General features: G+C 37.4%; 8 protein-coding genes, 1 non-coding gene and 1 pseudogene across 15 annotated transcripts; 5 read left to right on the top strand and 5 right to left on the bottom strand.

The window, feature by feature from the left end:
• The first annotated feature begins 6,099 nt into the window (after window positions 1-6,099).
• On the top strand, window positions 6,100-20,568 carry LOC109706359 (protein TPR2-like). The gene is made up of 27 exons (XM_020227152.1): window positions 6,100-6,967; window positions 7,711-7,890; window positions 7,982-8,095; window positions 8,166-8,324; window positions 8,885-9,065; window positions 9,146-9,272; window positions 9,363-9,472; window positions 9,558-9,696; window positions 9,787-9,896; window positions 10,023-10,092; window positions 10,191-10,264; window positions 10,337-10,432; window positions 10,505-10,600; window positions 11,345-11,472; window positions 11,672-11,906; window positions 11,997-12,164; window positions 12,662-12,766; window positions 12,844-12,975; window positions 13,351-13,461; window positions 13,552-13,731; window positions 14,009-14,137; window positions 15,788-15,883; window positions 16,365-16,553; window positions 17,372-17,544; window positions 17,752-17,966; window positions 18,235-18,290; window positions 20,356-20,568. The coding sequence occupies exons 1-27, from the start codon at window positions 6,888-6,890 to the stop codon at window positions 20,566-20,568; spliced, it is 3,666 nt and encodes a 1,221-aa protein (XP_020082741.1). The 5' UTR covers window positions 6,100-6,887.
• A 191-nt stretch (window positions 20,569-20,759) lies between these two features.
• On the top strand, window positions 20,760-23,248 carry LOC109706355 (annotated as a pseudogene).
• Window positions 23,249-24,284: 1,036 nt separating this feature from the next.
• LOC109706358 lies at window positions 24,285-27,165 on the bottom strand. 2 transcript variants are annotated; one of them, XM_020227150.1, is made up of 2 exons: window positions 27,033-27,165; window positions 24,285-26,932 (listed from the first exon to the last, which is right to left on the bottom strand). In XM_020227150.1, exon 2 carries the CDS (start codon window positions 26,489-26,491, stop codon window positions 24,737-24,739), a length of 1,755 nt encoding a protein of 584 aa, XP_020082739.1. In that variant the 5' UTR covers window positions 26,492-26,932; window positions 27,033-27,165; the 3' UTR covers window positions 24,285-24,736. The 2 variants fall into 2 exon arrangements, with proteins under 2 accessions (XP_020082739.1, XP_020082740.1); XM_020227151.1 differs by having other exon boundaries at window positions 24,285-26,924; window positions 27,033-27,154.
• A 370-nt stretch (window positions 27,166-27,535) lies between these two features.
• TRNAS-GCU lies at window positions 27,536-27,617 on the bottom strand. The gene has a single exon. It is a non-coding gene; the product is annotated as a tRNA-Ser (tRNA).
• Window positions 27,618-27,964: 347 nt separating this feature from the next.
• LOC109706351 lies at window positions 27,965-30,819 on the bottom strand. 2 transcript variants are annotated; one of them, XM_020227138.1, is made up of 4 exons: window positions 30,717-30,749; window positions 28,625-28,722; window positions 28,447-28,547; window positions 27,965-28,359 (listed from the first exon to the last, which is right to left on the bottom strand). In XM_020227138.1, exons 3-4 carry the CDS (start codon window positions 28,538-28,540, stop codon window positions 28,214-28,216), a joined length of 240 nt encoding a protein of 79 aa, XP_020082727.1. In that variant the 5' UTR covers window positions 28,541-28,547; window positions 28,625-28,722; window positions 30,717-30,749; the 3' UTR covers window positions 27,965-28,213. The 2 variants fall into 2 exon arrangements, with proteins under 2 accessions (XP_020082727.1, XP_020082726.1); XM_020227137.1 differs by lacking the exon at window positions 28,625-28,722 and having other exon boundaries at window positions 30,717-30,819.
• A 1,340-nt stretch (window positions 30,820-32,159) lies between these two features.
• Window positions 32,160-36,191, top strand: LOC109706354. Of its 2 annotated transcripts, none has more exons than XM_020227143.1 (9): window positions 32,160-32,260; window positions 32,394-32,518; window positions 33,587-33,655; window positions 34,209-34,238; window positions 34,336-34,368; window positions 34,761-34,831; window positions 35,137-35,221; window positions 35,711-35,800; window positions 35,905-36,191. In XM_020227143.1, the coding sequence occupies exons 2-9, from the start codon at window positions 32,420-32,422 to the stop codon at window positions 35,947-35,949; spliced, it is 522 nt and encodes a 173-aa protein (XP_020082732.1). In that variant the 5' UTR covers window positions 32,160-32,260; window positions 32,394-32,419; the 3' UTR covers window positions 35,950-36,191. The 2 variants fall into 2 exon arrangements, with proteins under 2 accessions (XP_020082732.1, XP_020082733.1); XM_020227144.1 differs by having other exon boundaries at window positions 35,140-35,221.
• Window positions 36,192-36,610: 419 nt separating this feature from the next.
• On the top strand, window positions 36,611-39,836 carry LOC109706356. The gene is made up of 7 exons (XM_020227145.1): window positions 36,611-36,633; window positions 37,070-37,178; window positions 37,721-37,957; window positions 38,644-38,810; window positions 38,932-39,013; window positions 39,112-39,180; window positions 39,465-39,836. The coding sequence occupies exons 1-7, from the start codon at window positions 36,611-36,613 to the stop codon at window positions 39,633-39,635; spliced, it is 858 nt and encodes a 285-aa protein (XP_020082734.1). The 3' UTR covers window positions 39,636-39,836.
• An 811-nt stretch (window positions 39,837-40,647) lies between these two features.
• Window positions 40,648-45,641, bottom strand: LOC109706357 (60S ribosomal protein L13-1-like). 4 transcript variants are annotated; one of them, XM_020227148.1, is made up of 5 exons: window positions 45,462-45,611; window positions 45,154-45,375; window positions 43,088-43,179; window positions 41,321-41,460; window positions 40,648-40,874 (listed from the first exon to the last, which is right to left on the bottom strand). In XM_020227148.1, exons 2-5 carry the CDS (start codon window positions 45,167-45,169, stop codon window positions 40,799-40,801), a joined length of 324 nt encoding a protein of 107 aa, XP_020082737.1. In that variant the 5' UTR covers window positions 45,170-45,375; window positions 45,462-45,611; the 3' UTR covers window positions 40,648-40,798. The 4 variants fall into 4 exon arrangements, 3 of the variants coding, with proteins under 3 accessions (XP_020082737.1, XP_020082735.1, XP_020082736.1); XM_020227146.1 differs by having other exon boundaries at window positions 40,648-40,895; XM_020227147.1 differs by having other exon boundaries at window positions 40,648-40,895; window positions 45,466-45,601.
• A 2,120-nt stretch (window positions 45,642-47,761) lies between these two features.
• Window positions 47,762-49,333, top strand: LOC109706352 (myb-related protein 308-like). Its single transcript, XM_020227139.1, has 3 exons — window positions 47,762-47,926; window positions 48,274-48,403; window positions 48,572-49,333. The coding sequence occupies exons 1-3, from the start codon at window positions 47,794-47,796 to the stop codon at window positions 49,077-49,079; spliced, it is 771 nt and encodes a 256-aa protein (XP_020082728.1). The 5' UTR covers window positions 47,762-47,793; the 3' UTR covers window positions 49,080-49,333.
• Window positions 49,334-49,428: 95 nt separating this feature from the next.
• LOC109706353 (growth-regulating factor 5-like) lies at window positions 49,429-52,502 on the bottom strand. The gene is made up of 3 exons (XM_020227142.1): window positions 52,113-52,502; window positions 50,287-50,753; window positions 49,429-49,725 (listed from the first exon to the last, which is right to left on the bottom strand). The coding sequence occupies exons 1-3, from the start codon at window positions 52,352-52,354 to the stop codon at window positions 49,718-49,720; spliced, it is 717 nt and encodes a 238-aa protein (XP_020082731.1). The 5' UTR covers window positions 52,355-52,502; the 3' UTR covers window positions 49,429-49,717.
• Window positions 52,503-55,219: the final 2,717 nt, after the last annotated feature.

Genomic DNA, 55,219 nt, shown 5'->3' on the forward strand with positions numbered 1-55,219 from the left:
AAATGGAAGAAGTGCAAATTAAAGAAATAAATTTTAGGGATCTGCTTCCCAAATACCTATAGTTGGGGGGATCTCCATGCAATTTTACCTGACAATGAGGCCTATAATGTGGGCCCCACATGATGTGAGCATAAACTGGGGAAGTTGTAGCTTTCCAACATTTAGTCACCATAATAAATGTCTCATGTTAAATTTTGAAAGTGAAATGTTTTGGGTCCCACAAAATAAGATATTTTTTTTTCTCTTCTTTTAGTTATTTTAGCTGTTGATGCGTCGGTAAATTTATTGTATAAATTTTAAATAAATAAAAAGAATCAAAGTAGTGCGTATCTGTTAGAACTCTACAGTCGTGTGTGTTCCGCCAAGAATTGTAGGTAAATTGTAACACTGCGTATGTTGAGAATTGCTGCTTGGTTGTATTTTAAAGTACTCTGATAGAGATCGAATTGTGGCTTTTGCCAATTTGGCGAGTCGAATAGACTCGCCGAATTGACAAAAGGTTTGTTGAATGAGAATGAATCCACACTGCGAACTATGGGGCTGTCGGTCCCCCTCTATCAACAGCATTTATTGATTCGGCTAGTCTATTCGATTGTCCCAACCTTTACAATGTTTGATTCGAATTAGTAAACTACACTTCGACTTTAAAATTTGAGCTAATTACTTATTATAATAAATTTATAGTTGCAAGAATTACATAAAATATACTAACTAAACCAGAAAAGATAAAATGATGTGTTTAATTTTTTAAAGTCAAATTAAGTGTATCTGACTGAATCAAATCAAATCGAAATAGTTCATAATTCAGATAAATTTTACAGATTTTTATTTTTTGGGGTTAGTCGCATCATCTCTCTGTAAACATATCGCATAACAAAAATATCCCTACTAAGTTCAACTTTTTATTTTTATCCCTATAAAATTCTAATGATATTCATATTTGTCTTTCTGATTTGTTACCATTAGAGTACCGTTTATTTTTTAACAATAGATAAGCAAAATGATATTTTGTCAGCACAAATAACTATTAGAATTATGCAAAAATATCCTCCCAAAAGTCATCTTCTTACTTTATAAGTGAATAAGATTACTATAATATAAGAGAGGTGAAAAAGTTAATTTATCTGATTCACTAACCAGGGTTGAGTATTTTATCTACATATGGTCAACTATATATTTCTAACAGATTCTTATTAACAGTAGGGTTATATTTAAAAATGTTAGAACTTTTATAGAGATATATCTGTTATTCGATATGTTTACAGAAAGCTATATGCAATTAACCCTCTTTTTTCCATCTCGGGGGGCAACGGCACAAGCATAAATAAGTAAAAAAAGAAAAAACTTCAAATATCCCCCAGTGGTTTAGCGTTTTCTCATTTTAGTACTCTATGATTTCGTTTTTTTCTTTCTGTTATCCTTTTCTCTCCGTTAAAATTAATATATAAGAAAAAACTTCGGATACTCGATCCCTATGGTTTTCAAATATTCACTTTAGTATCTAGTGGTTTACGAAATTTCTCATTTATTTAACGAAAAAACTAACAAAGGAGATAACAAAGAAAGGAAAAACTTCAAATACCACCCTCGTGGTTTCCCACTTTTTTATTTTAGTACCCTGTGGTTTAAAATGTATCAATTTAGTACCCCGAGGTTTTATTTTTCTCTTTTAATTATTCTCTCCACTATTTTTTTTGTTAAGTCAGTGATAAAGTTAAAACTAAAAGATACTAAAGTGAATATTCGATAAACTTAGGTAGAATATCTGAAATTTATTCTATATAATTTAACGAAATATTAACGGAGGAGCTGACGAAAAGATAAAAATAAAATCATAAAATACTAAATTGATATATTTTAAACTACATAATACTAAAGTAAAAAAATACGAAACTACAGCGGCGGGGCGGTATTTGAAATTTATTCAGAATATTAAAATAATATGCTTTAAATTATAAGATATAAAAATGAAAAAAGCTAAATTACAGAAAACCTCGCTGTAATAACCCGCTTTTTTACTTCCCCCCTGACATTTAAAAACCTACACTTTGCCCCCCTGTAAAATGAAAAATGTTCACAGGAGGGTTACGGTGTATAAAATGACCATTTTGCCCCTCGCCATTGTTGTCTTCTTCCCCATCTTCCTCAGCCGCCCATTCGTTCGGCCGCGATTCCCAGCTCAATCGGCCGCGATTTCTCTCCATTTCCTTCTCCACCTGCTCCTCTTCTCCTCCTGCATCCTCGCCGCCCTCGATTTCGGCGACAGTAGGAGAAAACTGAGGTGGGCGACAGTAGGAGAAGGGCAAAGAAGGTGAAGGCGAGGCGGCGGAGGACGGTGAAGGGGATGTGGGTGAGGGCGATGCAGTGGAGGATGGCGAGGCGGCTAGGAAGCGAGGCAGCGAGGCGGCGGCGAGGTGGCAAGCCGGAGGGAGTCGAAGCAACAGGGAGATGGCAGAGGGGTATTTTTGGCATAAAAAAATATTTTTTAATGGAACCCTGATGGAACCCTAACGGTAGGGGATGAAGTGCATATTTTTTATTTTACAAAAAGACAAAGTGTAAATTTTTAAATGTCAGAGAGGAAAGTAAAAAAATGAATTATTATAAGAAGATTTTCTATAATTTAGCCAAAAAAAGTTTTTCAGAAGTTTTTCAGAACAAAAAAGTTTGAGGTTAAAGCGGAAGTACGGCACGTCATCACGTGACCACAGTTTCCCGCCCAGGCGGCCACGTGTCGATCAGCGATTGGCCCGTCGGGGCGTGGGGAAAGATGCTCTCCTCGGGCTCCGCGCCCACCCCGCCCGTACGCTTTTCACTTACGCCCCCGAAAATAATTTTTTTTTTAAAAAAGGACAACCACTTGCTGGATACGCCAACGAACTTATCAATTGTGCGCGATAAGCTGATCTACTTATCACCCAGGCTTCCTGACAGCTACTCCGCACCACGCAGGGGAGCGCGATGATACGCGCACCACGTAATGATACGCGCACCGCATAATGTACCCAAAGAATTATCGATTGGGATAAACTTACTTCTGAGTTGTTCAATAAAACAGATGAGATTCATTGAACCTGGCAAAATTTAGCTAATCGATATAGTGACTTAATTTAAAATAAATCTATTAAAAAAATTGAATTATCTGAGGCTGTGCTTATTATTCTATAAAATATAATTTCACCTGATTGCATACAAAAATAAATATTATTTTTTAATTTTTAAGCATAATTCCTGACATCAAATTTATGCTTGAGAAATAAAAATAACAGCAATATTAATTTTTTTGAATTTCGTATGTAACGAACAACGCAAAGAACACTTGTGAATAGTTTAGGCCAGTTTAATATTAAGAGTCGTCTACTGTTACTAAGTAAAAATGAGTTACAGTAAAAATATATTAAAATATATCTTTTTTATTTATTCCATGGGTCTACTAAAAATACGTCTGAGCCGATTTATCGTGGAACATGCAACGCGATAATTTACACAGAATATTTTTTAATCATAATTTCTCACTGTACATGTACATTGTTAGCCATATTCAATAACAGTAATATGGGTACTTTTTTAAGTACCCTTAGCAGTGATTCTCCTGTCCTGGACTGGTTGCTTGTTATCCTCACCCCAAATTATAAATTTGCACCCACTTTAAGTCCACCATAGTTGAGCATATAAAAAGCATCACTCACACAATATTTTTTTGAAAAAAACTAAATTATATAAAAAAAATTTACACTTTTTCTCATTTTTTTCAGATAACAGTCTGTATAAAAAAAATTTAATTTCGAAAAAATAAAACTGGCAATTTTAAGAGAGAAATAAAAAGATACGAGAAATTCAGAGGTTTTTGGTAAAGAGGCTATTTCAAAATGGACAATAGTTAAGGGGCTTTTGTGCATTTAAGCTGACCGGTGAGGAGTTTTAAGTTGAACACGATAAACTATTCACCATATTTTGAACATGGTAAATAATTTACCGTATTCCATAGTGTTATAAGGCAATAAACGCAGTAAATGAATTACCATATTCAACTTATTCCAGCACTTCCATTCTTACTCGTGCGGTGCTTAGCATGCGTGGTAGGGATAGGGCGAAAATTATAATTATAAATTTAATAAGATTTTATAAGATTATTTATGAAAATAACTTTTTTTGAGGGGGCTAAATACCAAAAAACCCATAATATAATTAAGGATAAAAAAAAATGGGGTGACTTTATCAACGCTCAAGGTAGCGTTTGGTTTGGGGTTAAGGAGGATAAGGGATTATTCTCTTTCTTATCCCCAAACTTTTTTTTTTTTTGGGGATAACCCGTTAAGGGTGGGTTAGTTAACCCTGAATGGGGGTAGGATTAAATTAGCTAATTCCACACTTATTTAATATTTAAATTTAAAATTTTAAAATTTATAATTTGTAATCTTAAAATTACTATTTATAATTTATAATTTAAAAATTAAAAAATTAATTTTTAAATTTGATATTTTATATTTATAAATTTAGATTCGATTTAAAATTTATAACTTTAAATTTTTAATTTTGAGATTTAAAAATTTATATTTAAATTTTGAAATTTTCTATTTTTAAAGTTATCCATTTAAATTTAAATTTTAAATATAAAATAAAAAATAAATTTAAATATAATAACTGGAGCAGTATCATTATTTTCTATTTATAACTAATTATTATTCTTTTTATTCTATTTTATCTATCTAAATATTATTATTTTTATTTAAAAAATAATTATATTTTTATTTAAATGTAAAATTAATCTATTTTAGATTTATGCATAAATTTATATTTATTTTGAAAATAACTAATTTTTACTTAATCTCAAAAAAACGGAGCTAGATTTTTCAAAAAGTAAAGTAGTTGTGTACGAGGAGGATGACGTGGACGAGAGAATAGCGAAATGACGAAAATGCCCCCGGTGGCTTTACGAAGCACCCTCGGGAACCGCAGATGCTTTTGGGCGCCTTACCGTTTTAGGCGAAATGACGGTTTTGCCCCTCGCAGGGACCTCCCTTTCGAAACCGACACCGCTGCTCTCTTTTTACTCTTTTGCCCTCCGCAAACAGAGCAATGCTACGGGTACCAGAAAATGTACCCACCAAAAAAAAAAAATCACATTTCTTTACAAGTAGCATAAAATGTGTCAGTTCGCTATTTACACGACACAACAAATCGAAACGTCTCGACACATACCCTATTTATATGTCGGTACGGTCGGCACATACGACACGTGTTTGCCGTGATTGGTTGCACCGACGAGCACGACAATTCGAGCTTTGGTATTTAAATCTATTTACAATTATTGAGCTAAAAAAATCATATCTACACAACATGCTATTTTTACAAAAACAAATAGAATGCATTTCTTATCATATTTTTCTTCCACACACGAAATGTGCATAAACTCGTGCAATTCTAAATAATACATTAGGTGATAATTAATAATTCTTGTTTTAAGTTTTCAGAAAAGGGATTAGTTACAATTTCAGTTGTAACGTATCTTTAAATTTTAATATTTGTTATAAGTTTACTTCAATTCATAAAGCGGCTTTAATTTTTAGATTTTATTGTTATAGAGTTTCGAGTTGCTAATCGTAGTTGATCTAATATTTCAAGTTCAATCATGAAATTAGACGTCGAAATTTGCCTTCGCACTTTAGAATTTGATGGAAAAAATTTGATTACTATATTAATATGATTGTTGATTAATTCGCATATATAATTCAAATTGATAACTCATATAAAATATTTTACATTGCTTGCTCAAAGGCACTTTAGGGTAATACTTTTTAATAAAGATGATTGATTCATCGAATCGAATCATTATTTATTAATTATAATAAATCATATTAATTGAATCTAAAACTGCCTTAATATCACTTAGTAGTGTGATTAAGACACTTTTGGGTACATTTAGAACTCCACATAACCATCCGTACTCCACGGTCGGAGTCTGATGTGATGTGGCAGTGGCAAAATAGTAAATTCCGGTAAAGGAGGGGGTATTTTAGTAATTCTCGGTACCGGCCCCATCCCAGTGTTTTGCTCACTATAAAAGGGGGAGAATTAGAGAGAGAAAGAGGAGAGAAAAAGGAGAGAGAGAGAGTAGAGAGAGAGAGTGTGGTGGGGATATAAAAGGCGAAAAAAAAAAGAGGAGTGAGATAGATGTGAGAAGTGGCGTGGAGCGGTTCTCAAAACCCTAGATAGGAATCGAGCGCGGAGGCTCCTCCTACTCCTCCTCCTCGGCCTCCTCCTACCTGTGTCTCCTCTCGATCGGCTTCGTTGGATTCCTCGCCTCGCCCCACCTCGATATCGCCCTCTTCGTCGTGATCTCGAGGCGCCGAGCTCCGTTTCGAGGTCTCTTTTGCTGGATTTGGTGAGGAAAGCTCTCGCCTTTGCTTTAGATCGAGTGGATGATGGTCGAAACGAGCTATTTCTCTGCTCCAGTGGTTGTTCCGTAGGGGTTTTCTCAGTCTCTTGCGCCATTGAGTGGCGGCGGAGTTAGGGTTTTGTCTTGGGTGGCTCGGGGGTGAACGGTGGCTGTTGTGCTGTGTGTAGTGGTGTTGGAGTACGTTGCTGCTGATTTTGTTGTTATAATTTGATTTGAAGTTAGGGTTTGGTAGTATTGAGCTGTGGTCTTTGAGATTGGTGGTGTACTCCTGTGGGTTTTTAGGAGGAGTTAGTGTGTGATTTGTAGGTTGATTTTAAGTGTTTTAAGTTGGTGATTTGTAGTTATGGTGCTTTGGATGTGAGTTGAAGTGAAGGGCTTTTGAAATTAGCCAGCTTGTTGTTCCAATTGTGTCACTGCTTTAGTTGGATATATTTATATATTTATATAAAAGATATTTGCGCTGGAGCGGTTAGGGATTCCGGGAAGTATGTCTTCGTTGAGTAGGGAACTGGTTTTCCTCATACTGCAGTTTCTGGACGAGGAGAAGTTCAAGGAGACCGTCCATCGGTAAGTCTCCTCCGTTGTCGTCTTTCTTTTCTGATAATCTTAATTACAACATGCTATGATGAACTTTAGGAATATTTTCACTTTCTACACTATGTACCGCTATATCTTTCAAGCGTTACACTGAACTTCCATTTCTCCATTTCTATGACAATTCGCACACTATATTGACAGTTTAAACAAGACAAAGCATTTTTGTTGCCTATATATTTCCTGATCCTCTGTTGGCTTACAAAAGATATATTTTTTACATGCAACTTGTTTGAAGCCGTCTTTGATTAAGGAAAAATGGTGAGTAGTAGTCGCGCTAAGTGAGCACACAGTTTAAAATTGTACATTACTCTGCAAATAGTTCTCTCTTTTGAGGCTTGCCTTCATGGTTCATTGTGAAGAGTTAGAAATTGTTGAATTTTCCAAGTCAAATTACGGTTTTTTAAATTTCTCCACTTGACGCACCTTAACAATGTTATTTTGGGTGGATAATTAAAATGTCAAATGGAGGAAATTCAAACCGCTCAACACCTTACACAACTTCAACTGTTATTTATTGTCGGAATGTAAAGATCGTGAAAATATAATAAGTTCATTTAAGAGCTTGACAAAAATGTAAGCATAGTTTAGCTAGTGATAAGTGATAACACCCTTAATGTTCAGTGTAACAAAGTGCAATTCAGCTTTTCGATTTAAAGAGCCTATCTTTTGTGTACTGTTTTCATAGCAAAGCGCTGGTTTTTGCTTTATTCTAGGTTGGAACAAGAATCAGGGTTTTACTTCAATATGAAGCACTTTGAGGATTTAGTTCAGGCAGGGGAATGGGATGAAGTCGAGCGGTATCTTGGTGGGTTCACGAAGGTTGAAGATAATCGATACTCCATGAAGATTTTCTTTGAGATTAGGAAGCAGAAGTATCTTGAAGCCCTTGATAGGTAGGTAGTCCCTCTTCCTAGTTTCAAGTTCTGTTAGAATTATTATTATTATTATTATTATTTTCTGAATTGGATGTATGTCTTTTTTTAGGCATGACCGGGCGAAAGCAGTTGAGATACTTGTGAAGGATCTCAAGGTCTTTGCTTCTTTCAATGAAGAACTTTTCAAGGAAATCACACAGTTGCTTACTCTGGAGAATTTTAGGTATCTGTTTGAATGGTATTCTCTACACTAGGTGTATAGTGTATTTTATTCTAGATTTGTTTCTGTGCAGGCAAAATGAGCAACTCTCTAAGTATGGGGATACAAAATCAGCCCGAAGTATAATGTTGATTGAGCTTAAAAAGCTGATTGAAGCTAATCCTCTGTTTCGTGACAAATTAACTTTTCCACCTTTTAAAGCTTCTAGACTGCGGACTTTGATCAATCAAAGGTCTGTATTTCTTTTATGCGGTGTTCTTCCATTCATATTTGTATATAATAATTTTTTGTCTTATTTGGAAATATATTTGATACAAATTTGAATGATTTGCAACAAGTTGATGCATTTTATGGTCAGAGCAGTGGTCAACTCTGCACCATAAAATGCTAGAATTTGTAATGATACTTGAGGCACGTTTGGCCTGCCCAAAGCTTTTGCAGCAATGCTGTTTGGGTTGCACTGTTTGACAAAGCATTGATATTTTTTTTTAAATTAGTGTTCCCTAAGAGCTTTCAGCTGTGAGAGCAGCGAAGCTTCAGGTTGGAGCTTATGCTTTTGTGGCCCCATAAGCTTACTTGTCCTAGTTTAATGTTCTTTCAGTGGCTCTTAGCAACCTTTGCTGAACTTTGCATGTCTGTTGTCTGCAATTAAACTGCTTGTAGTTTATTGACCAAAGGAAATGTTAGCAAGAAGTGTAATTATTAATAATAACCCTGTTTTACTTGATGTTTTCCTTGTCTCCTAACAAAAGGAGGTTGTCATAATCTGGGCTGAAAGAATTTTTGGTTTAGTCTTAACTGGCAGCATCAGCTTTGCAAGAATCCTCGTCCCAATCCTGACATCAAGACCCTCTTTACTGATCACTCGTGTGCTACTCCTGCCAATGGAGCACGTGCTCCGCCCCCCACCAATGGACCCCTTGTAGGGCCTATCCCTAAATCTGGGGGATTTCCTCCCATTGGCGCTCATAGTGTAAGTTTGACCAGATTGTAGTGTAATTTGAACCATATCCGTCCAATATGTTAATTATTTTGGAAATTCTCCCTACACAGCCATTCCAGCCAGTTGTCTCTCCTTCTCCAAGTGCCATTGCTGGGTGGATGGCGAATGCTAATCCGCCCTTACCACATGCTGCTGTGGCACAAGGGCCTCCTGGTTTGGTGCAGCCTCCAAACACGGGTAAACATTTTTACATTCTAGATGTTTTTTGTGCGCTAGATATTTCATGATCAAAATTTAGTTGAGTATGACTTTGGCTATTTCTTCTAGCTGCATTTCTGAAGCACCCAAGGACTCCTACAAGTGCTCCTGGCATTGATTACCAAACTGCAGACTCTGAGCACCTGATGAAGAGGATGCGGACTGGCCAATCTGATGAGGTATGAACAAAGATGGAAATACATTATTAATTGTTGATGTTCCTAATTTGATCGTGTCCTCTTTGGGGGAAAATAAAACTTTTAGGTGTCATTTTCTGGTGCACTCCATTCCCCGAACATTTACTCTCAAGACGATCTTCCAAAAACTCTTGCTCGGACCCTTCATCAGGGTTCTAATGTTATGAGCTTGGATTTCCATCCGGTGCAACAAACAATACTTCTTGGTTGTTACTCAAACCATGGTTCTACTGTTCAACTTCTCATTCTCATTGTTGTTGTCTTTTTAATTCAAATTACATTTGTTTGCCTTATAGTTGGGACAAATGTTGGTGATATTGGGATTTGGGAAGTTGGTTCTCGAGAAAGGATAGCGCACAAAACATTCAAAGTTTGGAATATTGGATCTTGTACATTGCCTTTGCAGGTCACGTGTTGCAAATTAAATGCATCTCTGCTTCTGATTAGGCTGCAAATTACTTGTTTATTTGCCCCTTAATATGGTTTTGAAGTTCATTCATATTCTTTGTACAACTTTTATTTTAATTTATAGGCTGCACTGATGAAAGATGCGACAATATCAGTCAATCGATGTTTATGGAGTCCTGATGGATCTATTCTAGGTATTACTGAAACCAAAATAATTCTGTAATCTGACATTCTGATCGAACTTAGATAATCCCTCTGTAAGAGGATTTCTTAAACTTTGCTATCTTTGTAGGTGTTGCATTCTCAAAGCATATTGTTCAGACATATGCCTTCATACCAAACGGAGAGTTGCGGCAACAGTTGGAGGTACTCAGAAAAAAAACAATTAGGCCTATTATACTCTTCTTTATGGGTTGCTGACTTGTCAAACTTGTATAGCTTGATGCTCATGTAGGTGGTGTTAATGATATTGCTTTCTCCCATCCCAACAAGAGCTTGTCGATAATTACTTGCGGCGATGACAAGACGATTAAGGTAAAAATCAGGATGATACTTTAAAGTATGTGGACACATTTATCTTACAATGCTTTGTCACATGAACTGCAGGTATGGGATGTTACAACAGGACAGAAGCAGTACACATTTGAAGGTCATGATGCTCCAGTTTATTCAGTTTGCCCTCACTATAAAGAGTCTATCCAGGTTCCTCTCTTTCTGCTCGTCCTCTTTTTTGCGCTTGAATTCATGTTTTAGAATATTTTGAGCTCTGGATATGGGATGAGATGGGGTGGTTCTTCTATAAATAATAAATTTTCTCTGATCTGCTAGTTACCTCATGGGATCATTGGAGTTCTGTAAGGCCCTTTTGGATATCAAAACAAATTATTTGTGACTACTTATGCAGTATGGGGACTTTCTTGTGTGATTCCAACCTTGAAGTGTAATTTCTAGAAACATAGAAAATTAAAAAATTCCAAAATCTTTGGATTGTAAGTTTCACGTGAGAAGTGATTATCTATATTTATCTATATTCTCAGAAAAATGATTTTGAGATCATTGAGAAGTGATTATCTATATTTATCTATATTCTCAGAAAAATGATTTTAAGATCATTTATTCTACGTGGTTTATATATCTAATGAGACATTCATGCATTTGAAGAGGCCCTGAGGCTTGTCTCTGATATGAGAGTGTTGCTGCATTTTGAATTTGTTAAATTTTTGGACAGTTAGACATTCATGCGTTCAAAGAAGCCCTAAGGCTTGTTTATGTTATGAGATTGTCATTGCTTGTTGGATGTGTTTATTATGGCATTCAGCCAGTTAAAAAGACCATAAGGCTTGCCTTAGTTTCGAGATTGTTTTGCATGTTGAATTTGTTATGTTTGAGAATGCTTTCTCCTTTTTTATTTTCTGAATCTTTCTTATTTTAAATCTCTGTTTGCAGTTTATTTTCTCGACCTCTATTGACGGGAAAATTAAAGCATGGCTTTATGATTGTTTGGGATCCAGAGTTGATTATGATGCTCCTGGACATTGGTGCACTACAATGGCTTATAGTGCAGATGGAACTAGGTAAATTTTGTAGCTTTCCGAGCAGCTTAATTATTAAACTTCTTTAGTTGTTACTTAACAATTCATTGGCTAACCTTATTGACAAGTGTAAAGAAGCTCTTTCTATAGGTGTTCTTTCGCCCTAAAGCACTGTTTCAATGAGCAATTTTATCAGTGAGAATATTCATCTTATTTTTCAGTTATCTGGCATTGCTTGCAGGCTCTTTTCATGCGGAACTAGCAAAGATGGTGAGTCACATCTAGTTGAGTGGAACGAGACTGAGGGAGCCATTAAGAGGACGTACTCTGGTTTTAGAAAACGCTCACTGGGTGTAGTCCAATTTGACACAACTAGGAATCGGTTCCTAGCTGCTGGAGATGAATTCACGATTAAGTTTTGGGATATGGATAATACCAACATACTAACTACCACCGATGCAGATGGTGGATTGCCTGTGAGTATCACCTAGAAAGGATCTTTTATTTTGATTTTCACAACCTCAAATATTATGGCTTAAATACTTATTCTTGATTTTGATTTTTAGGCAAGCCCTCGCCTGAGATTCAACAGAGAGGGCTCTTTACTTGCTGTAACAACAAGTGATAATGGAATTAAAATACTGGCAAATACTGATGGACAACGCTTGGTAAGAATGCTGGAGACCAGGCCTTTTGAAGGATCACGAGGCTCTTCTCAACAGATTAACGCCAAGGTGCGGCTTTTATCTATATTTTTGCAAGCCATACAAATTAATTATATTAGATTGTCTATCTCATTTGCTATATGTCATGTTGAGAACCCTCAGAAATTGGATGTCCATCTACTGTGTGTCCTCTTTAAGGCACATTATGGTTCTGTCTACATGTACTACATATGTTGTTAGGCATTAGTATTGGCCGAAAGTCTAATTAAGCTATTTTGGACATGAGCTTAAATAATAGATCTGCGGGAATAACTCTTTAGACTTGTGCGCCTACAGGCTGGTTCAATTAGTCATGCAGCTCTGATATAGTCAATATAATTGGTTTCATATATGCTGTAATCATTCAGTATGAAAAAAAAATACAAATTAAATGTTATCTGAACATGATGAGAATTTCACTTGGTTATCAGCACACCATTTTGAAGGGAACAAACCATATTGAAATCTGTTTTACAAATCAATATGTTATGCTCATCTTTCTAAGACATTGCTTCTGATTAGCGCAGCCACCGATCACACTGGGTGCTGCTGTTTCAAATGTTTCTAGTCCTCTAGCTGTCGCCTCTGAAAGGCCCGATCGTGTTTTGCCTGCAGTGTCACTGAGTACCCTGGTGGGTGAAATATTGTCTTTTGATTTTCTATTTTTATGATAATTATTGAGATATTAATATCTCAATTAAAATTGCAGGCTTCTATGGATATTAAACCTAGAATATCAAATGATTCTGACAAGAGCAAAACCTGGAAGTTGGCTGACATTGCAGATCCTGCTCATGTCAAAGCTCTACGATTGCCGGACTCTGTAGCTACATCAAGCAAGGTATACTGTTAGAGTCAGCTATTACATGTATTTTAATTATGGCTGGTACGAGTTAGGACACTAGGATGAAGGAAAATATTCTACCGTGATGGATTGCATTACTTCTACAATAAATCAGCATATTTCCTTCTATTTTTATGCTTGGTTACTAGTGGAACCCTCCTATTTTCTTCTGACTGCTAGAATGACAGTGTGGAACGCTTCAAATGTACTTGGGTTTCTAATTAGTCCTGTAGGAAATATTTCAAGAAAATCCCAAGCTTTGAGTGATGATTGTTTAGATATTTGTACACTACATTGCTAAGCAAGTTCAAAGTCCATTCAATTTAGTGTTGTTTTTGAAGATCCAACAATCTCGTTAACAATCTTGCTCAGGTTGTTCGGTTACTTTATACAAATTCTGGGCTTGCTGTGTTGGCTCTTGGCTCCAATGCTGTTCATAAGCTGTGGAAATGGCAGCGTACTGAACGAAATCCATCCGGCAAGGTTGGCTTTTCTCAATTTGGTACAAACCGATTATTATCTTGATTGCTTGTTTTCTACTCATTCCTCTTCTTTCTTTCTTTTTTGGTGCAGTCAACTGCATCTGTTCCCCCGCAGCTGTGGCAACCATCAAATGGGGTTCTTATGACCAACGAGACAAGCGATGGCAATCCAGAAGATGCCACTGCCTGTATTGCTTTGTCAAAGAATGACTCCTATGTCATGTCTGCATCTGGTGGAAAGGTTTCTTTGTTTAACATGATGACATTCAAGGTAAAATTATTTACTTAAATATATACCAGTGTATAATCAGAAATTGAAGTTCATTACTATTATAGCCTTATTTTATGTTGGGGAGTCATTCAAATTATGGGATATGTTGGTTTTTTATAAATAAAAGGCTTTTTTTAGGGCAGGAGGAGGTTCTGTAAGGTCAAGGGTGTGCGTATAAGTAAGAAACAAAGTTGTTGAATGGCGTGCATGAAGTTGAAAGCTGACTTGCTGTTTTGTATGATAGTCCTTGAAAATAAAGTGCTTAAATTCTCTACAGGTGATGACAACATTCATGTCACCCGCACCAGCAGCCACCTTTCTTGCTTTCCATCCTCAAGACAACAATATCATTGCCATAGGAATGGAAGATGCAACCATTCAAATATATAATGTCCGAGTTGATGAGGTAAGCATGTTGCAGTTGTAGATACTATATATCTTGGCGTTCTTGTAAGCTATCTTTGGAAACTATATGAGTTCCTTATCCTCTATTTGACTTTGCTGTCTTGAGCGGTTGAGCCTTCCTTTTCCCCATGTTTACCCTGCCTATTATGCCTGAAGGTTTCAATATTCAGTGTTATAAATACACCCACAATTTGTCCTTCAGTTAGGATTTGTCAATTCATGGTTAATAAGAGAAATGATTCGGTACTTTTTTTTAAAAAAAATAAAAAAGATCTTAACCGTTGATTAATTGAGGGTAAAAATGTAACTTTAATACTTAGGAGGTAAAAGGATTATTTTATTCAAGGTTAGTTTGGTAATTAAATAATACAATATTTAAAGAAACTTTTAATTGAGGTCCTAAATTTATGCATTAATTAGCACTAATTTAGGAAATTAATTGATTAACCAAATTTATGCAATTATTAGGCATTAATTTAGGAATCTACTTTAAATGTTTTAGTGTTTCTCAAATTATGCATTAATTTAAATTATAGAAATTTTAGAAATAGTTTTATTTCTAAATACGATGAATTTAAAATTTAAAAATTAAATACTTAAAATTAAAAGTGAAATTTAAATTAGAGGAATTTCATATTACTATTTAAAAACTAAATTTCTACCAAGATTTAAAATACAGTTTATTCGCACCAGTTTAAAACGTAATGCATAAAAAACTTAGAGAGTAAGATTTCTACAACTAGATTTCTCTAGAGGAATTTCATATTACTATTTAAATCTTAAATTCAATGATTTAAAAACTAGATTGAACGGATTGATTTGACTGATCAGACTTTGACTTATTCTATCAAGAATCTGATTTTAACCTATTGAACCGAATAACATTAAGAACAATTTGGAACCGGTAAAGATAATAAATATTTTTAACAGAATGATAATTTAACTGTTAGAGCTAATAAAAATTTTAAATATAATTTTAAACATATAAATTAAAAAGATTATAATTATTGGTGAGAAAAAAATAGTTAGAAATTTGAATTCGAATCTGACTAACAATCACAAAACTTATTTCCGAACTCGACGGATTTCAAAAATCCATATCCAAATTCAAAACTGACCAATTTTTCGAAACCCAAAACCAAACCTAAACCAGAAGACTAGAATTCAAACAATTATTTCTGTTTACCATATTTCAAAGTATTTATATGAAACTTAAATTTTTAAAATATAAATTTGAATATAATATTAAATTTTAAAATTTGAAAATATAGTAGATGTAAAATGACTAAATTGCCCATGTATTAAAAGACAAAAATATCATTTTTTGAGGTACCCGGTAACCGGTACCTCTCCCAAAGTGACCTGCTATTGCAGGGCACAATTTTAAAAAAACTAAATCTGAGCCGTTGAATACGCGTGAATGAACGGTAAAAAAAAAAAGAAGTATAGAAGCATTACTCATTGGAATAATATTGATTCCATGAGGAGACAGTTTTTAAATCATATTGCAAAAAAAAGGAATTTCTTGGTTATTTTCAGTATGTATTCATGATTTCAGTGCAAAAACATTATCTCCTGGAGTACCATTTCAATCTGTTATATGTTTGTTATCAGATCTTCATCATGAGGTACATTACTTGCATTCTTTCAGGTGAAAACCAAGCTCAAAGGTCACCAGAAGAAGATAACTGGTCTTGCATTTTCGCAATCTTTAAATGTCCTTGTGTCTTCAGGTGCTGATGCTCAGGTATACATATTAAGAAACTTTGGTTCTGAATGCATAACTTCTAGTTAACAGATTAAAGCAAATTTTCTGTTTTTAATTAGGTCTAGATTGAGGAACACCCCCCTCCTTCCCACCACCCCACCCCATCCACACCAACTCCGTAAGAAGAGCGCGGGAAAGGATTTGAAGCTTACATTTTACCCCAACCTATGGGCAAAATGATAGATATCGCCTTAGAGAACATTGAGGGAGGAGGCAAAATAACAATCTTGTAGTTTAAGGGGGTGGTATGTAGGTTTTAGTGTTTTAGGGCCAAGTGCAAATAATGGTTGCATAGGGCTTTTCTTGCACTTTAGCTTTCTATTAAATTATTGCTATTTTTAACTATTTATTGCTCTTTGAGATATTAATAGAGCTTTGCTAACTTGGGTTCTGCACTATGTATTTCAGTTAATTTTTCTGCATAGACCTTTCATCATCTGATGGCTTTTTAAAATAACAGCTGTGCATGTGGAGCATCGATGGATGGGAAAGGAAGAAGTCACGATTTATTCAAGCCCCTCCTACTCGTGCTGCTGCTCCATTAGTTGGAGACACCAGAGTTCAGTTCCACAATGATCAATCTCATCTCTTGGTTGTCCATGAAAGCCAACTGGCCATCTATGACAGCAAGCTCGAATGCCTCAGCTCGGTTAGTTTCCCCCCTCCCCACCATACAATATTGATTATGAAAAAATTGTGTCTGTTTCAAAATTGAAGATATTTTGATCAACTTTCTTTTTTTGTTAGTTCTTTTATCACACATACACACAAATCTTTCTTGATTTGTTCGTCTTCTGAATTGGATTTCACTGTGTTTACCTTAAAGCAATTCGAATCTCTGTTGAATTCAGCTAGAAAATATGGAGGTTCCTAATAATGATGGAGGCAGTTGGTGTTAGGATCTTCCATTTCTAGTTAATGGTTAGGATCATCTGAACAGTAGTGGTTCTGAGAGAAATCAAGACTTCTGTAACTGGGCATGCCATTATTCTCACATTTTTCTGAGATTTTACTTCATTCGGTTGTTGCACTTTGGTCCTCACCCTTCCAGTGGTTCCAATCTGGTCCCCAACTTCAGATACTCTTTGCACCCTTTCCCTGTCATCTGAATAGCTCCATCTAATTAGACTGAAAAATCCTGGTAATTGTCATCTAACTGCCATATTAAGCAACTTTTGGACCTCCCATATCATGATTACATGGGCATTTCAATCCAATTTAGTGGGCGAATTTCAGAAACGGCAAGATTGTATCGACATGCTAAGGTCAGCGACTGTGGTAAGAATCGAAAGTTTGGGGGCCAAACTGGAACATCCTAGGAGTTGGCGATCGTTAGTGCAAAAAATTGATCCGAGAGGAATTACTCCTTTATTTTTGTTCATGTTTCGTATTGCAAGCATTATTGCCGATATCTGTCGTCTTCTTGCGAGCCTCCCTCTATGACCTACGATGTTCCCTCTGATGCAGTGGTCTCCTAGAGATCCGCTCCCGGCACCCATTTCAAGTGCAATATACTCATGCGATGGTATGCTGGTCTACGCCGGATTCTGTGATGGCGCTGTTGGAGTTTTTGAATCAGAGAGCCTCAGGATCCGATGCCGAATTGCGCTTTCTGCCTACATATCCCCTTCCATTTCTAGGTACCGAGTCTTTTATTTCCTGCTATTTATTTTTTTTTAAAGCTCCAACATTGCATAAGATGTGGGCAATCTTATAAAGCAAACCTCTTTCGCCCAAAAGTGTACGCAGGATTTTTGGGAAGGCAGATTCTTCTTCTTGATCTACTAATTTTTGCCGACGACCATCGATAAGTTCTTATTCTTTTCTTTTATGCCTTTCCGCTCCAGTAGCGCCGGCGCTGTTCATCCTATGGTGATTGCCGCGCACCCGTCGGAGCCCAACCAGATAGCATTAGGGATGAGCGACGTGCTGTGTATCGTGGTGGAGCCTCCGACGCCGGAGCCCAAATGTGGGAACGGCGCCCCTCACGCCGCAGGAGAACGGCCCATCTGCCCGCCCCCAATCCCCGGTAACCAGCACTCGACGCAGACCCCTCCTAGACGTGAGCGGCTAACCTCATCCGCATTACAACCTCTAGGGGTTTAGGATAGCGAAACAAAAGGGCGCATACTAAGTAGAAGAATTTATATATTTATGTATATGTCTATGAAGAAACACACCATCTTTTCATGCATTGGTAGTTGATTTCTTTTCTTTCTTTTTCTGCCTCTTTTTCTGCCTCTTTTTTTCATGTCTCTGTTCAAGTTTGATGATCTTCTTTATGCCTAGATTTTTTCTTTCTTTTTTTTCCTTGTGTCTTTGTTGTTTAGCTTTCGAGAATGATATTGTTGTGTTAAATAGAGGTAATGTGTTAGACATTGGATGGGTATCAAGTGGACTTGAATTTAGGTCATATTGATTTAATAAACAGCACATTGAATAGACCAACATTTACTAGGCGTTTTTGCTTTTAGTGGCTCTGTTTACAGTTTCTAGGGAAAAGTATTGGGAAAAAAAAAGGTTTCTATGATTTTTTTTTTTTTTTCAGGCTTTTCACTCCTTTGCGTTCTAAGGAAAACCAATTATTTTGATTTTTTGTTTCATATTTCGTGGAAAGTTAGAATTTTGTTTTCCAAAAAAATTGGAAAAACAAAACAATAATTTTGCATAAAATCTAGAAAAGTTTTCAAAAAAGTTAGGTTTTTTTAAGCTATGTAAAAAAAAAAATTTTTTAAAAAATTTTTTCAATTTTTTCCATAATAACAAAGACCTTCAGGCCCCCCAACTTTTTCACTTTTGCGTTCTGTCCACTGAGGCAAAAAGACCGCCGCAATGCTTAACATCTTCCTTCACGTGCATGATGCTATGCTTAATATCTTTATTCATGTTACAGACCGTCTTTAGCGCAAGCGACAAAGAATTTGATGGTTGGTATCTCAGGTTTTAAGTTCGAATTTTAGTTGGTTTATATTTTCAGCTAAGTTTATTTTTTTTTAAAAAAAAAACTAAGCGAGTTTCGTCTTATCTTTCTCTCGAAAAATAAAAAATCTTTATTCATGCATATGAGGAGATGCGCGGGGAGGTAAGAAATAAGTGATGATGATGTGAACTGGCTACAGACGATTAATCTAACATGAAATGGTTCAGAAATAAACTTAATGATAAAATTTTGTTGAAGATTTTATTAATTTGGATGTGAACTAATCAAATCATATTGGCTTTCGAAAGTTTAGCACTAATGACCGAAATTAGGCGTAAATTACTAAAAAAATTGAATGTTCGAGGATTGCGATGTTCTTCGAACAAAGTTGGGGAGCTGTTTAAAGTTGGGAGGTTTTGTTGCATTTTTTGTTGAAACAAGATCTAATCTTTATTTTAAGTTCAAAAATTACCAAAAAAATAATATTTAAAACGTGAGGGCCTCTTGCAAGTTATTCTCAGTATAATAATGAGCTAAAGTTAATAATGAGCTAAAGGATCTCTCTTTTCTCTCTCTCACGAGCATTTGTCAACATTCAGTTCGATGAGTTTTTTGAGTTAAAGTGTTAGGGGCGCGCGCCGTTCGCGCTCTCTCTCCTTCGATTCGAAGTCCCCGCCCTTCTCTCTCCCTTCTCAAACCTGCCATCCTCTATCCCGGAGGAGTCCTGCGACGGAGCTCCTCCTCCGCCGGCCGCGCCGTCGACGACGCGACAAGGAGCTCGGGCGGAGGAGGTAGATTCCTTGTCGGCAGAGGGTTGGAGGATGCGCGCGTGGGGCAGTCGGTGTGGCGGTTCAGAGGCTGGATGCGAGGGTCCCCGTCACCGGGCCACGTCTTCCACGCCATCAACCGCCTCCGACTAACGCGCTAATAACGCGAGCTCGAGGTGACGTAGATCAACCTTTGTGTTTTAGTCGTTTCTTTTGATTTTGTTAGTGTGGACTAAATTTAGCGTTTTTTTTCTGGCGAAGAAGAGGAATCTTACAAAAGGCGCATTATTTTCTCTGCTTGTTTCGATTTTAGATTGTGTGGATTCAATCTTTTTCGCCTCGGTTTCGTTATTTCGAGCAAGATTCTGTAAAAGGAGCATTCTTCGGCTTCTTTGTTCTCTACTTGTTGCATTTTAGTATACCATGTGCCTGGTTAGGAAAATAGTTAGAGATCTCACAATTTCATTTGAAATTGTGTGTGGATGTTATAGGCATTTATCAAGGGACAGCAATGAGTATTGTTAGTTGATAGGAATAGATGCTTTTTGTGGGGAGAAGAAATTGGAAGCTATGATTGATGTAAATGATTTTAATGATAAAAGTACAACATGATTTTGTGATCTTAATTTTGTAGCCAAAATAAGAATCGTTGATCAAATTGAAACCTCAATCATCTTTTCCTCGCTCTCTGTTATTTTGGATTCGTCGGTATCGATCATCATTTCCTTCAACTGTTACTGCTTTTGTACTTCTCTTCGCGCCAGCGTTCTGGAGTGGCGTGCATTGAGGGGGAGACCTACAAGTTTTACGGAAGCTCGATATTAGTTCTCTTAGAGTTTCACCGCAATCTTCATGAATGTCGCAGGCGAGAGCTCTTCCTCCGATCCCTCACGCAGTATCAGAACCAATTGCTCTACAACACTGGTCATGGGCAGCTTGGAAATGTGGGGCTTGATCAAGCTTCATATGGTTCATGAGATGATGCGGGAGTTGGCGTTTTCCTAGCTCGGCGTATGTATACAAAATCGCTTGATAAGTCCGTACATTCGTCGCCGGGGCAAGGAAAACTATCCCTAAAATACTCAGCACGATGAAGGCGCGGCGTCTCCCGCACACATTCCAATTAACAAAATTCTTTGAGTACAAGCGAAAAGAACTAACATCGAGCATGTCGAAAGGTTTCGCCGAATGAAAGGGCAGCGTCAACAATATGAATAATTACGGCATATTTGCTGCGATCGCCACGCTGTCGCCGAGGCTATACACGGTTTCTCGGACATTATAGAAGCATTGACAATCGAAACAGTATAACTGGGTTCGCGTTGGTATTTACTTATTCTGTATGCTTATCATGAGTAAGAGAATAGGTCGAGAGCACTGCGAAGGTTGGTTGCAAGAGCTCCTCTGTCCATCCAAAGCCTTTTACTCGCGATTGAGTTTTTGGCGGGGTTGGATCGATTTCTAGGGCAGAGAGATAATGGGCAGAGTTGAAAGCCAAGAGGAATTAGCGTCTGCAATACTTTTAATTCTATTATATCTGGTATTCGCGACACGGTCGTGTCGAAAAAGGCATCTGAATTTATAAAGAGATGGAAGCAAACGGGTGCAAGCCGAATGCTATAACTTATCGCCACCTGGCGTTGGGTTGCTTAAAAGCCGGGCTTGTCGGGGAAGCAGTTGAAACGATGAATAAGGGGAAAGACGAAGCTGTAGTACTCAAGGTAAGGAGATCTACGCCGTGGTTGGAGACTACTTTTATGTTACTTGAAGCTTTTGCAGAGATCGGCGACGTGGAAACTTCGAAAAAGCTATTTGAGGAGCTGAAGGAGTCGAAGTATTGTAGGTATCCCTTTGTTTTCAATGCCCTCTTAAAGGCTTATGTGAAGGCCAAAGTTTATGAGCCGGAATTGTTGAATAAGATGATTCTGGGAGGGGCGAGGCCTGATGCTGAGACGCACAGCCTTGTGAGACTTGTAGAGCAGTTCAAAGATGATCGAAAAGAACGACGATCGGTAGAGGCGAAGAAGGAACTTAGAGCGAGAAAACAAAGACAGAGCTGAATATAAGGCAAGTCCAGGCTGCTTTTTTTTTTTTTCCGTTTTCTTTAACTGTAATATATTCTAATAAATTCTATCATTCTACAGAGGTTTCAGTAGAAGTTTGGATTTTGTTGCTAGGATTCAGCGAAAATAGTTGGACACAACGCGAGCATTGCATCTTTGCATCAAAAATATGGTGGCATTATCAAAGGTTGGTAATGACATGATAAAATGTGACTCATGGTTTTGTATTGCAGATATTCGTAATACTTGACGCATAACAATTTTGACTCTGGTATATTTGATGTTGACAAGTATAGTGTAGTTAGTCATGCAAATTCTCCTTCCATTCATGAATAGTATTTGGCATATTTGTTTCATAAGAATCCTTGTACTCTCCCCCTTCTCCGACGACCGACAAATACAGCAAAAGGAGTAAATGACGTAATTTGAGTAGTTTTTTCTTCGCTGAATTGTGCAGCACTTAAATTTAACCCAATCATATTCATTATATTTGGCCAACAAAATTGCATTTCGGCATTAATTAATCACCAGCTGTAGGAAGCAAGGTTGCTTTTTCACTCATGGTACTTATTTTTGTCTTTGCTTTTATAACATATTTCATGAGTTATGTATATATACTTTCACTTTCAAATTTAAATGGCAACTAAGATAAATTTGATTCTCTTTGCATATACAAATGGTGTGATTCCATGCTATTTGGGGACATGAATCTGTAATGCTCATAAAAATGTCATTTAATTCTTCATGAATATGTTAGCTTGATGCAAATTTAATGAAGGGTTTGCAGGCGGAGCACGTTGCAGGCGGCCAGAAAGTGCAATGAAAAAATATTTAGTTTGTTTACTGAAGTGACAACCCGTCGCACAAATCGCATGCTTCGGTTGAGCTACGATTTCCTGCAGTACCGCTAGAAAACAAAGAAGAAAGCCTTTGGCGGCCCTCATTCTTCTGAGCGGAGAGGCGACGAGGTGGATCATATCATCTATCGGGTGTTACAGTTATCGCGCGTCGCATATTTACGTATAGCTGAAACTATAGAAGAACCATGCGACGCATTTTCTCGAAATCTGTGTGATTTCTAGAAGTGGGAGAGCTACAAGCAGTACAAAAAAGGGGCTTTCCTGTCACACAAACTCACTATAAGTGGTTTCTTGGCTTCTACCACTCCACCTTCTCCCTCAGAGGGAAGTGTTAATTGTAGGGGTTATTTTTTTCTTTTTTTTTTTTTTCTCTTTTTCTTTTTTTTTTTCTGTTTGCTATTCTAAAGTTGCTTCTCTTTTCTTTCAAATTTTTTATTTGCAATCTATTGCAAAATTTTCTTTCAGCTGCTGTGTCTTCTGCAGTAGCAGTGTGATGAGGGGTCAACAATTTGCATTTCTTTTTTTTTTTTTTAAATTATAAATTTTAGTTTATGGTCTTTTGTATCTGGTTAAGGCAATAGCTGAGTGGATATGAGTGATTTGTTTCACTAAAGAAGGATGTTGGTGTTGGTTTTCTTTTCTTTTCTTTTCTTTTCTTTTCTCTTTTCTTAATCTTTCTTTGGTTATGCCTAATCGGTGATTATATCAGAATGTCAAAGTTAAGAGAGTTTCAATATAATTTCTTTCTGGAGAATATATACTCCATTAGTTTCTAAAATCCACACACCAATGTTTAATAAATAACTCTGTGTTTCAGCATTTTTTATTTTAATTTTTTGGTTAAGATACAAGTTTATCTTAGTGGACCAATCAAATGGCAATAGTTGAAATATCCTTCTAATTTACATAATTATCTAAAAACTCATGTTAAATGTTCATACTCCTCTATAGTAATCTTATATGCAATTTTCATACATAAAACTCACTTTTAGCTCAAAGTTTCAGCTTCATTTCACCTGAAGAAAAATAATTTATTTCTTCTTTTTACTTACTTTTATTAACTGTATTTTTACCCACAAGACAAATGCTGAGTAAAAAAAAAAAGGAGCTCCTACCAATTGCATGAATATAACATAGATGGCTCTCTTAAAATAAATAATACAATAAGATATCAAACCTTTTTTATGGCAAACTAATTGCATCTAACAACTGAGCTTCAATACCACCTTTTTTTCATCACTATATATATATATATATATATATATCACCTCAACAAATTACATGACTATCCCTTGCAAGTAAAAATTTCCATCACCCCTTCAACAACTATTTTACCATCCTCCCAATCCTACAAGCCTTCTTTTAATCCACTCCAGCAAGTATTCCCAAGCAGAAAGCAGATAAACACCCAAACAGCAATAATGCAATAGTTTAGAATCTGCCTGATATATACTTCAAGACATTAAAAAGGTTGAGAGTGGAGAAAAAAGCTGGAAAAAAAATTATAAAAAGCCCTTCGAACACCATGAGACTCGATCGGTGACGTCATAAGTAAAGATTGCGAGATGTAAATATACATTTCAGTGGTGGCAGAAGAAGTCCGCGAAGAACAATGTAATAACAGCAAGGCAGATAGGCTCAGAACTTTACATAGTCTACCTGATATAAAATTGCATGTCACACAAAACAGAGAGACAAATGAGCTCAAAACACTAGTAATATGCACCGACATTTTAATTATAACATAACATGATTCAGTAAACCACTTGAAACACCAAATAGAATCCGCTGTGATATTCCAACCACCAGGATAGATTCTAGAGCCAGTGAAATAATGTGATTACAGAAATCCTACATACCAGTTTCTAAAACCTAACAAGCATCATAGAAAGTACGGCAAAATGCTCGGCAAAGAGCACAATTAAAAGAACTAATCCAGTATACAGTTAAAATCATCAAAGCCAGTAATATTCCTTGCAAAGCATAATTCCATCATATACAAAACCGATAATTACTATCTCTGCTCAAGCAACGGGCATCGGAAAACTTTATTCGTCGAACATGCCTTAAATAGATGAAACAACAAAAGAGGACTAAGACAGCAACATCACTACCACCTTTTAACTGGAGAAGCTTGCAGAACTATACCATGCTAAAATCATCGTCACTTCAAGTTATTATCAACAAATAATCTCTAAATTGTAGAAAGTGCGTGAGAAGTTTTAGTACAGCCTCCTCCTTCTTCGTGTATGAAGTTCCGCATCATCCACATCCAACGGAACGGACGGACTGTTTCCTCCTCTGCTTCTGACAAACCTAGAAGAACCTTCCCCCGTCCGCTCCGTCGAATCGTCAGTAGACGCAACATTTCCCTCTATAAAAGCCATCGTGCTTGAAGTTGAAGGCTGATAAATGTATGGAGATGGAAGCCTTCGAAACATCCCAGTATTATTATTGTTATTATTATTACTATACATAGTAGCAGACGGCAAGATTGCTTCAGCTTGGCCACTACCGCCACCATTAGCATGGCCCGAAGAATTATTTGGGGGACTTACTGAATTGCTCCCCCCTTCTTCCCTTTGTGTTCTCCTTGGCCTGAGCCTTGTTAGTACACTAGGATGCACGGCATCAAACCTTCCCAACACCCTAGGACTCCTACTGCGCCCTTCGAGATGAGCCCCAATCTGCATCTCATCATCTATAATCCTCCTCCACGAGATTGTCGTACTTTCCGCTAACCTTCTTGAGACAGGCCGCTGCAGATGCTGCCTCAAGCTCTCGATCCTATGAGCATGAGGTCGAGGAGGTATTTTTATGCCCGAGCCCCAGCTTTCTTCACATTTCTTCTCCACTCCAGCGTCTGAGCCCCCCCGCCCGTAAATTGGGGTAACGTTCACTTCTAAAACCTCTCCTTTACACACAGGGCATTCTGAATGCTCAGAGTGGGCATGAAGCCATTGGTACAAACACGGCCAACAGAATAAATGGCCGCACGGTGTGACGACAGGTTCCTTTGCTACCTCAAAGCATATATTGCACTCAAAATTCGCACCACATTCACACTCCTCTTCCTTGTTCTTGTCCGTATCCGCCGCTTCCTTGCCTTCAGCGCCCAGCTTACGCTTTTTCAAAGATTCTAGAGTTCTTTGGGACTGTACTATGTCGTGCATCAGCCTCTCGGGACTAGTCAAAGAATGCGCCCCAGACTCAAACCTTTGATCACTATCATGTGGGGGGTCAGATGACGGTCCCACTCTGCGAACTCCCAGCCGATGCCTCACTTCAATCAACCTTTGAAAACGAAGCTGTGGGTATTCCTGGAGCTGTTGTATAGAAGACGCGCGATCCCCCGGGCCCACAAGATCAGTCACGGGGATCAGCAAGATCGGGCCGATTGAGGATGATGCATCATCTAATTGTGGGATTCTCGAGGTAGGAGGGCACGATGGTAAAAACGGCAAGGGAGGGTTACCGCTTGGCGCGATGGGTTCATCAGCCACTCCACCAAGAGGGGTTGTTGGGTCAAAAGGCATCTCCACCACAGTCGGTCGGACACCAACAACTAAAGGAGGAGTAGGCGGCGGCAGAGGCGGCGGCGGTGGCGGGGGCGGAGGAAATGAAGAATCAATTTGCAGAACACTTTCTCGACCGGCATCAAAAGAAGAGCCGTTCGGATCGTGAGAGGACAAATTACTATTATCTTCGAATACAGCGGTGGGATCTGCGGGCAATTGGTCGGGTGCGAACAGGGAATTCGAAGGGGAGTACGGCGCATCCAAAATAGACGGCCGCAAAGCAATTGAATTGCTCGTGGGCTCGCGAGCTTCCTCAGAAAACAAAGATGGCAACATTAAAGAACCTAGGGCGAGATCAGACCCTAGGTCTCGGCTTATCCGCCGGGGCAAAGTAGGATTAGCCAGGTAGAGATTCAGATCAACTATGTTGTTCCCGTTCTCTCCAATCTCATTGGCCATCTCCCTATACGACAACGAGTAAGTAAACCCTACAAAAAAAAATCTCCTCTTTCCCTTCTCTCTAGGTCAAAACATCAAACACCATCCGCCCACTCAACATGAAAACATCTACGGACCAAGAATCCACCAACAAAATTGTATCTTCCGCTTAAGCCCCCAGTTAATTCCCCATCCCCGAGTCGCGGGATCGGGCGCCGGGAGAAAGAGAAAGATCTACCAATTAGGGTTTCACTCACTCGGATCGAAGGCAGCGAAAAACCACAAAATAACACCTACGGATCAAAAAATCCAGCTCGTCTCGTAAATCCAAGAACAAAATCGCATCCTTCGACAGACCCCCCAAAGAATCTCCCATCCGCGATGCACGATCGGGCGCCGGGCGAGAGATCTACCGATTAGGGTTTCGCACGCTCGGATCGCAGAGGAAAAAAACCTAGAAAACTGCGAATTAGGGGTCAAATTGGACCGCGAAAGCGGCGGAGTCGATCGGAGGGGATCAAATTGAGGCGGTAGGGATTGAGATCGGGGCGGAAACTCGTACCTGAATTGGGAGAGATCGTAGGGGTTCCGCGTGAGCCGACGAAGCGAGGGAGAAACCGAGAAAGAGAGAGAGAGAGAGAGAGAGAGAGAGAGAGAACGCCTTAAATAGTTTTCTTTTTCATTTTTGGAGTGTGTAGGCCGAGATCTCGGAGGATGCGTGTACATATATGGATTTGACGGCTATGATCGTTTGTTGCTGTCGATGATGATGCCGATGGACGGCCAGGATCGGCTCGGGCTCACTGAAAAAACATTAAGAAAAAAAAAAAAACACCGTCGCCCGAGAAGATTCGAACTCTCGCGGCTTGTGATCGTTTGTTGTGTTGATGATGATGATGATGGACGGCTCTGATGGGCTCACGATTTCGGAAGATGCGCGTATATATATACATATATGGATTTGACGGGTATGATCGTTGCGTTGCCGTTGATGATGATGATGCTGATAGACGGCCAGGATCGGCTCGGGCTCACCGAAAAAATATTTAAAAAAAAAAAAAAAGCCGTCGCCTGAGAGATTCGAACTCTCGCGGGGAAACCCCATGTACTTAGCAGGCACACGCCTTAACCACTCGGCCAAAGCGACACTTTGATGTTCAAAGTAATCACATAAACTATTATTTAATCTCTATAAATTTGATAATCTCGATGCAACCTAACGTTGCCTTTCACTTGATTGGGGATCCAGAACAGGTTTTTCACACTAAAAGCACACATCTAGTTGATCAGATATTGATCTGGGAAAACATATTTCCAAGTCACATTTCGGATCCTCGAACATCGTATCTTCGATGTTCGGACAAAGCAGTTCACAGAAACGGAAAACATTTCCACTAGAAAAGTAGAAGCTATGAATAACCAGTCCACCTCTCGAGCTACGGAATCACTACTAACATAATCCGCAATTCATTTGGCCACGGAATCACTATACGGTTATCAAAACTCTCAATTTAATTGATTGGAAACAATACAAACCAAAACAAGCGCGAGTTTGAACGGGCGGTTTGAGCCCTTACAAGAACAATTCTTACTGGTTTTGCATAAAATAATAAGTTCCAATTGGTACTTTATTGACGCACAAAAAAAAACCATAGCAAGTGGAATCAATGCAATGTTTTAAACTGCATTGCAAAATCCTACGACGACTGATCAGATAAACAACTTTTGTCGACTTGTACGGTATTAAGATTCCGCGGATTTGACGATGAAGTTTTGGCGGCTGATCGGGTTCATGACAACAGGCGGCCCGGCGGTGCGAGGCCACGCCTGGAACTTCTTATCAGTCGCTTCCCACCATTCCTTCTCAGCGACAGTGTGCGGGGTAGTACCTGGGGGTTTTCAAGAAATTTTATGCCATGCTTGAATTTGCCAGAATAAAGTAGAAGAATTTTCTATTGTATTCAAACTGAACTGACCTCCAAATATCTTTTTGTCGGCAATTAATACATCAGATATGTACGCAATCCCAATGGATGCAGCAAGCGCGCCAATGATATACTTCGCAGCCATTTGCAAACTGAAAATATAAAGAAGTGTTGATATATCTTGAATAATATGAAAAACTTAAAAACTAGAAACTCCTAGTTGTGTTACATTAAGAAGTGCGAGTTGATGGTTTCAAGTTTATAGCCTTTTTCGGTGACACAACGCAACGCGACCCAAATTAACAAATCTTCCCCCAGCTGAGGCACCTGGGTGATTGCCCAAGAAAATTAAAAAGATACCCTTTCTCCAATTGTATTCCAACTATACATTCCAAAATTCGAAATACAAAATATGCTCAAGAGAAAATCTTCATTTGGGTCACATGGTTTATAACCGCCATGAAAATAATGCATAATAAAACAGTCACTGTCTAGTGAATAGGCAAAACGAAAGCAGAGGAAAAGAGGTCTAAGATTGATAGATAACAAAGAAAGGCAGTTCTTCAAAAGCGAATTTAAATTTTCTAAAAAAAAAAAAAAAAACAAACAAACAAACAAGCAATTCATGATTTTACTTTTCCATACATTTGAATTAAGAGTGAAAACAAATAGGATACTGGTAAAGTACCAACTAATCAATATTTGTATCAATTTCTGTTTCCAGATCTACAAAGACACATATTGACATTAAACAATATAATAATCTCTGCCATATTTGAGTAAATGAATATGAATTGCATAGAAGTTATGCCTCTATTCGTTTCCATCCATTTTGACTCAGGATACAAAATATTAGAAAATTCACTAAACAAACAAAGGCACAAATTCAAGCAAAAGAAAAGACAGTAATGTTAATAGCCCTGATCCAAAATTCGTTATTTATTTAAACACACACATTTGAGCCTCTGTTAGAACAACGTATTTGGACATATATAACCATCCGGATGACACTTCTAAATCTAGATCTACATCATATTCAAGAAATTGACACATCTGCATTCACATCTAGCTGAATTTGGATACGGAACCTGAATTTAATAAGACCTATTGCTAATCCTTCTATCCAAATATTTGAGGAAACAGAAAGTACTCTACCAATGATTGTTATATCTAAAGCCAGTAGAGATATAGGCTCGTTTGGATGTCGGAATAAGTTCTCCGGTGATAACATAATCGGTATGAGGATCTTCTTTTGTGATTGAAAGTTATGAGTTTGATTTTTTGCTCCCTGAAAAATCTTAGCATCCATGATCTAGTAGGATAGCAAATTTCACCTATGAGGTAATTTATCTTTTTCCGGATAGCTGACTAGAAGGCCGGACATGGTATGCCATTCTGGGCATTTGATATACAACAAAAATTCTTCAGAAAACCAAATAGAAGTGTTGAACAAGAGGTTCATGCATCCAAACAGTGCCATAAAGTGCAAGCCTTATATGGCAACTATTAAACCTTACATTTCACTAGTATTTGTTGAGTTCTTGAGAGGGGGGATATGAACTAATAATGAGAGGATAACAAGAGTACAATCCCTGCACCATCCATGTATTTCAACTAATCCCCAAACATTTTGTTTAAACACTTTTTTCGTCGAACTTTATCATATACTCCAATCCAAAAGGCACAACCTTTTGCTGAAAATGACATTTTGGGCAAGCCAGCCATTTTGCCGTTTTTTTTTTTTTTCTTGTGGGGAGTCAGGAATGAAATTGCCATATACGACGAAGTTCGAGTTCAGAGATTGAACTGTTTAAGCGAAATTTCAGGAACAAGTCGCAGAATCAGGAAAGCACAGAGATTATCCAATACATTTCGCCCTAGAGAAAAATATTATCTTGGGCATGTAAAACATCAACACGAACCAAACATAACCACTAACCCCAATTTTTAAAGGATTAATATATTAATAACTAGAAAACAAGACGATTTTGCACAGTATTTGTCGTAATCTCACGCAGATCACGAAAATCTCAACTCACGGTAGTTCTATAAACAGGTAAAAACAAACTAACACCGATTGATCCAAATATGGATGAAAAACGAAGCAAAAAAACAAAGTATTAGATCATATCTCACGAACATAAACCAATAATTGTAGGAGCCGCAGAACCCTAACCCTAAACTGATGCAACCCTAAATGATTTTGCAAAAAGAAAAAAAAATTAAAGATTAAATAGAACGATCCATCACGCGATTGGATGCGAGGGAGAAGAATCGGAGGAAAAGAAGGGTTCGATCGAGGAGGAGGATCGATTCGTTACCTCTCTCTCGATCTCGGCGACGCTCCCCGCTGATAATAAATTGGAGAAATGGGGGAGAGGAGTATGAAAAATAAATAAATAATAATAATAACAAAAGGCGATTGCCCGGTATAACGGGTCGGGTCGTACTATCGGATGCGGATCCGATATGAATAGATGGGGGCAATAGCTCAAAAAAAAAAAAGAAAAAAAAAGAGTTGAGGGTTCTTCTTCAATTTTCTCTATTTGTGAGGGGTGTGGAGACATTTTTACCTCTATAATATTTGGGTCAAAAATGTTCATGGGCCGGGTCAAATTTGGGCAGCTGATACATTATATCCGTACCCAAATACTAAAGAGTTGGAAAAAAAAATACACCCTATCCATTTAATTTTTGGAAAAACTTCAAAAACCCCCCCTGTGGTTTCATGCATTCTCACTTTAGTACCCTGTGGTTTAAAACGTATCAATTTGCCCCCCTGTGGTTTCGTTTTTATCTTTTCAGAAGCTTTTTCGTTAATATTTCGTTAAATTATATACAAAAAGCTTCAGATAACCATCTATGTTTATCGAATATTCACTTTAGTATCCTTTAATTTTAATTTTGTCACTGATTTAAGAAAAAAAAAATAATAAAATTGATAACAAAAAGAGAAAAATGAAACCACAGGGGGCCAAATTGATACGTTTTAAACCACAGGGTATGAAAGTGAGAATGCATGAAACCACAGGGGGGGTTTTTGAAGTTTTCCCTTAATTTTTTGATTGGATTCTGTTCGGATACTTAAGTTAATGATATACTCAATAGGTCTATTTAAGCGAGCCTGGATAGTGACTGCCCATATACTACCTGCTTAAGATCGAGTATGGATCAGATAAGGGTCGAGTCTAGATCGGATACGAATACTTATATGCATATATTTTTTATAGGCTTTACTAAATAATATATGGACAAACCACAAATCTCTTGTTATAAAAAACTCACATTCTAATTAGTTGTACCCAGTCTAATAAAATTCGTTCAAACAAAAGATTTAAGCTGTAAACAGTTAGAATTAAAAAGAAGAAAGAGCAAAATAAACAGATAAAAAAAGAGCAAACATAGCGACTAAGATTTTTACTAAGATGAAAATATACAGAGACCCTTCGTATATAAGTCCTATTGAAATTGATCGCTCAACTTTAAATTTTTTCATTTACTATATTTCACGGATCCAGATCGGGTCCGAATTTTGAAACTCTTTTGGACCCTACCGACTAAAATATTGGATTTCGATCCGGACTAAATAGGTACGGACATAAAGTATCTGGATCCATATCCAAAACTTTAATAGATAATTTATTTTATCAGTGTATTATTAATTTTTTATTGAATCCGGTTTGGGTCTGAATAGATACAGATAGAGTCTGGATCAAATACGAAATATCGAGTATTTTGAACGGCTTTAATTTAGGCGCGCTTTTCTTTAATTTAAAATGTATGCGATTTTCCCGAAACCCTAAAATTCGAACAAATCCTCGAAAAACGAACGAAAAGAGAAGAAGAAGAAGAAGAGGCAAAAGAGGTGGCTTTTCTCACTGTTTCTCTACGCATTTTTCCTAAAACTCTTCGATTTCGATCGCCAAAACCCTGGTTATCGAACCCTAGAGCACGATTTTGTCTCTCCTTTTGCGATTAATTTCTTCGATCTGTGGCAGTTTAAGGCTAGATCGAGCCGAAGCAAATGGAATCGGGGTCGCAGGTCGCGAGCTCGAGGTATTCGAACCTCAGGAAGTCGTTTCAGCTCGCGATCCGTTCCTTGCTCACCGCGTTCTCCAAGGAGGTGATTTGTGATAGCTCTTCATCATTTCTCTTGCTTTCCCTCGTAGATCATGCGTAAAACTTGGATTTTGTGCATAAATTGGTTAAATTTGTGGATAATAACCATCATTTAGATCATCATGGAAGTTGGAATGTAAGTGTAAGATAATATTTGTTCTTAGAGCTTATGATATCATGTACTCGTGCAAAACGGAGCAAAGCTAGAATACTTTCAGAAGTAAAATGAGCCATTTACTTCAACCTCATTTCTGACGACGGGGCATGCTAATCGATAATCGACGCCGTTAACAACGATCTAAGCTATTTGAACTTCCTAGGAATCGGATTGGGATTTTACGATATCATTTACTTAGTGAGCAAGTGGTCTTAAATTTAACTTATGTTAATTAGTAAAAGTTGTCAATTTTTAGGCCACTTGAATACTAGGCAAATGATTTCAAAAAATTTTGAAATTCGATTCCTAGAAAGCTCAAAATAGCCTAGATCATATTTAACAGTGTTGATAGTTGATTTGGATGCTCCATCATCGGAAATAAGATGAAAGAAAACAGCCTCGTTCACTTTTAAGAATATTCTTGCTTTGCTCTTCAAAAAGCGTTTTTTTTTTTAAATGGAGAAAAGTACATTTAGCAATCAATTGTCGAGTAGGGAGTCTAAATGCCTTACCCTTTGATCTCGCATTTAAATGGTTCATTAGATAGTGGGTTCAATTTACTACCAGCATATGTGCCTATATTATACCTATAATATTCCCACACAGATGACACCCTGTGAAATTGAAGATTCCCCTTCATTTGGAATTTGCATTACCTTATTATATATTTGAAGTTTTAGATGGTTGCACCCTTAGCAGATTCATGGATCTTGAAGTTATTAATAATTGTTAGTTTCAAAACTTGCAGATTCAACAGTTTTTGAGTTCTGTTACAGTGATCATATTTCTCGGCCTGTTATGTGATGGTCCTGGCATGACACAGAACACACTTTTAGAGTTTATTCTGAAATCTTTCATCTATATGCATTCTTTTTAAAATTTTATGAACATTATTAAAGTGTTTTTAACTTGCAGGATGTCGATAGAGCATTTTCGGGATTTAGCGATGCTGAGAGAGATAGTCTATATCACATGTTTGTTCATGTAAGTTTTCCTAATTTTCTTTTTCTAATGTTTCCCACATAAGTCGTTGTGTACCATAATATTGCTCAAGGTTGGAAATGCTTCCACTTACTGACCTCCAAAACTGAGGATTTAATGTGTAAGCTGGTAGTGAACTGGGCAGAGTACCAAGGTGGGCTAGGAAGTTTCCCGATTTGTAAGCTGCCTAATGTATATAAAGTTGATTCCAAGCTGGTCCTGATTAAAAAGCACTTAGTCGATGCTTTCGGCCGCTTTGATATTTCTTTTAGATTTTGGTCATAAACATGATTACACACACTTATATCTTGCATTCGACTTTTCAATCTGTTTTTGGAACCATAGAAGAAATAATAATTACTAACCAATGAATTTAGATATATGGTAGCTGATGATTTCAAACACCTAGTAATAGACAGGCATGTGTTGTGGATATGTGTTAAGTTCCTAGACTCCTTTGGTTGATACTGTCTAATATAGACCTGTCTTTGTGTGTTTGCTACTAATTACTGTTGCTAAGTCAGTTCTTCTATTCTCTTTTTATATTTTCTTTCAGGTCGTCAAATCTTTGCATACAAATATAGAGGTATGGGGTACTTATTTAACATTCTTTCAGTTGATTACTTATGAAAGTGAAAAAATGTTTGCAGACATATAGATCTAACTTATTTTTCATTTTGCAGGAGGAGTTTGACTCCATCTGTCGAGAAACAGAGGTCATATTTTCGAACAATGAATCAAAGAGCAGTTGCCCAACATGTTTCTGTAGTTTAACATACTGTTTCGTTATTTAGCGTGCACATACATCACTTGTGCTGTTGATTCTTGGAGACTTTCCACAGCTAACACTGCTCTATGTTAATATCTATCTTTCATGTATCATCTGGTGAGAAGTTGATGTAGCCTTTACTGATCATCATGAATTGTACAGTATCATGAGAACGGAGAAACATCATCGTAGAACAGTTTTATATCCGCATTTCTCATGTTCACAATGTTGTTATGTGAAATTTCCTCATCAAATATGGGAATACATTTTATCAGTACATCTTTAAAGCAGAACTGCAAAAGACAAGTACATAACTGTACTAATTTTAATTTATTACAGGTCGAAACCATACTTGACAGAGTGGATCAACTTATTGAAGAGCAAAATCTTGATGTACTATCTGCGGAGAAGTAAGGAAGCTGTATTCTATCTTTTGCAGGACAAGTTATCTTTGATAAATTTGTCCAGCAATCTTGATAACTTGTGTTCTTCAGTTCTTATGAATATTTGATAAAATTGTACTTGGTTTCTGTGCTATAATTTAGACTTTTTTGTTTTTTGTGATTTTCATATGTTACCTTCTTGCTTTTTTGCTCTTTTTTTTGTTAAAAAAAAATTACTGCTTAGGAATCATCTAAAAGTTTGCATATTAAAATATGCTAATTATGCTAATTAGCTCAATATCAGTACTATTGACAACTGGATAACTCACAAGTAGGACTAACATCGGAGATGTCAAAGAGAAGATCTCAAGAGTGAAGAAGGAAGAAATCCATTACCTTGCGAACCTGATAGAAAAGGTACGTTTTATGAAGAATTTTGTTCTTTTAGTCCTCAGAAGATAGAAAATTTCTGGTTAAAGTGATTTCAGTTACATTGATTCCAACCTCCAACTAATAACTGAAGGCAGTTAGATAATAAACAAGGTTAGTATCTCAATCAATGGCAAAAACTAAAACGTGGTCTGCCTACTATCTGCAGATGCTTTTCGAAAGCCATCCTAAATATACTGGAGATATTTTATTGCTCGCCTGTTGCTGTACATGCAAATAAGTATAATCTTTGCTTGCCATAAGAGACATTCGCCTTCAAATACTCTGCAAAAAATGCTTTCTATAGTTATACTACATAGGATCAGATATAGTGAGCTTACTTTGATTCTGCGTCATTGGATCCCGTAGATTTTCTGTGTTTATTTGTTTCATCGCTCGATGGATCACCTAGTTTTGTACTTTGCTCCATGATATCACTTGCTTAGTGTTCGACGACGCTACTTAATCTTTACTCAGGCTGAGGAGAGAAACAACGCGATGAGAGCTCGCATCGAACTCCTGAAGAAGCGGCAGGACTTGTCGGCAACAAAAGACGCCGTCGAGAAGGTGCTCTTACAATATCCGTCTTTTGAGCAGCAAATGTGTCATGTTATCCTGCCCTAAGCTTCTTCTTTTTCCCCTCCTTTTTTCCTTCGAAATGTTTTTTGCAGTTGCGTAGCTGGAACTCCGATTGTGAAATGCATGACTGTAGCTGAAGAGCTGCGGTTGTGCCCTGAACTGACGTTCGTAAGAGCCGATTCGAGCTGTGCTGTGCTTTGATCTCTACTAGCATCTCCTTTGTCTTGATAAGTGGAACAAAGAATAGGTTTTTTTTTTTTTTTTTTTTTTTTTTTGGTTGTTGTTTGTGTATGTGTGTATTTGCGCGCCCGCGCCCGCTATGGTTGCTCTGTTGAAATCTTCACTAAAAGGCCAATATAGTATGCCAGTTTATTTGTGACCCCTTGGTTTTTGTGGGCTCTTCAAAGTGTTGATAACTTGAGATTGGAGATGGGTGAATACTTGTCGCATTCTTTTGGTGGGTCGGAGTAGATTCTGGGAGGATTGATTTTTATTTTATTTTTTATTTCTATTTACCATTCCATTCGGAGCTGATTCCATTCGGAGCTGAGTCGAGACGGAAATCGATTTTTAGCAAATTTTTGGAGAAACTTTTATGAGTATTAAAAAAAAAAAAGAAGAAATCCTAAAAAGAATTAGAAAGTTTTTTTTTTTTTTCTGAGAGAGAAAAGTAGCATATTATTTGTTTTGTTCATTTTTTTTTTTAGTAATAAACTTAGCTGAAAATGTGAAGCAATTAGATTTCGAATCGGAGATCTCGGATATTATTCATCAAATTTTTTACCACTTGCATTAGGGATGGTCGATAAAAGAATTAGGAAGTTAAGGGGATCCTTTCATGCATTTTAACTTGGGATTGTGGCATCCACACACACTCATGCACCCAACCAATACAGGGAAAGAAAACTATGCCAGTAGGAGCAGAGGAGGAATCAGTGGCCAAAGTTGTCCCACAATTCTCTCTCTCTCATCATAAAAAGTGCTAAAAGCCTATCCATATCCTCCTCTTTTTCCCTTTCTTTTTATCTCTTTTTGTTTTTTTATTTTAAAAAAATCATAGCATCTTAATTTCCATCCACACACTCTGACTCCACTCTCTATTATTCTCCCACCCTCTCTCAATACACCCCCATTCCCCCCCCCCCCCCCCCCCCCCCCCCCCCCCCCCCCCCCCCCCCCTCTCCCCCAATACAACTAACCACCACCTATCAACAACCAACCCCCCCACACACTCTCTTCTCTCCACTCATCCGGCAGTTGGCTGCCTTGCTCTTCCTCTGCCTCCACCCTCTCCTCCGCCGCCGCCGCGTCCTCATCTTCGTTCTCCAAACTCAGATCACCACCATCTCCACTTCTTCCTCCTCCGGTGAGTCCGATTTTGAGCTTCCGCTTAAAGCTTTGACCTTGCTTGGCATTGCAGTCGTTTTCGTCTCGCTTGTTATGAACCAAAATTCTGTATGATTGAATGAGCCAGATTATCGTAAATACTATCGTAAGTCTTTCGAAATGTATCGAAATTTGTGATTTCAAGAACTTGGATGGATCAGTGCAGGTACTTCAAGAGTGTGACATGAGTCTTAACACCACATCGATTAAAGACGCAAAATATTTCACCATTATTATTACTGATTAGAAAGGAATCTTCTTCGAAATTCGAAAAAAAAAAATGTTATCTATTATACCTTTTGTTTTTTGTTTTTTTTTCATTGACAAAACAGATTGTAAGCACTCCACCATTCATCCTCTCAATAAATTTGTTGTTTGATAAAAAAAAAAAAGAAAAAAAAAAAACTTGATGATTCCAAACAAGGTTTCTCTTCTACAATCAATAAACTGTTAAAAGCCTAAAACTGATATGCACATAGGTGGTGATATTTCTCTCCTTATCCCCGTAAATTCCGGTCGCAGAGAACTGCTTTTCGCGGGGTGTCACTGGCAGAGAGGAAATGGGTGCTCTCGTCGGTGCAGGGATTGAAGAGGAGGGGGAGTCGTAATGGCTCAGCTGCTGCAGTTGGAACGAGAAGCAGAGGAGGGCTTGAGGTTCGTGCGAGGACGGCGGGGGCATCGAAGAGCATCGAGGTCGAAGTCGACAAGCCCCTCGGCCTCACCTTGGGCCAGAAGCCCGGCGGCGGAGTCGTCATCACAGTGAGTAGTTTACCGCTTCATTATTACACCGTACTACACTGTACTTTAGGAGTGTTTTCATGTGTCAGTTGTCACACCACAGTTAAAACTTCAGATTCTGCATCAATCCCTACATGTCAATCATTTACAGTACTAACAGTAGTCGACTTCAAGTACAGCAATAAATATCATCCGCGCGTAGTTGCTTTTCAAAAATCTTTAATTTTAGTCACTCACACTAATTTTTTTTAAAAAAAAATAAAAGGAAGGGGTTTTGAGCTTTCTATGGCGAATTTTGGTTGAAAAATCTAAAAAAAGGAAACGAATTATACACGAGGGATAGATTTGGAACTCATTTTGGTCACTTTGGCGTTGTTCGTTCTCAATTTCTTTTCTTAGTGCCACTTTGGCGTAGTTTTTGCTTCTGCTTTGAGTTGAGCCACCTTAGTAGAGCATCCTTTAAAATAAGTAAATAAATAAAAAGTTTAGAAATGGTATTTTGAGGGCCAAAAGAAACTTATGCCGCGGTGTTGGGACCAATTCCAATAAAACTCATTAATGCTTTTTCTAACAGCACTGCTCAAGCAAGCAAGCACCTCAGCAATCAACATTTGCGCCCAATAGTCGGTCTAAATTGGCAATTAATCACACAAACCTACCCTAGGATTTACGCAAGACTTATGTCCTTGGGTATCTTATTTCGTCAGGCTGTCGATGCCGGCGGAAATGCAGCAAAAGCAGGGCTTAAGGCCGGGGACCAGGTGCTGTACACAAGCAGTTTCTTCGGCGATGAGCTTTGGCCCGCGGACAAGCTGGGATTCACCAAAACTGCAATTCAAGCGAAACCGGACTCCGTCTACTTCGTAGTCAGCCGGCAAGTTACCCCTCGGGGTCTTTCGACAGTGTTTTACTGCAGCTTTTGATACTGTAGCTTCAGCCACTGGCACATTTGGTTGTTCAGAAACTGTCTGACACTTGTTTCTGTTTTATGGCAGCGGTGCGGAAGTCGATGTAAAGCGGCTGACGAAAAGGCCAGCTCCTCCTCGGTTCGGCCGGACCCTGACAGAAGCTCAGAAGGCGAGATCGCGACGAATTTACAAATTACATGCGAACAAATACGCATTCCTTTTTTTCTTGTTTCATCTTGTGACTTCGTTTCTGCCGCATTCTTTCAGGCCAGAGCCACTCACATCTGCCTCGACTGCGGATATATTTACACCCTGCAGAAACCGTTCGACGAACAGGTGATAAGATATTCAGATATCTTCCTCTCTCTCAAAATGCTCGAGCATTTCGCGATAAACAATTATATGATTATGCTCATGTTTCTTTCTGAGTTTTCTCTGAGTTACACCAGCTAAGTTAAACAAATGTTCAGGAAATACCTGGTAACAATAATTCCTTCTATTGATAGAATCTGGTAACAAATGAGAACTTAGATGTGTTAATTTTACATGTCGCAAGCGAGTTTTTGTTTCTTTTCATATGTTATCGATGTGTTAAGATTGTAACACTGTAAATTCTGCAGCCTGATGCCTATGTCTGCCCGCAATGTAATGCGCCGAAGAAGCGGTTCGCACGATATGACGTGAAATCCGGAAAGCCCGTCGGAAGCGGGCTGCCGCCCATCGGGGTGATTGTCGGTCTCGTGGTCGGAGTCGCGGGAGTTGGGGCTCTTCTTGTGTATGGACTTCAATAGGCTTATTGTCTCATCTCTTCAAAATTTTCAAATGTAAAGAGCACTCATTTTTTTTAAAAAAACACAGCATTATGGATGAATTATTTGTTTCTCCTTGTTTTTATTTACAATCTAAAATGGTGTGCATAGAATTGTAGCAAATTGTATCTTGTTTGAATGTTACTTTGTGTGTACTAGAAATAGTAAGTTAATTTCTCTTTATCTTGTAGGTAATAAAACCATGGTTGTATGTAGGGGGAGGCTTGCTACTCTTTTCTTACCATGGTAAATGATGTAAATATGGTGAGAGCACACCAACTTTTTCTTTTTAATTATTTTTCTCCTTTTTAATTATTTTACTCTAAACCTTAAAACCTTGAACTACAACCCCAGTTAGATTAAACTGTTTGTTTTCAATAGTCCAAACAATGATTAGTGTGCCGTGTGGCCAGTTGAAATATATAATAAGGTTTGAATTTTACAGGATTTAGGTCAATTTGAATAGGTAGATTTGCCCATCAAATACCACCTGAAAGAGTTGCAGCGTATCACACGAGAGGCCGAAGAAAATAAATCAATTAAATGCAGATATTCATTGAAGTTCTAAAAAGATAAAGTGATGCTAACAGGTTCAATTTTAATCGAAGCAGATCAGATTCATTGCATCCAACCAAATTCGCTCAATATCAAAACCAGCTCTGTTCATAGCATCATACGAAAAAGATGTGCAGTTTAGATTTAAAATGGACATGCACTTTGATCTACTATTGAGCTTTGTCGCGAAATGTTTTGAACGAGAGTAAGGTCTATGCTCATATATATCAATGTCTTGCTGAGAAAGAGGAAATCTACGACGGAGCTGAGATATCTAGCCTATCAATCCGAGAATTGGCTCAGGTGTCTTACAAAAATAAACAGATTCTGAAAATGCATAAAAAATGGCATTGAATGATAAGCAGCTGAAGACTCAGCCAGAAACACAAAAGATAACAGTAAGCCTCTCTATTTCTGACACTAAAAATCAGATTCAAGACTAGTTTTGTGGCGATTTGCGAGGATCCGAAGTTATAATTCTTATCAACTTTCTCAGCCTCCGCAGCCTTCTTCAGCTGGGCCTGGCGCTGGTTCATCTTCTCGACGTGAAGCTTGGCGTAGGTCTTGAAAGATTTCAACTCGTCGGACCTTCACGACCTCGGCCGACGGCTTCTCGCGCAAAATCGGCATATACCGGCCTTGCACCTGCGTGGCTGCGGCCAGTTCCTGGGGAGCAAAAACAACAGCCTGAGAAAAGCAATTTCATTTATAAGTTTTTTTTTTTTTTGAATGTAAAAAATGCAAAGGGGCTTTAAAAAATCGTCTATTTACAATCATATATATACATACCCATCTGAAAAATTTGAATTAACTAACATTCGCCCCTGGCAAGTTGAAATTGCAGTTTCTTACAAAGATGCCCTAGTCCCAAGGGATAATCCAATCCATGAAGTTAGTTTTGTATCAGAAAAAAGATTTATTAGGTTCTTTTTTTTTATAATTATAGGTATGTATGTATATGTCATGTGTGTAATGAAGATTTTCAAGGCCCATTATATAGAATTCAGATTAAATATATAAGTACATATATAATGTTGAAGCGCAATATATGTATATATCTTTAAAAAAAAGAAGCATTTATGGGCTTGGTTGCCTTGAACTTGCGACCGCACCTTGGGAAGATGACAAGCTTGGTTTTGTACATCTTCAGCATCTGAACATTAGCCTGGAGGCCCTCGAGAGAGTGGTTCTTTCGGCGGTGGTCTACTGCATTGCTGATTGTTGGGGCAAGCTTCTTCAGGATCCCTGCCGCCTAAAAATTATGCAGAACAGAAAAAAAAAAAAAAAGAAAAAAAAAGAGCTACTATTAAATTAGCACAGAAAAAAAAAAGCAAACATCTGCAAAATTGAGGAGACAAATGTCGGATTTCTCAAAGAATCTTCTATATATCGAATGAAATTTGGTCTGAAGCTCTGAATGCCACAATTTATTATCAAAATATTTTACATCCACAGCATGGGGCGGCGGCTTCACTAGTAATACACAAGAAGACGGAAAATCAATATCATGAACAATTGAAAAATGATTCAGTAATGTGAGATGGAATCAGTAGACAAATGGAATTCAACCCATTCACCTGTGGATCCATCCCTACGGTTGTCTGGCCGCTGCTGTCAAAGACAGCTTTTCCTTTCTGCACCAACGATAAAAGTCACACCACCATAACAAGCAGGTGAAACTTTCGTTATTGGAAGGTGCAATATTTTCCTAGACGTCATACTTACAGATAATAAAGTAATTAACACGATTAGGAAGAAAAACAGAGGGGTTTCACTGTGCTTGAGACATCCTAATTGATATTCTTAGATCACAATGTAAACCATATCGTGCGATGCAGAATTCTAACTTCAATACATGCTCTTGAGTTTAATAATTAAAGATAAAAACTAATCTTGATGTCCTCTAGTTGATACATCAAGTCATCCCAAATAATTAAAAGTACTAGTATGATGTAGCCAGTAGTTCGAAAGCTTATGCCCATGCTAACCACACAATGATGTGGAGATGAAAAGAAGTCAAAGTACAAACTATACATCATGCAAACTAGAGAATAGAAAGACCTGTGACAGTTCTATGGGAAGAAACACTATCCAAAACTGAAGATTACAAAACATGTTGTTAATATTCAAGCAATTGATCGTAGTAAAATTCTAACAGCTGCGAACATGCCTACGACTTGCCGTTTGTAGCATAAATGTGAGATGGAATCAGTAGACAAAAGACATTTTAAATCATTGATCTGTGGATCCATTTCTACGGTTGTCTGGCCGCTGCTGAAAAATAGCTTTTCCTTTGTGCACCAATGCTTAAAAGTCCCACCACTAAAATGAGACTAGACTTTGCTTATTTGCAGGTTCAAGGCAGGTCGAATGCATTGTGTCCATACATCTAACAATATCACACGGTCTATCACAAAAAACTTTAGAAATGACAACTTGTTAGACAGTCAACCAAAAAAAGGAAACAAAGTTAAAAAAGCAAGAAAAAAGAGTAAACTATCGTAATCTAAAGATCAAATTTACAAGGGAATCACATCTTCCAGAAAATAAAGCTAAGTGTTCAGTCGCTATTAAACAAATCAGAGATTAACTGCCTATTTTAGCTGCTTCAGTTAATTCTACATTCAAGTCATTTCCTTCACTTGTGTTAAAGATGAAAACTATGGACATATTTGACAGAATTCCTACACTATAAAAAGAAAAAAAAAAAAACCCTGCTTAAACACGAGGTAAGAAAAGACGCAATGCATACATAAAAAGAAGCAAGTGTACAAACTGCAATCGTCGAAATTATTTCATTGCATATCAAAAAATAATAAAAATACCTTCAAGTTGTATACAAGTAAAGGACCTATACAAAGAAGAGACAAGCATATTACCAATCCATCGTCTTGCTTTGCGCTCTGGCTGCCAATGCTTCCTAAAGTGCCTGTTCGGCATGTCGTTGTTGTGCTTAACCATTGTTCAGCACCTAAACAAAAGACCATTGCACCAATCAAGATAACATTTGACGAGAAGCACACGCCCGTTTTAAATGTAGCCACCATGAAAGTTCTACAAGCCAAGACAAAAAGAAGAAAAAAATGTACTGCACTAAGACTACGTTGTAGTGCTTTTATGTTAACACCGAACAATAAAAATAACTTTTTCGTAGAATCCGACACTTAACAAAGCCATTTTCCCATCACAAAGAGAGAGCACAGTTTACACTCCCCTTGCATCAGCACATTATCAATCCGTAGGCCATAAAATTTTCAGCACACTTGAGCAATCTTACTCGTGCAAACAGAAAAATGAATCACAAAACAACGAAATGGCCCCTTTTGAGACGACTACTGAAATTTTAAAAGTTTTGTTTTTTGCTATTAATTTGCCTGACTATAGCCACTTGAGTACAATGTAATTAAGTGAAACACATTAATTGATATAAAATTTTTTAAATCTAGTAAACTTAAAAAATTTTAAATTATATAAAATTTACTAAATTTTAAAGTTATATAATTTTTTAGAAATTACTTTAATAATTTTCGTCCTAATTTTTTCACCTATGTCTTTATAAAATAATTTGATTGCTAACAAGTTCTTATAAAAATTTATGTCACACATATACCAATTTACATTATTTTTATTTAAATTAATTTAATTATATAATTACTTTTTAAATTGTTTTAACAAATAATCAGACATAAAATAATATACAAATATACAAATATTAAATTATAATTTATTATGAAAATACACAAGAAGATGGAAAATCAATATCATGGAATTAACGTGACAATTAATAACCTCAGGCCTAAGAAAGACAATTGAAAAATGATTCAGTAATGTGAGATGGAATCAGTAGACAAATGGAATTCGAACCCATTCACCTGTGGATCCATCCCTACGGTTGTCTGGCCGCTGCTGTCAAAGACAGCTTTTTTTTTTTTGCACCAACGATAAAAATCACACCACCATAATAAGCAGGTGAATTTTTTTTATTTATTGGAAGGTGCAATAATTTCTAAGAAACCACACTTATAGATGATAAAGTAATTAAAACAATTAGGAAGAAAATCAAAGGGGTTTTATTTTACTTGGGACTTCCTAATGGACATTCTTAGATTACAATCTAAACCACATCATGTAATGCAGAATTATAACTTCAATACACACTTCAAAATAAAAACTAATCTTGATGTCCTAAAGCTGATACATCAAGTCATTCCAAATAACTAAAAATATTAGTATGATTTAGCCAATAGTTCAAAAGCCTATGCCCATACCAACTATAAAATGATGTGAAGATGAAACGAAGAAGTCAACGTATAAACTAAACATCATGCAAGCTAGAGAATAGAAAGGCCTGTGACAGTTCTACTAGAAGCAACACTATCCAAAACTGAAGATTACACAACATGTTGTTTATATTGAAGCACTTGATCGTAGTAAAATTCTAACATCTGCGAACATGCCTACAACTTGCCGTTCGTAGCATAAATGTGAGATGGAATCAGTAGACAAATGACACTTTGAATCATTGATCTGTGGATCCATTTCTACGGTTGTCTAGCCGCTGCTGAAAAACAGCTTTTCCTTTGCGCACCAATGCTTAAAAGCCGCACCACTAAAATGAGGAGATGAGACTTCGCTTATTTGCAGGTGCAAGGCAGGTCGAACGCATTGTGTTCATGCATCTAACACTATCACACGGTCTATCATAGAAAGTTTTAAAAATGACAACTTGTTGGACAGAGCCAAAAGAAGGGGAAAAAATATAGTAAAGTATCATAATCTAAAGATCAAATTTACAAGGGAATCACATATTCGTGAATCGTCGTAGATAGGTATTAGGGCACCCCAGATTGAAAACATCATGAGCATAACAACATAAATTGGTCAGCATAGACTATGCATAAGCAAAAGGACAAAGAAAATTATGACTTTTCTATTCAGAACATACGAATTTGATTAATCATTCCCAGTTTCTCATCTTCTTCCCCTCTTTTCCCTTTCTCCTCTCTCCTCTCCCCCTCTACTCATCTCCACTAATCCTCTCTATATATTCTCCTTCTTTCGCTCCAAACTTACCTCAATTCCCCCAAATCTCTCTTTGAGACACTGATCCAAGCCACCATCGTCCTCATCGCCGACCAAACCCCAGATCGGAGATCATCATCGGCCGCTGCGATTTGTCCGGGACAATGCAAATACCAATTAGATCAACAGGAACGTAGAAGAAGTGGGAGATGGATTGGGTTTAGGGTTTACCTACGGAGGCTCCCGCGTCCGTTTCTTCCTCTCGCTCATCATCGGCGCCGCCATTGTTGGGGATTACGCAGTGGAGAGAGAGAGAGTGTGTGTGTGTGTGTTTAATAGAGAGGGTGCGGGATTCGTTAGGGTTTTGGAAAAGAGCGTGTGTTTTATAGAGGGGCAGTTCGGTCATTTCACTCTAGTAGGCTCGAAATATATTAATATAAGGGGGAAAAAATATTAAATATTAGTTAATACAACAAAAAATATCAAAATAAAATTACAGAATATTTTAAATATAAAAATTTTGAATCAAAATATAGCAAAGTAAAATTACGCTAAAGCCCGCATAGGAGGAGACGAAAATTTACGGCAAAAGACAAAAAAAAAAAAAAAAATCTCACCATTGTTGAATTATTATTACAAGTAATAAGTTTTCTAAACATTTAATGATGTTTTATTATAATCTTCTCAAAACATTAATCTGACTAATTCAATTATCAGACACGAACATCATCTGTGAATCCAAATCACGGTCTCAAATTTACTAAGAGAAATTTGAAATCAGAATCCAAATTCAAAACCGATTCACGACCATACAAATTATTTTTCTAAACATCTAATATCAAATTTTTAATAATAATAATAATAATAATAATAGTACGTTATTTTTTATTTTTCAAAACCAAATCAAACACAAATATAGCCCTTCTACCCAAATTGCCCCTTCTAGATTAGTAGTAAGTCTACTATGTATAGCAACTACATCACATTATTTATATAGAGCCAATCACATCTCTCTTTTTGAAATAAAAATATAATAAAAATTATTTTTTAGAAATCATGATAGGATGAGTGAATCTCAGAGGATAAGTATGATTGGCAAGTAAGTCTACTATATAACAGCTATACCATATCATCAATGTCAGATCAATCACATCTCTTTTCTTGAGATAAAAATATAAATATATAATAAAAATATTTTTCTAAAAAAATCATGCTGGAATGAGTGATCCTTAGAGGATAAATATGATTGGCAGGAGACTCTCCGTTACCCATGTGACTGCTACATTTTAAATTTTTACCAAATCAGAGTATGATCCGAATATATTGATGTCTCTTTAATCTAGAAAAAAGTGCAAAATATAGTAATCACGTGGATGACATGACGTTCCCAATCAATTATATTTATTCTATAAGATTCATTCATTCCATCATAATTTTTAAAAAAATATTTTTATTATACTTTTATCTCAAAAGAAGAGATGTGATTCGCTCAACATAGATAATGCTATGTAGCTGCTATACAGTAGACTTCCTCGCATGCCACTGCACCGCAACATTTGGTATTGTTGCATATTTTTGCTTTTCTTTCTCAGTTTTTTACTCACTCTATTTTCCTCCTCTTTTTTTTTTTTTTTAAGGGGGATGCTGTAATTGGTGTTTTGGCTCAGCAATGGAAATCCCACCTGATGCAGATGGAATGGAACTGCAGGAAAGAGACAGTGGCACATGGAATGATGGAAGAGGCAATCCCAGTTCAGTAGAGCTTTATTAGTGTGTCAACTTCCCCACCTACATACTTCAAACAGTAAGCAGTAGAAGCTACACATGCCCACCTGGCCACCTCCTTCAATTCTTTCATGTTTTGGGGGCTCTCCCTGCTGCTGGTGAGTTGCTTAGATTACACAGTTTGGACCCTCACTGATGCTGATGTAGAGAGAGAAAGCGAGGGATGCAAAATTCTCTTCGTCGCATAGTTCTGCGTAGAGAGTAACAATCATGTCAAATAATACCATCATCTAACATAAAACAGATTAACATTGTGCGTGAAGTGTTTGTTTCACACACGCTACCATAATGACTATAATAATACGCTATCGTGCGATTGATTTGTTAGCAATGCATCAGGAAATAACACGGTTAGAGAAAAAGAACATATAAAAAGAGAAATGTTAAGCCTGCGTAATGTCTTATAGCGCCCGTGTACGATAATCCTAGATCAGTTCGGAAGTGTCGCACGCCTTACGTAATTTTTGTTCCTATATTTGGGCAGACAATTCTAGATGGCTGCAGAATGACAAAACAACTGTTCCTTGAGTCTGTCCATGATTTGTAGCAGGAAAAGGAAACAATGCATCCAACTCTTGGATTCTTTCATTCATTCTCTCCATACACAGTTTTGAGTCATAAATACCCAAAGAAAGAGAATGTGGGGGGGAAACTTGCAGAGCTGTCATGTAGTTGGCATTGAATGTTATAGCTACTATATATGTTGCTCCGACAATCGACGGTTCGCACTCGATTGAGAGCAAGAAGCTAGAGAGAGAGAGAGAGAGAGAGAGAGAGGATGGGGAGAAAAGCATGTTGCCCTAAGGAAGGGCTCAACAGAGGAGCATGGACAAGCCATGAAGATAAGCTGCTCTCAGAATACATCATGGCTCATGGATTAGGGAGATGGAGAAGCTTACCTGCAGATGCTGGTAATTAAGAAAAACTGCTCCAGGAAAAGTTTTTCTCAACAAGTAAATGATAGAGGAGGAGGAAGAGACAGTAGAATGTCATAAACCCTACATATTTTGATAGTTATAAGTAATGCTACTCCATTTCTTGAAGCAGAGGAACACAACTTAGTTATACAAGCCCAATGGATGCTTTTGCATATGTTTACTGATGTAATTCTATTCTATATGTCATGAAGAGCAATTAGTAATGGTGATATTGAGCTAATTTCTTTCAACATCTTCTCTTAAAAAAATGGTTGTTAACAAATGAATGGACTCTGCAAAATCGGCAAGACACGGGTTCTTTGACATGTGCTTATTTTCAGGGTTGAATAGGTGTGGGAAAAGTTGCAGGTTGAGATGGCTGAATTATCTGAGACCAGATATCAAGAGAGGGAACATCACACAGGAAGAAGAGGACTTGATCATTAGGCTCCATAAGCTACTAGGCAATAGGTACTACCATAATTATGTCCCACTGTTTCTATATTTGTCTATATTTGTCCACTGCATCAGAATTAAAATTTAAACCGCCTCGGATAACCTCTAAGAATCAGATAATGCCGGTATAAATACTAGTAGTTTATTATCTCAAACTATGCATGTATTTTTCGTTATCTGCAGATGGTCCTTAATAGCAGGAAGGTTACCAGGGCGAACAGACAATGAAATAAAGAACTACTGGAATACATACCTCAGAAAGAAGGTATTTGGCGGCGACGGAGAATCTTCACCAAAGGCTAAGAAAAGATCATCTGCAAAACATAACACCGAGTCGAGTGACGACTCGAGCGTGAACATAGTTCGAACCAAAGCCGTAAGATGCACTAGATCCCACTTTGCTGATCTTGCTCCCAACCAAATACTGGATCAAGATGTTGGTGGTTTTTGCACAGTCGACAATAATATGCAAAACTTATTGTTCCCTCAAACACCTACTGAGAGTTCTTATGTGAGTTACGATAGTTTCGAAAACAACTATGGAGTTATCGATATCGACCCTCTTACAATAAAAGATATCTCCGGTTGCATGAGACAAGAGGAGGATGAGGAACTCTTCTCTTTGATTGACAATGATGTATGGGACCTCCTAGAATTGCCCAACAAGAAATACAAACTGCAGAGAGATTGATCTTCAATTTTGCTGCTGGCAATAATGACTAATCAGGGCTCTCCTCAAATAAAGTTACGTACTTGATGAGAAGCATCGAGAGAGGAATAGCTTCATCTAGTTTAATATTTACTTTGTGCTACTACCAAATTCTGTGACTTCAATTCTGCCAGCTTTATCATCTCAAGGTATGTACTCCTATAAGTCACCTTAGTTTCCCTTTGATGACGACATATCCATGTAAAATGTTTTTGACATAAACATGTTTGGACTAGAGCAAAATGTGCAGAAATGTTGAAAACATGTAACGAGGTATAGTGTAAGCCTTCCTTAATGCTTCTCAAATGAAAAGGCTGTTGTTCAAGAAACCAGACAAAACAGTCACTTAGTACGTGCATTTAACTGTCTACGAAACAGGCATTCAACTTCTCCGAATGGAGTTCCAAAGTTAGTTTTTGGTACATTAAGATAGAAAAAAAAAAAAAAAACCAAAAAACAACAACAACAACGACAACATTAAGAGGATTTAAACCAACCTCAGACAACAAACTCAGGATCTTAATCATTAGCGAAGATTACAAAAAGGCCTTAAACAGTTATCAACCCGGCCACATCTTCAGCAGTTCAGCTTACTGCAAGAAGCCAAAGCCGCATATTCTTCAGTCATCTGCAGAAACCAAAGAACAAGGGAGAGTTTAGAAGCCATGGTAATCCCGATCCCAAATAAACATTAAAACTGTAATAGTACATCCAAATGATCTATAAACCCTCAAATGTCTCATATGCACTCTCTTTTTTAATGAAGGTCAGGTTGTGATCTGCTGAACCCCCCAATGCAACATGGATGGATTTATTCAAACGAGAAACCACCAAACATTTTAGGAACCCAACATAATCTATGGGCTACTTAAAACAAACTAAAGACCAAAGCCTAAGTGGGATTTTCTGGCCTCAGTATCCAAGACCAAGGCTGAACAAATGAAATAAACAGGGTTTGAACCTACTAGCCGAAAACAGGGCTAAAAGGGTCAGGTCCATTTTGTTCAGGTCTACACTAAACGTACTTATATCTGCTTATGCATAGGGATAGGCAGCTTGCCATGTGCTCATTTATCTTTTGCCCCACCTATTCATTCTAGAGATGCCATGAACCAATCACATTTCCATATACTGGCAATCTGCAAGTGGATGCACCATAAGGTAATACCAAGGAAACAAAATAACAAACCATTTGGGGATCTGGAGGATGTGGTGGAGAAGGCAGAGGAGACCATCGGAATGGAAATTGAGAGCTGAGTTGTAGAGAGAGAAGTCCGGTTCGATCTCTCATCCTCTATGTCAGACCATGAATCCTTTGTCCTAGGCCACTCATCGAAGAAAGGTCGCAGTGGTTGGTTTTCAGGCTTCACCACCGGATTCGCTGAAGAGAAACCGCTTCCAAGAAAAGAGTACTGCTGCTGCTGCTGTAGTGACAGTGAATTGATGTGCATTGGGTGATGAAGGGGAGACGAAGTGCTATCCAATATAGAATTCTCTCTTGTTTCCATTAAGGGAAAGGAGGATGCATCATGAGAGGATGGCATCAGGCGCCATGAGTTATTGACGGATGAGTCCATTCTGAGGCCCCTCGTACTTCCAGAAGCTTCTGAGAAGAAACTATGCTCACCCACCTCGGTTTTAGCTCCAGAAATATATCTGCATGATTGAGTCAAAGTAAACACAAATATCTTTACCAGAAATTAACACACTTTATTAGGTACTAGGTTTCATCTACTTCTCAGAATTGCATGCAGGTAAGCAACGCAATAATTCATATATGCAGGAATCACGAGAGAAATCTGGACCTTTTCTTCAAGTTATAAAATGTTAGTTTCAGACTCACGTCCCAATAAACTACACCTGGGTGGTAACACGGAAAAAATAAGGAGAATTACATCGGCGAGATTACATCCGATCATCATCAACAAATATATTCCTTTTGAGTGAATTTTCTGCTTCTGTTAGATGCTCAAATCTCATCACGAAGTGCGAGATAAGAATACATCTCATAAATAGAACTAAGTTTTGATTAGAAGAGGGGAATGGAGAAAAAGCATGCACTCCACACAAGAAATTTCTTTTCTCCGTCCTATAAACTACACTTCGTGAAACTCAAAATTTTCATAATTATAAGCTTAAGAGGAAATAGGATGGTGGATTACCGAAACGCATACACACACAATGACACTTTACAGGAGCAATCTTGATCAGCATTCATCAACACATAAATGCCAATAAAACAAAAGTACAAATAATATGATATCGTTTTAACAAAAAGAGAGAGAGGGAGAGAGAACATGACATATACTGGAACCAAGGTGCTGGATGAGATCAGCAAACTTGCTTTCCTAGGAGAGAGGGGGAAAAAAAAACGAAAACATCACCAACCATATCACAATGGTCCAACATCATAATGGGAAAAGTGTGATGTACACAATTGGCCAGCTAGTATTAGTACGCCGGGTCCAAAAATTTTTCAACGCAATTGTTATGCCAGCAATAATCAAGTTTCTCACTAGTAGACTAACCTTTGACAAAAACATGTGATCCGCTTCCAACGGCACAATTGTGTGGGGCAACCTAACAAATAAATAATGCATCCCCAGTTTAACCTCAGTTCTGTGGAGTACTTGAATCAATGTCATGGGCTACAATGCATCCAGAATCCCACATTAGTCACGCACTGGGGGGAAACTAGAAAATGTGAACATGTCTAACTAAACATCAGGGCTTAAACAAGGCAATGCCGTCACACTCATTCATTATATGTGCCCCATATCACAAGATGTTTGAAAGCAGATGGATATGCATAGGAATAGTTCCTTAGTTTTACTAGCTTGGCTGTGTTTCCAAACCGACTCCACTCAAAGCGACCAGTTTTAGTAAGGCCGGTAAGGAACATGAATTCTATGTTCCCAAAAAAAAAAAAAAAAGTTCATGTTGAAACTTTTGCTGCAGTGAGAAACTATAGGAAACAACTCATAGTTGCGTAATGCAAATGAAATAGATATATACTTGATGCCATAAGGAGTGGAATCCATTTGCAGCCGAGAGGAACTAGCCCTGCCAAGGTACGAAACCTGGGGACTATTACTAGCTGTCAAAGACGGCAGGGGCGAAGTCCTGAAGCTTCCGCCGCTGCTGCCGCCGGCCCCGTCGCCACCTGTCACGGTCGATGACGAGGCCGACTGCGACTGCGAGGACGCGGTTGTTTGGGATTCCACAGGCTTTCTTGAACGGTTTCGGCCACGGTGCATGTGGCGCTCGCAGTACTTCGATCCAGGGTACGCATCCTTGGAGCACCGCCACTTCTTACCATCGGTCCTGCGGCATCGCCCCGGCTCAGGATCCAGCTTCTTCCCATAGTATGAGTAGTAATCCACTACATGGGAGTCACCAAACGACACTTTAGTGTATATGAGATCAGAAACAGGTATATAGATATCTATGATTTTGTAAAAGAGATGGGAAACATAAGAACACTAAATTAGTGAGTAGAAAAGATTACAATAACAACAGGAAACTCCTACTCCATCTTTAGGGGAAAAAAAATAAGAAAAAAACCCCAAAAATTTGATGAAAATCAGATTTAAATAGTTTTTTTTAAAAAAAGAAGATAAAGAGCAATAGATCAAAAAGATGGTGCCTTCCATAAACTTCATTCGTAAAGAGGAGCAGGTGTATGATAAAAAACCGAATAAAATGGCCAAACAAAATAGAGAAAAATCACAACATCTAGTATCAAAAAACACTAAAAAATGCAAATATAGTAAGAACCTCGAGAATCGAAGAAACCTAACCCAAATCGAGCAATACTACAATACCAAAGATAAACCAGCTCAAAACCCTCAACAAAACCTAATCCCAACTCCTCAAAAAGGGCAATCAAAGCCAACCATTAGAAGGGGACAAAGAAAGTAAACTCACGTGGGCGGCGGGTTATGGGGGTGGGGGGTGGTAGTCAGCGAAGCGGGACGCTGCGATCGAAAGCTCCTGCGATGGGACGAGGAATCGGCGGGCACGGGGACCCCGGCCCATAGTACTTGAAGATACGCTGTGCTCCAGCTCACCCACTGCGACGGGCTCGTGAACGGCGCCCATCGTCAACCCCCCCGATCCCCCCCGCCGCTCCGCCTCCGCCTGCCGCCGGCGGCCCGCCGCCCCGCGCTACTCATCTTCCCCATCCCCCACTCACTCCTTTCGCGCTACTCTGCGAAGGAAGAAGAAGAAAAGAAAAGAAGAAGGTAAAGGAAAAAGGAGAAAGAATTAGGACGAGAGGAACGGAGTTAAGGATTGGTGGAGGGGTGGGGACTCGCGAGATAACTAGGAGTTATGGAGCTTCGCCATGAACGAGCGGTGAAGAGAGAGACGAAGAGAGAGAACGAGAAGTAGAACGAGAGAGAGAGGAGTCGGTTGAAGGAGAGTGGAAGGGGAGAGAGTTTTTTTTTTTTTTATTTTTTTCGGTTTCGTTATATAAGTGAGGCAAAAGAATGAAGGGGTTTGGTTTTTTCATTTTTTTTTTTTAATTTGATAAAAAGTATGCTGAATGCCGCCTCTACTATAGATATCTTGAAAAAGATCCCCTGAATTCTTATTTTTCTCCTATTTTTGTTTTTTTTCACTTTAATGCATTAACAATATTACAAATATAGCTAATTTTTATTACCTTTAAAAATTAATTAGTAAATAGGTATTTGTTTAGAGATAATTAAAACTATGTAAATTGGTCATTTTAATAAAACATTCTAATTTTTTTAAATTTTTTTTCCCTATAATTCATTTTTTACTTTTTGCTTTCACAACAGTTTCTAACAAAATAATTTGATAAATAAAATATTCTACATTTTTGTTTACTATACTACTGATGCACAACAAAAATTTATAATGTTTTAGGCTCGAAAATATAAATATACTTTCTTATTTAATGAACAAAAAGCCATTAAGATTTCTTTAATATTATCCTTAATTTTTTTTTTTTTTTTTTTTTTTTATTGTAATAAGGCTAGTAATCTCAAAATCACTTTTATTGAATAGTAAATATAGGGTTAAATAATGTCATTTGTGCTAACTCACACATATTTATATATATTGAATTTAAATCTTTGGTAACTCTTTATAAACACCGTTATTATATAGATTTATTACAGTTATTTTATCCTATTATTCTAAACAAAAAAACTTTTATTTTTGTTTTTTATTTGCAATATCTGAATAGGTAGCGGAACTAACACATAACACTTTATACCATTTCTTTTTTTTTTTGTAATTAATTGGAATGATTGGATTATCGGTCGAAAGGAATGGATGCTTGCAGTTACTAATAAAATAAATTGGCGAGCAAAAAAATATAAGGTTAATATGACCCAAGATTGAAATTTTTGCGACCGTAGTAGTAGATAAGTTATTCTTTACGGTGTACAGGTAACAAATGTACAGGATAATAGTAATTGAAAAAAAGGTACCTATCATAGTATGTACAATTATCATCTAATTAGTTTATTCACTAATTATATATATAATAATAATATTGACTGGCTATCATAGTAGCAAAATTCCATATTCTACTCAATTTTTTAGAGCACTTATGCATAACTTTTCATTATTCAACCGTCTGGATTAATAGTATAACCCAGTGGGACCAACTCACCTAAGGGATCACTCAACTACTAATCGACCTAATATCATCGCTGAATCCTATCATTTCATCCAAGGGTTAAAAAACTTGATAGAAAAAAAAAAAGCGTTTTATAAATTATTGAAATTTAGATTTCTAAATAATTTAAATGGTCTAGGATCATGTTCATGGTGCCTGCGATTGCGTCGATTTAAAAACTCTATCACAAAAAAATCGATATAAACCGATTAGGATTTTACACCTAACTACAATAGTAGCAGAGTATTTTGCTAGAATACTATCGGTAGTAAACGGCTCGGTTTACTATCGATTTATTTTCGATGATAGAGCTTCCAAATTGATGATCGGCACCGTTAAATATGATCTAAACTATTTAAACTATCGGGAAATCAAATTTCACATATTTTCGATATTGTTCTCTTGTCCATCAAGTGAACAGAAAAATGAATAGCCGAAAATGAAAATTCTTCAAAAAGTGATGATACAA

This window comes from Ananas comosus, unplaced genomic scaffold (assembly GCF_001540865.1).
Source record: "Ananas comosus cultivar F153 unplaced genomic scaffold, ASM154086v1, whole genome shotgun sequence".
NCBI lineage: Eukaryota > Viridiplantae > Streptophyta > Magnoliopsida > Poales > Bromeliaceae > Ananas > Ananas comosus.

Excerpts from the sequence above, each read along its gene's own strand:
- LOC109706359 (XM_020227152.1), top strand. The coding sequence starts at position 6,888 with ATGTCTTCGTTGAGTAGGGAACTGGTTTTCCTCATACTGCAGTTTCTG. Across the intron at positions 7,891-7,981 it reads TATCTTGAAGCCCTTGATAG|GCATGACCGGGCGAAAGCAG; the intron begins GTAGGTAGTCCC and ends GTCTTTTTTTAG. Across the intron at positions 13,462-13,551 it reads AACGAAATCCATCCGGCAAG|TCAACTGCATCTGTTCCCCC; the intron begins GTTGGCTTTTCT and ends TTTTTGGTGCAG.
- LOC109706358 (XM_020227150.1), bottom strand. The coding sequence starts at position 26,491 with ATGGCCAATGAGATTGGAGAGAACGGGAACAACATAGTTGATCTGAAT.
- LOC109706351 (XM_020227137.1), bottom strand. The coding sequence starts at position 28,540 with ATGGCTGCGAAGTATATCATTGGCGCGCTTGCTGCATCCATTGGGATT. Across the intron at positions 28,360-28,446 it reads CGACAAAAAGATATTTGGAG|GTACTACCCCGCACACTGTC; the intron begins GTCAGTTCAGTT and ends GAAAACCCCCAG.
- LOC109706354 (XM_020227143.1), top strand. The coding sequence starts at position 32,420 with ATGGAATCGGGGTCGCAGGTCGCGAGCTCGAGGTATTCGAACCTCAGG. Across the intron at positions 33,656-34,208 it reads TATATCACATGTTTGTTCAT|GTCGTCAAATCTTTGCATAC; the intron begins GTAAGTTTTCCT and ends ATTTTCTTTCAG. Across the intron at positions 35,222-35,710 it reads TTGCGAACCTGATAGAAAAG|GCTGAGGAGAGAAACAACGC; the intron begins GTACGTTTTATG and ends ATCTTTACTCAG.
- LOC109706356 (XM_020227145.1), top strand. The coding sequence starts at position 36,611 with ATGGTCGATAAAAGAATTAGGAA. Across the intron at positions 38,811-38,931 it reads GTCTACTTCGTAGTCAGCCG|CGGTGCGGAAGTCGATGTAA; the intron begins GCAAGTTACCCC and ends GTTTTATGGCAG. Across the intron at positions 39,181-39,464 it reads AGAAACCGTTCGACGAACAG|CCTGATGCCTATGTCTGCCC; the intron begins GTGATAAGATAT and ends TAAATTCTGCAG.
- LOC109706357 (XM_020227146.1), bottom strand. Across the intron at positions 41,461-43,087 it reads CAAAGCAAGACGATGGATTG|GCGGCAGGGATCCTGAAGAA; the intron begins GTAATATGCTTG and ends CATAATTTTTAG. Across the intron at positions 40,896-41,320 it reads AAGCTTGTCATCTTCCCAAG|GCTGTTGTTTTTGCTCCCCA; the intron begins GTGCGGTCGCAA and ends TGCTTTTCTCAG.
- LOC109706352 (XM_020227139.1), top strand. The coding sequence starts at position 47,794 with ATGGGGAGAAAAGCATGTTGCCCTAAGGAAGGGCTCAACAGAGGAGCA. Across the intron at positions 47,927-48,273 it reads AAGCTTACCTGCAGATGCTG|GGTTGAATAGGTGTGGGAAA; the intron begins GTAATTAAGAAA and ends GCTTATTTTCAG. Across the intron at positions 48,404-48,571 it reads CATAAGCTACTAGGCAATAG|ATGGTCCTTAATAGCAGGAA; the intron begins GTACTACCATAA and ends CGTTATCTGCAG.
- LOC109706353 (XM_020227142.1), bottom strand. The coding sequence starts at position 52,354 with ATGCACCGTGGCCGAAACCGTTCAAGAAAGCCTGTGGAATCCCAAACA. Across the intron at positions 50,754-52,112 it reads TCCACTCCTTATGGCATCAA|ATATATTTCTGGAGCTAAAA; the intron begins GTATATATCTAT and ends TCAATCATGCAG.